The sequence below is a fragment of the Ips typographus genome, linkage group LG15 (assembly GCF_016097725.1).
Source record: "Ips typographus isolate SLU linkage group LG15, UJ_Ityp_2.0, whole genome shotgun sequence".
Lineage (NCBI taxonomy): Eukaryota > Metazoa > Arthropoda > Insecta > Coleoptera > Curculionidae > Ips > Ips typographus.
Window position 1 is genome coordinate 4,226,818 of NC_138436.1, and position 72,089 is coordinate 4,298,906.

The following is a 72,089-nucleotide window of genomic DNA, read 5'->3' on the forward strand; positions in this document are numbered from 1 at the left end:
GGTTGATTCCGTTGATTTACCCCACCCCTCAATGTGAGATCCTGCGGATACTATATAAGATATTTTCAAGATCCCCCACAGAAGGTTTGGAGGTTTTTAATACATTAAAACTAACTGAAGCACAAAAAAGCAATTATGATACTGTGTTAGCAGAACTGGAACAGTATTTAACACCAAAACGTAATGTTGTGTATGAGCGTTTGTTATTTTATAAGAGAAAACAAGAAGAGGGAGAGTCGTTTGATCCCTTCTTAACAGATTAAAAAGAAACTATCTCAAAGTTGTGAGTTTGGAGCTGCCTCAAATGATTCTATGATTCGAGATCGAATTGAGCTAAGAGAAGTTCAGGAACAATGTTCGGCCGAAGCAGTAAAGGTGGATCAACTGAATAAAGGAAGCAAAACAGGCTTTCAAAGAGCAAAGGTACCTGCAGCAGAGGGTGGATATCAAAGAGGCAATAGAGGTGGTGAGCTGTATCAATGTGGAAGGTGTGGAAGAAAACACGACCCCAGGCAATGTCAAGCATATGGGCGGAGATGTCAGAAGTGTGCACAGTATGGCCACTTTGCCAGGTTCTGTAAAAGTACTCGAGGCAATGTCAGGCTGGTGAAGGAAGTTCAGGAGCAGGAGCCGAATACTGACACTGAAGATGAGAAGGACCAGGCATTCTTGGTATGTACTATAAAGGTTAGTGAAGTTAAAAGTAATCATGAGTGGATGGAGAAATTAGTGTTAAATGGTGTTTGCCCAATTCAGTTTAAAATAGATACTGGGTCGCAGGTAAATATTATATCTACAAATGTTTTAAAAAGACTTCATGGCAAAACAATTCCTATTCTCAATAAGAAATTAATATTAGAAACTTTTGGAGGTTTTAAGATAACACCTGTAGGAGTAGTATACTTAGATTGTAAGTTTGGTAGCAAAGTTTATAACTTGAAATTTGTAGTCATCAGGGAAAATTGTACCCCTATTTTAGGTTTGCAATCATCTACTGATTTGAAAATTGTAAGAAAAGTTAATGTTGTGTTGGGTATGGATGCTAATAAGGAATCTTTTATAAACAATAATGCAGACTTGTTCTCTGGCATAGGCAAATTTAAAAAAAAATGTGTGTTAAAACTTAGACAAGATGCCGTACCCATTGCTAAGCCACCTAGGAGAGTACCTCTATCAATTAAAACTCGTCTGGCTCGAGTGGCTTAGTAATTTAGTAATAATTGAGAAAAAAAATAAATCTTTAAGGCTCTGTCTTGACCCAAAACATCTTAACCTAGCATTAGAAAGAGAATTTTGTGAAATTCCTACTTTAGATGATGTTTGTGCAAAACTGAAAAACAAGATTTTATTTATTTCACTGTCTTGGATTTTAAAGATGGATTTTATCAAGTGGAACTAGATAAAAAATCAAGTTTGCTTTGTGCATTTGGTACTCCTTTTGGCGTATATAGGTTTGTAAGATTACCATTTGGTTTAAATTGTGCCCCAGAATTTTTTCAAAAACTTAACACCGAACATTTTGCAGATATTCCTGGAGTCATTGTGTACTTTGATGATTTACTTATTGCGGCTAACACCTTAAGGGCCGGTTGTAAACATACGGTTTAAGCGGACGTTCAGTGAAACCAGGTTCCAGTGAGAACTAAGTTTAAATGGGTCATGTGTTGTATAAGACGATTTGAAACCTAGTTTATATAAACTACGTTTTATTTAAGTTGGCACCAATGATCGAGAGGAAAATAACATTTAAGAGAAGAATAAATTAGGTTAAATCCGATTTGAGTCAAGTGACGTGACATTCGTGACAACTGAACTCAACAGTTGTCTTGTCTTGTCTTGTTTTTGGCGCTGTACTCAACAGTTTATTTATTTAAATATTTGTTTTGTTTAATTGCTTATTATAATTTGCTCCGTTTGACCGTTGGAGATGGGAGAGAATAAAAGAAAAAACAGACAGTGGGGCCAATAATAAAAAGAATGGTTGCTGGGCTGATATCGAAACTTTATTTAATTCAAGCAGCACAACTTATCGATCTGCCATAATTCTAAGAAGAAAGTATGAAAACATGAAGAAAAAGACAAAAAAGAAGTTTTCAGAAGAAACAATTTATAACTATGGAACTGGGGGAGGCCCTGAAAAGAAAACCAAAATTGATGACATAGATAACAAAATTCAGGAAATTTTGGGTACAGCAAGGGTACAAGGACATTCCAAAGAGTTTGGTGGGGATGCAATCTCATCAGGTTAGCTGTATTTCTTATATTATTCCTATGGCATAGTATTCTTAAGAAGATAGGTACTTAAAGTAATTAGCGCCATCAATATTAATAGTAGATATTTTTTAAATAGAAAATGATATATCAGTGTATAAAGTGATGCCTCAAGTGATGCCAGAAATTCAAACCAGTAATATAGAAATATCTACTAGTGTGGATGGTAAGCACATGACAGATATAATATGTACATCAAGTTGTTACTTAACAAAAGGCAGGACTCAAATTATTTTATTTAGCTGCTGTTTGAAAGTAGGTATATAGTATTATAAATAAAACATAACAATTTTTTCAGGTAATATTGCAATGTCTGAGAATCTCAATGAACTTACTGTATTGGAATTTGATGACATTCCACTAACAGGTATGTAACTAACAATATTGTGCAGATTCAAGGCGGTAAAGATCTTTGTAGGAGCTATGAAACAATTTTTCAAAATTATGTGATGGGGTTTTCTTTGTTTTCATAACAGTAATGTTAGCAGCTACATAGTACTCTGCCCTCTTGAATATGGCCAATAATTTATCTCCAATTAGTCTGATATTTAATACAACACAATATGACAGTGATTGGAGATAATGTAACATCCAAGCAATCATCTGAAGTTACAATTGAAGAACCACAAAGCACAAGTTGGGCAAAATATACACCCAAGATGTTGAAAACTCCCAAATCTGCAATTTTAAAGACAGGTAATAATTAAAAGCATATTTTTAATTTACATTTTTTGAAAATAACATCATTTAAAAATTATAGGAAAAAGCAATAGTGAAAGAAAGGAAAATGAAGTAATGAGAAAAGTTAGCAAGTGGGCTGAAGCAAAAGCTATTTCAGAAAATGACAAACAAATTTGGATTGATCGAGAAGGAGAACTGAAAGCTAAATTTTTGGAAGAAAAGCATACATTGGAACTAGCAAATATGAGAAAAGAATCGGAAGTCAGAATAGAAGTTATGAAAAATGAAAGTAAATTGCTTATCGAAAATCTGTTGGAAGAACAAAAAATGAAGAAAGAATTACATCAATTACAAAAACTGGCACTTCTACAAAATTTAAAGAGTTAATTGCCTACTTGTCTTTGTATAAGTAATTTGTTTTTCTAATTTATTTTATATTTAAAAATAATAAAATGCAATAAATAGAAACTCTGGCTACTTTTAAGTGTTATTTTTTTAATAATATAGGTACATATGTACAAGCTTGACAAAATGGCATTTAAATCAGCATTTTTCAAGTAGATAAGTAATTTTCTCAGGAAATTGATAAAATAAACACCAATAGTTTTACAAGTAATTCTATTGCAGTTGGGCAAAATATTCATATATTAATTGGCGTCTAACAATGTTATTTACATTTATCCTATTATTTGCCTGTCTAAATTCCTCAATTTGAATGTTGTTTACTACTTCAATTTGCCTTATTTCATCTTCATCTAGTTCAGGTTCGGGATCTTGAAAGCGTCTAGAGACATTATGTAAGACAGCTGTTGCTATAACGATGGCCTCTACTTTAACAGTTTTTATACGAATACCGAATGATAAAATAGGAAACCTTCTTTTCCATATTCCAAAGCATCGTTCTATTGGGTTTCCGGTTCTTATTTGCGACTCATTGAAAAGATTTTCAGCTGCTGTTACAGGATTATTCAATGGAGTAATCAGATAATTTGTTACTCCATATCCACTATCTGCCACTAATAAATGATTATTAAAATCACCTCTTTCAAATCTGCGTCGTACATTAGAATTTGAAAAAATTAATGCATCGTGGGTGGATCCTGGCCAACGACATACTAGATCTTGGAAAAAGCATTCTGAGTTGCAGATTGCTTGAACGTTGAATGAAAAGAAACCTTTTCTGTTTCGATAAAGTTCTGCTTCATCACCACCCGGGGATAATATTTTTACATGGGTGCAATCTAGTGCACCAATACATTTGGGAAAACGACTTATGTGGTAAAAGCCCTGTGAGACCTTTCTCAATGCTACATCATGTTCAGGCATCTGGATAAATTGATTGTATAAACTTGCAAGAGCTCGGACCACCCTCCATATATGTCTGCTGGCAGTTGCTTTGTCGACACCAATAAAAACACCCACAGCTTGCAAAAAACTACCAGTTGCAAGAAATCTGAGTGTCATTAATAACATTTCTTCTGGAGTTACTGCATGATGGCTAAAAGAAATCAAATATGTTGTAACTTGTGTAGGTATTTTAGGATGGGAAAAATTAGGAGTAAAATATCTAGTTATATTTTGTAATTTTGTAACGAGACAATACTTTTACTTACCTAAGTGTGGGCAAGGCTATTAAGGGCTCTATTTCGCTAAGAATAAATCTGAATGTCTGTTTTGATAGACGAAATCTCATTAACAAACTGTTGCTCATTCCATTGTAAGAAATGATTTTGCCTTATTCTGAAAACGCGACGCCTTCTTGGTCCTTCTTGCAAGATATTAACTAGTTCTAGAAAATCTTCATCATCTGTAAATTCATTTTCTAGATCCATTTCAGAAAGTAAACAGGAAACGTAATTTAGTACCTCTGTACGACTTGTAAAAAGTTAGGTTAAGCGAGGTCTAATCCAAGAAAAACGACGGTTTACTGAAACCGTAGGTCAAAATCAGGTTTAAGATGTAAACCGCTGTTTTGCAACACTGTTTTTAGGATAAACTTGGTTTTCATACGGAACTCAGTTTAATCTTAGTTTTTACAACCGGGCCTAAAAGAGCATGATAAAAGTTTGAGTACAGTTTTAGAGAGGGCGAGAAAATGTAACATAAAATTTAATAAACATAAGATTCAATATAGTTAGGCAAGTAACGTATTTGGGCAATGTATTTCATAAAGAAGGTATGAGCCCTGATACCAATAAGGTTAAAGCAATTCTTATGTTAGATGAGCCAAAAAATAAGAAAGAGCTACAAAAAATGTTAGGAATGATTAATTATCTAAGGAGGTTCAACCTAATTTATCAGATATTTCTGCCCCACTGAGAGAGCTGTTTAAAAATAATGTTGAGTGGATCTGGACCAAAAGTCAGTCTGATTCATTAAATCTAAAGCCCGCTTTAGACTATCATATTTTTTATACCAGATTTGATACAAAATCTTATACCATTTAGATGTGACAGTGTAAAACAGGAAAACAGTTGAATTCTAAAGATGGTCTGAGAAATGTGTTGAAAAATAGGACGCGATCTATTTTCAACACATTTCTAGTGTGCGAGCATGCGCATTGGGCATAACAATTACAAACCTAACCTAAAAATTATCCATTTGATTATTTTTGTTGTTTGGGTTTGGTATTGTGATTGTGTATTGTGTTTATTTCCGATCTACACGTCCCACGTTAATGATTGATTAATTTGAACGTTGCATAAAACTCTGGTAAAACTAGTGTAATTAGTATTTTATTTTGTGTACACGAAATTCAATGTCTTCCTGGACTCAAAGTCAAATTGAGACTCTAATTGAAGAGTACCAATCATATCCATGTTGGTATGCCATAAAAAACAAAGATTATCATAATAAATATAAAAGAAACCTAGCTCTTGAAGACATAACAAAAAAAGTAAATGTGCTACGCCCTAATACAAGAAGTCAGCAAAAAGTTCCAGAGCCTGCGAAATACCTATTCGGCAGAAAGAAAAAAAGTGTTGGAGGCAATTCACTCTGGAATCGGTGAAGAAGAGGTTTGTAAAGCTACCAGGAATATGCATACTCCTGTGAAAATGTGACACCAGTGACAATTTTTAATATCAGGTCTTTGCTTTTTGTAGGTTTACCAGCCATCTCTATGGTATTACCAAAAGCTGGTATTTCTTAATGAACATCTTCAAAATCGACCATTAAAGAGCACATTCACAATCCCAGATACACAGCTAAGCCCTCAGCCCGGCTGCAGTAAGCAGGTGCTACACGAACCTGAAGATGAAGATGTTGTGACATTGGAGGAATTTAATGTAAATAGATACTTAAAAATTAATAATAAAATTAGGCCGAGTTGTACAAGTAGGGTTCAAACATGGGTTCAGCTGAACTCGACTGGTACTTGAACCTGCCCATAAGAATAGCATTGCTGTCAAATTAATTTGGTTTGTGACAGCAATACTCTACTTATGGGCAGGTTCAAGTACCAGTCGAGTTCAGCTAAACCCGCCTTTGAACCCTACTTGTACAACTGGACCTTAGAAGCACAGAATTAATTTTGAAGGTTTAATTTTATTATTCCTATCTAGTAGTAAAATAAATAAATATTGTTATAGTCACAGACACTTGTGGATGGAATTTATGAATGCAACCAGGACGGGATTTTGTCCCCAACATCCCATTTTGGTAACCGGCCAGCAAGCAGCCAGTCCCAGCCTATGGTTTCTGGCGAAAGTACAAAGAGGAGTAGAAAAAAGAGAAAACTCAGTGACACTGCTGGTGAATTAGAAGTTCTAAAAAGTGTGTCATGTGGACTTGAGACAATGTCGGCTGCATTCTCAAACAGGCGTAAAATGGAGAGCACCTCAGAAGACATAATGGGTCAATTTGTTGCGACCCAATTACACTTAATAAAGGATAATAGAGTGAAGCAAGACGTCTATATGGAGATTGTTCGTTTGTTGGGGGAGGCAATTAAAAAGCAGTAATTAAAATTTTGTTTTTTTTATTAATAAATTTGTCATTTTAAATGATTTTTTATTTAAAAGAATAGCCAATACATAGAAAAATCTATATTATAAAAGGCCTGCATATTGGTTTTGCCAATCTACCTGCCCTTGTGAATTAAAATAGGTGCAAAACTTATTTCTAATTGCGGTAGCATCATTGGTACATCTAAGCCCACCTAGGAAAAAAGACTGAATTAAAAAAAAAATAAAATAGGGTGAAAAATTAGATCCTCACCTTGCTGTCAAATTCCTGGTAACTCACATGTTTCCTCTTGTACTTCACTATATTTACTGTTATGTGTACACAGAAAATTATGCAGAATACAACAGCTTAATGTTATTAATTCAGCCTTTTCTGGACTTAAATTAATCACATGTTTTAAGATTCTAAATCTATTGACTAATATTCCAAATGCGTTTTCTACAGTTCCCTGGCTCTTGAAAGACGATAATTATAAATTCGTTTTTCCCTTGAAAGGCCTCTTTGAGGGTATGGTTTCATCATTCTCCGTGACAAGGGAAATGCATCATCAGCAATCATGACATATGGCACCTCAATAGTTGAGCCAGGAAAACATTTATCTTCTGGAAAACTTAGTAATTTTTTATCAATTGCTTTTTTAAGGCTGCTTTCTCTCCACACTCCTCCATCACTTATTCTTCCATTCACACCCACATCGACATATAAAAACTTGTAAGTAGCATCTACCAGTGCAAGTAATACTATACTATGAGTCCCTTTGTAATTGTAGTAAAAAGAACCTGAGCTTCTTGGGGCCTCAAAACTTATATGCTTGCCATCAAGAGCTCCTAAACAAAATGGAAATTGCCACAGCTTTTCAAAGTAATTGGCAACATTTGTCCATCCTTGGCTATCAGTTGGTAACTAAAAATTACATTAAGAGTGTTATCATATATTATATCTGATAAAACAGTGTCATATATTTTACTTTTATATATTCTTCTTGCATATTTGAAATTATTGCTTTGCACACTTCTGGGATTATAAGACTAATAGTGCTCTCATGTATTCTACTTGAATACATGAGATCCCGAAAAGAATTGCCACTTGCTAAATATCGTAATGTTATTGCTCTGAAAAAAGCCACACTTTTTAACTAAATATAAAAACAAAACAATAAAGATTTTATGTACAAGACAATCCATTAAATTTTTTCTAATATTTATCCTCAATTAACAGATACAACACTTTGGCTTCAGCTTAACCCATTAGGTATAAGTATTTACGTTTTACTTGGCATATATCAGTGCAAGACACATGAAGTTATAGTATAACATTGTAACATCAGTAAACGAAAAAATATGACTGTAGGGTTATTAAATCAATAGCATTTGTGCTATTTCCTAATTACCTATTTTCAGCAGATATGGGTTCTCTTAAGTGGGTTGATTGTTTCTGTATGTCATCTTTAATAATATCCAGAAGTTTGACAAAACAGGGGTTGTCCATTCGTAAAAAGTTCCTATAATGATGAGGATCCTCCAACAATAGTTCATCCTTCAGCAAACTCAGAATTCCTCGACCTATTTGTCTCCTTGCAAGCCATTTTTCTTGCCACACTTTTCTGACAGACCTTCTTTGCAAACGCTTTTTAGCAATTCGTCCTTCGCAATTTTTTTTTACCACAAAAGTGGACCAATATGCAAATTGGAATATAAAATACGAATCAAGGTTATCCATATCAACTTTAATATTGTTTTTAAACACGATTTGTGCACAAAATCCAAAATAAAAAACACAAATAATAAACTATTAATCAATTAGCATCAATATTGAAACCTTTGATTTTTGAATCTTTAAACTTCAGAACCGGGTTATAAACTATCATTCATGTCATTTTTCTGTCAAGCGTCAAAATAATTCGATCATATCTGAGAGCATTTATGGGACAGTGTAAACACCGAAAATTATTCAAACCAAGTCAAACCCATCCCAAAAACCTCACAACTATGTGCCAATTTCTTATACAAGATCTGGTACCAAAAATATGACAGTCTAAAACGGGCTAATAAAAAATCTGCTAAGTTCACCTCAAGTATTAGCTAATTTTGATGAATTAAAAACAATAACAATTCAGACTGACTCTAGTCAAAGTGGTATTGGTTGTGTGTTACTGCATCAGGATAAGACATCATGCATAAGGATAAGTTACATCTGCAGGATAATCGACCTGTTGCTTTTGCCTCTCGTGCCTTGACTGATTATGAAACTCGTTTTAGTCAAATTGAAAAGGAAATGAATGCAATTTTATACTCTTGTCAAAAGTTTTACAATTACATTTATGGAAGACCTGTAGAAGTTTTTACAGATCATAAGCTAATAGTGTCCATTATAAAAAAAAGTGTCTCTGAGGTGAGTTCTCCAAGACTACAAAGAATGAAAGTCAAATTGTTAAAATATGACCTCAATATTAGTTACAAGCCTGGTAAGGAAATACTGATTGCTGATCTTTTATCACGAAATTTTTTAAAAGATGAAATTGTACAAGATGATGACTTTTTAACAGAAATTGTACATTCGATAAATGTAACCGAAGACAGACTTAAACATTTTCAAAAAAAAACAAGTACGATCATTCATCACCGGTTTTGGTATGATGTGGAACTTGTAAAATTAAAGGAGTTTTGTTTTAAGGGTTGGCCACAGGACATATCTACAGTACCTCAGGTTGTTCAAAAGTAATACAAATTTAAAAATAACATTCATTTATACAATGATATTTTATTTTTTGATGACAGAATTATAGTTTCATTGTCCATGCGTAATGAAATGCTGTCTCAGTTGCATGCGAATTATTTTGGGATTATCAAAACACAACAAAGGGCGAAAACGATACTATTCTGGCCGGGAATTAATGAAGAAATTAAAAAATATGTCAGCACATGCAAAAAATGTATGAAATATCAAAGTAATAACGTCAAAGAACAATTAATTCTACGGGAACTTCCTCATTTGCCATTTCAGAAAGTGGCAAGTGACATATTAGAGTTTGGTGGTCACTCATATTTAGTAATAATAGACTATTTTTCGAAATGGCTAGAAATAATTGACCTTCCATCAAAAACTGCCAGTGCTGTTATTAAAGCCTTTAAACAAGTATTTAGCACCCATGGTATTCCAATAGAGGTTTTTGCAGACAACATGCCATTTAACTCGTTTGAGTGTCAACAGTTTGCAAAATGTTGGGGTTTTGTCTTTAAAACTTCCAGCCCAAAATATCCAAGATCAAATGGATTGGCAGAGCGAGCTGTGCAAATTGCAAAGCAGATGTTAAGAAAATGTGAAGATTTAGATATAGCTTTGCTTGAGTACAGAGCAACACCTATTTCGGGACTAGAAAAATCACCAGCGGAGTTGCTGTATTCTAGAAGGCTTAATTCATTAGTACCCATGAGGTCAGAGTTGCTAGCTCCTCCATTGATTATAGTGAGGAGAAGAAGAAGTTAGAAAACAAGAGACAACTTTATAAATATTATTATGACAAAACAACATTCATAAGACAATGTAGCAATCAAGGAAAAACCTGGGAACCAGCAAAGATTATTAAAAAGCTATCTGAGCCGCCATTATACTTAGTGGAAAAAGAAAATAGAAACCAAGTCAGAAGAAATAGTTTCCATCTGCGTGGATCAAAAATTCATCCAGACTTTTGTAAAAGCGGTCTGATTGACGAGGGCGATGATAATATTAATGTTGGTTGGTCAAGTAGGAAGAGTTGTGATACATCTGGCCCACTTATGTCGACAACACATTTAGATGATGGCACTATTGACAATTCTAACTTGGCAAGTTCAAAAAATACTTCTTATACTCAAGTTAGGAAAAGCAACAGATCAGTGAGAAGGCCTAGTCGTTTCAAGGATTATGATATGTACTAGCTGTACTAACTGTGTTGTTTAATTTGGTTACTTTGTTAATCTGCATATTATGTTTTCTTCAAATGTTTAATTACTTTATTTTAAGTTGTTTGTTAAGGGGAAAGGTGTAATATATGTGTTTAGTGGAGAATACATTCCTAGTCTGTCAAGGGAATGTATTGTAGCGTCAACCGGCGTTTTTACGTCGCTTCGTACGACATCTGTCAAGCGTCGACAGTAAAGAGTCAGATTTCGGGCGCCAAGGTTTTCGGACACAAGTTCCTAATATTTTATTCTTTTTACCACCTTCTTAATGAGAAAATGTCTCAAAGTTCCCCATAATGTTAATAAAGCATAATAAGTGAAATTGGAGCAGTTTGATTTATACGTGGAGTGTTGTGATTAGTCAACAACGAGCTTACTGACCACGACACCACCACAGTATAATAAAAATGACAGTCACGACAAGAGACAGTTCGGCTTGTCAGACTCATGAATTAATTAAAGTTTGTTTTTGTTAATAATTATCTTGTTTATTTCCTTTGCCTAATAACATTACAGATTTGGCAGTAAATTTTAGAGACCCTGTATAATTTAGATCGTCCAGATTTGGTCAGTATGATTGTTAAGCCTTGAAAATATGATTAAATCGTTGCTAAGCGTTGAATAATTGACTAATAACAGGACAAAATTTAATAAAAAATTTCATTAAATTAAAAGAATAAAATATTTTATTAAATTTCGTCCTGTTTTTAGTCCATTATTCAACGATTAGCAACGATTTAAACATATTTTTATTCACTAGATGTTTTAAAAAAATTAAATCACTCTGAATGCCATTGGCCTATTTACAGATGTAAACAAACAAACATTAATGTCACATCTACGGGGCGCAGTGCAATGAATGGCGTGTACCTACAATTTAAAATTAATAAAATATTTTATTAAAATTCGTCCTGTTTTTAGTCAATTATTCAACGCTTAGCAACGATTTAAACATATGTTTATTCACTAGATGTTTAAAAAAAATTTAAATCACTCTGAATGACATTGGCCTATCTACAGATGTAAACAAACATCAATGTCACATCTACGGGGCGCAGTGCAATGAATGACGTGTACCTAAAATTTTAAAATTTTCACTTCAAAATAGAATAATGATTTAAGAACTACACCACATGGAATTGTCATGGACCTAGCTGAAGACGTTTCAAACGCAGGCAGAACAGTTGTAACCGATAACTGGTACACTAGCATTCATTTATCTATGTGATTAATCGATTCAGATACTCCCTTAGTAGGTACGGTAGGAAAAAAACAATGTGGTCTGCCAAAAGCAGTTATATTAAAGAAACTCCAAAAGGGTCAAATATTTGCGCAGCAGAGTAAGGAGGGTCTAATTTTTATAAATTGGAAAGATAACATAAATGTTTTTATGCTGTCAAGTAAACATACGGACAAAATTATCGATCGAGGAGAGGTCACAAGAGGTGTAAAACTAAAACCTGAAGCTGTTTGGGATTATATCAGGGCTAAGGAATCTGTCGATCTATCTGATCAGATAGTCGCCTTCGAGTTACTTTTGACCACATCTATGGCGAATGCATATAGGTTGTACAAACAAAATGAACAAGAAACCATCCAGATCACAGATTTCAAAAAATCCGTAGTAAAATATGTGACGTCTTATAAACATCAAACTGAAATTTAAAAAAAAGGCGTAGTTGCAAAGAAAAAGTTTTACTCAAGAGATTAATCGTAATGAAGGTACAAAATAAAAAAATGTGTATACTTTTGAGTGTAAAAATTTGAGTTTGAAAGTCCCAACCAATATCTCGGATCATGACTCAAGTCATGTAAAAAGATTGATTTTATATTTACTTCTCAAAGAGTGTTTCAAACACGTTCTAAGTTTGTATACACATTAAAAAACGCGTTTTTTTTAAATTCTAATAATAAACATGGCTCTGGCTCGTTCTTAGAAAACACACGTAATAAAAGGTTAATTCTTCGATATAATGCGGAACTGGGCAGACACAAAAAGTTAATTTTGCTGTAGGATGTTAATCAGTTGGAAAATAAATTGTACGTTTGATAGATATTAATGACTGATTGCTGGTCTGGTTCAATTCCAATGTCAACTTCTGCACAGTTACTCAGTTCGCCATGCGTAGATTGACATTTAAAGGAATTACAATTCTTTTAATACATCCCCATTTAGTCGGACATTAAATAAAAATTATGCTGCCAAATATTGTGGGTAGGAAAATGCTGCATAAGGCATAACAGCAAATCGAAATAGCAAATAAAACTACACACAACCCGCGCCCCATTTTTTAGTTTATTCGTAAAATAAATAAGAATTCCAGCATTCCCCTGTACGACTTTTTATGCATCTCGCTTCACCGGGAGAATATCTGAAACAAAGAAAATAATATTACGACAAGAACATAAAAACGTCAACGTGTTTTAACCGATTTCAGCTAAATACCTAACAAAAAATTCAAAAACTTTTTATTACATCCGGAGATTTCCGACAAAAACCGAAAAAGTCAAATTTCTATTTGTTTTTTACCACTTTATTAATGATTATTTTGGAATTTACTCCAGATGTAATAAAAAAATTTGAATTTTTTTACCAAATTATTTAGCAATAAAATGCGCAACGTTGTCTCCATTTAACTAAAGCTCTATCAACAATAGTTTCTGAAATAGCAATGCATCGAATTTGTAACACCCTTTATACAGGGTGTCCCATAACTATATGACAATCTCTCGGGAGCATACAGAGGAGGTCAAAATAATACGATTTGTTCATATAAAAGATTTTTCCTAAAGTCACTCCTAAAGGAGATATCGAGCCCCAAAGAACTGCCTTCCAATTAACGGTTTTGGCCGTAACTTTTGAACCACCCTGTATATTGTAATGATTCTTGGGTTTAATGTTTTATCGAAGAAGACCTTCTATTTGATATCAAAACCAGGTATCTCGTCTTAGCAGAAAGACAGGAACTAACTGGTACCTAAGACAAAATTTGCTTAAACTTTGACAGCTGTCATTATTTTCAGCTGCAAACGCCATTAATGTATACTCTTGACATTTTTATCGAAAAATTGTACTCTTCTTTTATTTTGATAAAATAAACGGTTTTCGAAATAAATCGATTTTTCATTAAACTGCTTAAACCACAATGTTATTAAAAATATTCGTTCCACTAGTTTTTGTATGTAAATTAGTATTCAAAGTTTATGTGTAGAATAACGAAAGATATGGAAGAATACTCGTTAATTGAATAAGCATTTAATTATTTATTTTTTTATTAATTTAATTTAATTTTTTGATTATTATTTTATTCATTTTTCACGTCTGCCAACCCCTACTGTCCCTACCAGCTTTCATACTTTTTCGTTTCGTTCTGCATTAATTTCGTTTTCCATGTGTATTTTAAACAAAAAACCAATTCAAGAAATATTTCTAATAACGTTTTGGTTTAAGCAGTTCAATGAAAAATCGATTTATCTCGAAAACCGTTCATTTTATCGAAATAAAAGAAGAGAACGATTTTTCGATAAAAATTTCAAAAGTATCTATTAATGGTGTTTGCAGCTGAAAATAATGACAGCTGTCAAAGTTTAAGCAAATGTTTCCTTGGGTACCAGTTAGTTCCTGTGTTTCTGCTAAGACAAGATACCTGGTTTTGATGTCAAATAGAAGGTCTCTTTCGATAAAACATTAAACCCAAAAATCATTACAATATACAAAGTGGTTCAGAAGTTAAGGACAAAAACGTTAATTGGAAGGCAGTTCTTTGTGGCTCGATATCTCCCTTAGGAGTGACTTTAGGAAAAATGTTTATATGAATAAATCGTATTATTTTGACCTCCCATGTATGCTCCCGAGAGATTGTCATATAGTTATGGGACACCCTGTATAGGGTAAAAGTTTAAGATTTAAGTGTAGAATTTAAAATGTATTAAAAAATGTGGTTCTATTTAAAAATACCAATATTTTATCTACCACGAAGTTATGCAGCAGCCTGCATAGTCATAACAAAAAGAAAACATTTCTAATTTTTGTTTTAAAAAAAATTGCCCAGCCTAAATTAAAACTAATATTATCACATAGCTTATAAAAAACAAAGATCACAAAACGGTGCACGCTAGATGTAACAAGTCTTCCTGATGAATCAAAAATTCAATAATATACATTATAAAACAAAGACAATTTGGACTGTCACAGTTTTACAAGATACTTTTTGTAGCTACACAAATCGTTTACTCTGATTAAGATAATCAAATCAACCTTAAATTTAATTCCTGTCTATCTGAGATATTATTTATAGAAAGGGAATAGCTTGAATAATCAAATTATCTTTCAAAAGAATTTACTTGGTTTTAAAAACACTGCAACTACACAAAGGTGTTTGCTTGATAATCATAGTACTCATAAGATAGAAGATGTCTCATACAAGCGGTGTCTTGAGTTCATCATTTGTACTCACTGCAAACTACCTCATTATTACTATTACTTTAAACATGCTTTTAGATGACACTAAATATAATACAAATTGATTTGACGTTCAATAATGCAATTTACCAAAGTAAATAATGATGATTATCGTTGAGATTATTGTGTTAACGTAAAACAATAATGAAAACTGCAATGCTTTTCATTTTAATGTCAATTTCAGTAAAAATAGTTAACTAACATTAAAACTTGCTCTTGAATGCACTGTTCTAATGTAGTACTTCTTGGTGGGTAATTTGAGCTTTGTTTAAGTCAATTTCTTCATAAAAGTTATGCTTTCTCACCCACATGAAAAAGTAGTGAAGTATTCAGCATATACCAGATACAGATCTGTAAGATAGGTCTAATTTGTTACTTGAACTATACTTAAAAAATGCCAGACGAAAAAAATGTGTAATAATGATGCATCAGCAGGGTTAAATGCCTAGGTTAAGTTTGAAATTGGCATTGTAATTTTACTTGGACCAGCAGGCTCTATGTCCTTCAAAAAATATACATTTACTTGATTTTAGAGTATGATTTTCAACTATTATTGAAATATTGTATAAAAGTTAAAAATATAACTATTTTAGCTGCATGGGAATCTGTTTGACATAACAAAATAAAAACAAAAGCAAAGTGACAATTTCGAACTAGTTGACATAACAACAGATGGAAGATGGCTTAATCAGCTGAATTTGTTTTCTCAAAGTGATAAGCCGCGTGACGTCACAGTAGGGTGTTCGGGCTGCACAATATGCACTTAAAACTTTTTATATTATTTTTTACATTGAACAGTAGAAACTAGAAATCTATTTTCACAGAATGTACACACTACTTTCCATCTGAGACATACCATATTTATAGAAAATGGTAAGCTCAAATAATCGAAATATCAAAAAATTTAATTTCATTAAGTATTGGATTGTTAAAAAAAACATTGCAGCTGCACAAATACAGGGTGTTACAAATTAGATGCATTAGCATTGCTATCTCAGAAAGTATAGTTGATAGAGATTTAGTTAAATGGAGGCAAAGTTGCGCATTTTAATGCTAAAAAATTAAAAAAAATTTATTTTTTTACCACTTTATTATTGATTATTTTGGAAATTCATTTCATTCAATCAATTGCACCTTCTGGAGGCATTAATTTATGCTATTTAAGAAAATAATGTTTGTATTTAGATACAACGTTTCGTTTTTTAGATACCATCATCAACTTAATATTTAGCTTAACAAGGTTCCAAGTGTTTTTGGAAAAAGTACAGCCCACTTTATAGAGTGGGTGTACCAGTGGAGAAATTTAGTTCAAGTATTAGTATTCACTGTAAAAATTGAAGGTGATTATAAATGATAAGTGTATGGAGGTTATTACATAACATATAGACTGACAAGTGCCAGTACATAAATAGTAAATATTAAATAAAAAGTTGTAGCTTGTAACTGCAAACCTTTTTCTTTAAGCAGGAACCCAAAACAAAAATGAAAAAGTTAATAAAATCATGTCCTTAAAAACTGTCATTTTTGTGATAATATTCATCTGTCAATGCCAGGTTAACCATACAACAGGTGTGAAAAAGGCAAGAAGATTTAATTTTGGTATTAGCCCTAAAAAAATTTGGTTTTTAAGTGAATTCAATTATTACTGATACTAAATTTAAATTATTTTTTTTATAAACTCCTTTGGTCATAAGCATTGATTCTGTTCTTGGTGCTAATATTAATACTATTACTAAAATTAAATTTTGTTATATAAACTCATTCCATTTCATGGAATTTTTTTTTTCCATTTCATGGAATGAGTTTATATAACCTTCCATTTCATCAAATTTATGCAGTACCTACTGTACAAAGACACTGTATAATACATATTAACTCAAAGTTGAGCAATGCAGTGTATAATGATAATTGTTAAACATAAAACAATAATGAAAACTGCATTGGTTTTCATTTGAATGTTAATTTAAATAAAATCAATATACTGACCTTAAAACATGCTTTTTTATTCACTGTTCTAATGTAAATAGCCCCCTGCACACAATTTCACTCTTCAACTTGATTAAGTTGTTGCAATCTTCTTAGTGGGTAATTTGCTCTTCGCTTAGGTCAATTTCTTCATAAAAGTTGTATTTTCTCATCCACATGGAAAAGTAGTGAAGTATTCAGCATATACAGGATACAGATCTGTAAAATAGGCCCAATTTGTTAGTTGAACCACCCTTAAAAAATTGTCAGACAAATTTTTAGTAATGTATACAAAAAATGCATCAGCAGAGTTTTTTCAGGTTAGGTACGAAATTGCGATTGTAATCTTACCTGGGCTAGCAGGCGTTGTATGCATTATCACCATTGAAAAATATACATTTACTTGAATTTAGTGAATAATCTTCCCCAATTATTGGATTATTGTAATAAAAATACAATAATTATTTCAGCTGCATGTAAATTTTTTTGACACAACAAAAAAAACAAAACAACAGCAAAGTGACAAGTTGGCATTTGACATCATAACAGATCCAAGATGGTCTATCAGCAGAACTTCTTTCCTCAATGCGTTACGCCGGGTGACGTCACAGTGGATGCACGAGTGCACAATATGCACCCAAGGGATTACAGGCGTTGTCCGTGGTTTTGTATTACTATTTGATTCTCTCTCTTCATTAAAGTAGTCCATCTTCACAGAGTGGAGGCATTACATTCTTCTGAGATGGTATTTATAGGAAGGGGTAAGTTCTACGAAACGAAATATCTAAAAATTTAGATTCATTAAGTATTGGGTTTATTGTTTAAAAAAAACATAGCAGCAGCACAAAGATGTTTTCTTTACAATCATAGTACTTGATACGTAGATATTCAGCCGTATGCCGTAAATCCATTGACTTAATATCAATATTGAAATAATTTCACTGAAAATTGACCACTATTTCAATTTTTGGTCACATTTGATTAAAAAAACTGTAAGTAACAATTGATTGATAAAATTTCAAGCTTTACTATGGCAACATTGCATTTGTGTTATGGCCAGACCAATCCAGACTGAGCAGTACCGACCTAACCTCACAAATTATGTAAATTTTAAACGGATTTTGGTGTGTGGTGTGCGTTGGATATTGAGCACGTGACCATGTGGGGAACGGATGGTCGTCACTATCAATAAAACACCACCATTTTGCTTTTTGAATAAACCGAATTGCACTTATTCATTGCTTGTTGATAGTCTGCCATTAATGGAACATTTCCAGCATGCTTAAGACTAAATACACCGCCGTGATATGAGAAAAACCGAAAAACTAGGAACTAGCACGATAACCGACAACCATTTTGTTCACTTGCCCGACACTGTCTCTATTCTCAAATAACCGGGAAAAATGTGCAATGTCAAATAAAAAATAACCTAAATCGTCTGTCATTATTATCTTGCCCAACACGGACAGATACTTCGACACTAACCTACTCCGAGTAAAGAAACGAACGAGACGGTAGGCAACACCGCCACAGGTGTTTTTCAGTTTTTTTCCTGGCAACGGTAAGTACTTAATTCAAAATTAGGATAAGTACCAAACTTAATTTTTAAATCAATTTTAGATATGTCTAAGAAAGCCTCAAGACAGCAATATATTCAATTTCTAACTGAGGTAGAAAGTTCTGAGGTTTTAAAGTGGGGAAAAGGTACCTACCCCAGATTTAAAAAGACAATCTTGGGAAAAAGCTGCAAAGGCTATAAATTCTATTGGAGGTACCCAAAAAACTGGTGAACAATGGAAAAAGGTATATAATTTACAGTAGTTAAGACTTTTATTGCAATTTCACATGTACCTGTATTGTATTGTATCTGTCTGATTCATTTATATTATAGAGCCTATTAGTAAAATAGACTATGAAATTTTAGGCCTTCATTGAATGGAAATCCCACATAAAAGCAAAAATTCGGAATAATGCGGAACTATCTGATGTAGAAAAAAAAATGTGTCAATTTAACTGGACTTTATATTTTCCCTGGTGGAATCCAAGAAATACCCGAACTAGGTATTGCAGTGGCTGGTGAGTTTTATAAGTTTTTGTGATTTAATGTTAGTAGTAGAATCAAATTTTTGTTTAATGCTGGATGTCATTACTAACATAGAGAATAAGTCAAAGAGTCTATTTGATTTAAAGGGCTCAACACACTAGCCTGTCTCTTAAAGAATCAATTAGAATTAAGTTGACTTCTTTGCAACTTTGATATCAAGTTTATGATTTCGTAGAGGTTTTTGGCATATTTTTTAGGGATATTAAGAATTACCCTTTTTTTGGTCAAGAGGGTCTGTTTTGTTAGTATTGTTACGGTTTTCCCGTGGGTTCACACAAAGTCAGTTTAACTCAACAATTAATAACTTTATTAATACTTCAAAACACTCCGTACAATAATTAACACAGCTACTAAAAACACTACTACAATTCCACAATTACTCCGCTATTTAAACTTTACCGCGTTCCCAAATTCACTACTACACTACTCTCCTAACTACTACGCCGTCGTCAACGCCGCTTCTTTTATATTCGCAAACCACGTTCTAGAATGACCGCGAAACGCTTCGTGATTTGCCTCGATTCTTCCAGGTATGCCGCTTCCTAAGTGTGGCCTACTTTAATACGCGCCCGGCCAGATATTGCGGCGCATCGGTTTCATGGAGTATCGAGCATAGTAGGCCCAAACCGTAACAGTATGTTAAGCACTTTATAAATAATAGTATGACTTTGTAAAATGTGTACATGCATGATAGTGTTGCATCTAACTAAACTTGTTCTACTAAACTAAAAACAAATTATTTTTGTTTTAGAAGGGAACCATAGGAAAGACACCATTACATCAAAAGCGTTTGCAATAACTACAGAAATTATAAATAATTCAGTCAGTAATCAGATACTAGAAGATAAAGATAGAAATGAGGCTTAAGAGTGTTTTGAAAATTCCTTAAATCCAATGAAGGATGAAAATGGATCCAATGAAGGTAGAAAAAGAAAGATGTTTGGCAGCAAAAAGATATGTTTATCGTCTATGAAATATACAAAATGTAAGTAGCTAGGCTGATAAAAAACAACTTAACCATTAAAACATTATTATTCAGGCTGCAGTAACACTTAAATTATTTGCTAGTTTCTAACAGTTAGAATTTATTTTTCCAGCTCTTTTAGAACAACACATTCAATCAACAAATACTGGATTAAAAGAAATATCAAACTCCATTCTGGCAGTAGCTGAATCGATAAACAATTTAGCTGATGCCATCCGAGAGAGTAAAATATGAAAACATAAATAAAATAAAGTTTCAATTAAGTTCAAAATAAATTATATAACATATTTGTTGCAGTTTTTATTTATTTTATTTTAATCCAGTGCTTTTGCTTGGTCTAATAACCCTTGCTAAAAATAAATACAAATTTTGCTTATCCAGGTTATTTTAAATGTAAGCACGTTTTGGAATAAATAAGTATGATACAGACTGTTACATTAAACTTTGTAGCAGACAAGAAAGCAAGGACCAGTCTTCTACAATTGAAAATGTACCTGCAGTATAAAAAACAGTTTTCATAAAATGAAGGAGCATTTAAAGATTTTTGTCTCCAATTAAATCAAGAAAATTGCAGTCCAAAAAGAACTATGGAAAATTGGAAACGAGTAAATTTGTACTATGCGTTTAGCAATATTTTCAGGGTCAGGATACCTTCTTTTATAGGTTTTTGATGAATGGGAGTCCAGAGTCAAGGCAAAAGCCAGGAGAATTCACTTCGCAGAGCAAGAGTTAACTGGGGGTGGACTTGCAGTCGTGGATATACTGACAAATCTTGAAAAGAGGCTGTTGGAAGTCTTGTCAAAGATATTGATATATGGACATCCCAAAGTTATTGAATTGGGCTTTAAAAAAAAGACAAAAAGTAAACCCAGATATCAAATTAAGAAACTTCAGTGCAGAAAGTTCAGAGAATAGGGACAAGATGGCCGCCAATGATGTTTTGCTTGAGAGTGCTTCTAGTGATTTTAAGTGTAAACACTGTAAAAAGGATGTTGTAAATTCAGTGAAGTGCATAAAATGTGACGAGTTATTTCACCCTAGTTGTTTGGTCCAGTCTGCGAGGGCTAAAAATGCCGTGTGTCGTCATGAACCTCAAAACCAATCCGGTGACACCTCTAACCTCAAAACTGCATCGGACCATTCGGACCCACGCATGACTTCCCTGATGACAGAAAACTGTCTATTGCGTGAGCTAGTGGAGGAAACCAAGTCAAAAAATGCAATACTAAATGAAAATTGTGATTTATTAAAGGAAAAAGTAAAAACCTTGCTTGAAACTGTAAAAATGCATGAAAATACCATACTGGAATTACAAGCAAAAAACGACAAAGAACGTCAAGGTCAGGTAAATCCGACGCCGCCTTCCTTGTCGATATCAACAATTGTTTGAGATAGTAATAAACATAAACAACCACGGGTCCAAAGGAAAGAGTTTCAAAGAAGGCTTGGCATTCTTAATATTTTAAAGAACAAATATCCTGAATGCAATCAAATTTACTCCGAAATGAAGATCGAATATGGCAAACTTTTGAGAGAAGCAAAGAGTGGTTTTATATAAATAAGATATCTCATTCTGACAATAAAAGCAAAACAACATGGTATATTGTTAACGATCTGACGGGAAATCAAAAAAAGAAGGATTGTCCTCTGCCCCAGCGCGATTTACAAATGATTTAATAAGATTTGACAAATGACTTTAATGCAATGTTTATAAACGCTGCTCAGGAAGCCCTAAGTAACAGAGGCCGTTATCAACCAGACACAAACTCTCATTCGCACATTAATGTAAACGTGAACTCCATTTATCTAATTATGATGGATGAGAGTGAACTTATACGTATTTCCAAAAACCTAAAATCAAAGCGTTGTGCTGGTGATGATAAAGTCCCACTGTTTATTCTTAAAAGATGCACAGAGGTGATAACAGAGCCACTCGTTCACATAATAAATACTTCTTTCCTTGAGGGTATATACCCGACTGCCCTAAAAACAACTGTTATACCATTATTTAAAAAGGGCAATACAAATTGCTCGAAAATTAACGACCCATTAGCATATTGACTTCTTTTTCAAAGCTCTTTGAACGAGCTTTTTACAATAGAATTGTTAATTTTTTCGGATCTAATAAATTACTTTCTAGCTTTCAGCATGGTTTTCTGCGGAGTAGATCTGTGGAGACAGCAATTTTTGAGTTGACCTCTGAGATTTCAGAGGCTCTGGAGGAGGGAAATCTTTGTGCAGGGCTCTTCCTCGATTTGTCCAAGGCGTTCGACTGCCTTAACCATAAAAGTCTACTTTGTAAACTTAATAGATACGGTATTAGGGGATGTGCTTTCTCGTGGGTAGAGTTCTATCTCAAAGGTCGTACTCAGTATGTGACATATAAAGGACAAAAAATCGGAGAGCCTTCAATTGAAATAATTAGGTGTACCCCAGGGCAGTATACTGGGTTCTCTTCTTTTCATTATTTATTTGAACGATCTGCCACATGCTCTTCATAATGATAATTTGTGGATCATTTGTCAAGAGTTTGCAAAGTAAGCTGTACTAAATTGGAACTGAGAAATCGAGACAGGGTTGCATCTTTTCGGATAGGGGTGCCATTTGATAGGAAGGACAGTATTATGGACGGCGCCATCTGGCCCAGAGGAACATTACTAAACCGATACTTTTTTCCCAAAAACCGCGGATCTCAAAGTGAAACAAAATTAAGCGACGTTTCCGCTGATGATTTTTTAAACCAAACCATAATAGAAACAAGCTTAAAATAATGAACTTTAATGTGCAGGGACTTACGACGGATAAACTGAATAGTTTCGAAATTACCCTAAAAAATGAACATATAGATATCTGTTGCTTGTCAGAACATTGGCAACTCAACCATATTGAAAGTGTTCATATTCAAAACTACCACATTGTCGGGTCCTTCTGCCGGAAGGAGTACATCAGGGGTGGAGTATGTATATTGGCAAGAAAAGGCCTCAACGTTACTACTGTAGATGTTAGCAAATTCTGCCAGGAAAAAACATTTGAAATTGCGTGTGTTAAAATTGTGATAGATGAAACTCAGTTGTTTGTCTGTTCTCTGTACAGATCGCCGGGCGCAGGTATGGATACATTTTTTTGCAGGTTGCTTGACCTGATGCACCACATTTATGATAAAAGATTCAGTTACATAATATGCGGAGATTTTAACATAAATTTTTTGCCTAAAACTAGAGATAGTAGTAGTATTGCTCTAACTAATTTATTCTCAGGGTTCGGTATTAGGCCGACTATATTTCTTCCTACACGAGTTACAAATACATCTGAGTCATGTATTGACAATATATTTACTGATTGGGAGTGTTGCGATGTTGCTGTGGTAGATAATGATTTGTCAGATCATATGTATCAAATTGCGTACCTCGAGGTGGTAACGAATATCAGCTCACCCCCAATGAAACTGGTAAGACCAATAAACCAACGTTCATTACAAACATTTCGAGACGAGTTAATGCGGGTGGATCTGGGCCTAGCTGATGGGTCTGGCGACGTCGACGCTCAATTTTGCACTTTTTTCTCAATATTTGATTACTTATACTCATATAGTTTTCCAGAGAAATTTATTAAAAACAGAAACCAAACGGACAAACGTCTGCGATTTTCCAGAGAGACTATCGAGCTCTCAAAATTAGTGAAAGAAATGGCAGCTATTAACAAACGAATAGCTAATCAAGTATACAACAACAAATACTTAGCTTTGAAAAAAATATATCGGGCGCGACTGCGAGAAGAAAAAAGGTCGTTTAATAGTAGACGATTATTAGCTTCAAAAAATATTAACAAAACCTCTTGGGACATCATCAACGAAAGTCGTGGTAAATATAGTAGTACAGCTGCTATAAGCATTATTGATCCATTCTCTACGACAGGAAAAATATTGAATGATCATCGGGCTATCAGTGAAGCATTTAACAACTTTTTTGTAAATTTACCAATGGCTCCTAATAAGCCGGATATCACAAAATGCTCTTTAAAATCAAGTATGCGCTCCTTTTTCCTCTTTGCTACTACACCATTAGAAATATACACGACAATAAATAAAATATGTAAAAAAAAGTCTTGCGGAGTTGACGGCATCTCTGGGACGGTAATTATAGCAGTTGCTGACATTTTAGCTGAACCAATATCGAGTTTAATAAACCTCAGCTTTGATCAGGGAATTTATCCTGACGCCTTAAAAACGTCTAAGGTGATACCCATATATAAAGGCAAAGGTGACCATAGCGATGTGAGAAATTTTAGACCGGTTGCACTAGCAAGTCAGTTTAGTAAAATTTTTGAGTATTGTTTTAATGTTCGTTTATCCAAGTATTTAGAAAAGTATAATATTATTTCTAGGCATCAAAATGGTTTTCGCCCGGGCTATTCTACTCAAACGGCTTTAGACATGGCTTTGAGCAATGTGTATGAAGCACTAAATAATAAAAACGAAGTTGCTGGATTATTTTTCGACATGTCGCGTGCCTTTGACACTCTCGACAGAGACTTACTCATTCGAAAGCTTGCATGTGCGGGCGTGAGGGGTCCTGCTGGCTCATGGGTGCATTCGTATTTGTCCCGGAGAAGTCAGGTGGTGGACGTCTGCGGTTCGAGATCAGATAGTTGTGAGGTGGCTGTTGGTACACCGCAGGGGTCCTGCCTATCTCCTACTTTGTTTAACGTCTATATAAACGATTTGGCGGATTCATTAAGAGAAATTGGCTTTCCCGTAATATATGCAGATGACTGCAGTGTCATAATAACAGCTAATAGTTTTCAAAATCTTATAGAAAAATGTCAGTTAGCGACTTCTACCATGGCGACGTGGTGTCAAAAAAATGGTTTGAAGCTGAACACAGATAAAACATACGCAATTCAGTTTACCACAAAGAACAAATCGATAAACTGTAGCCCTTTAATCTGGACAGAGGGTAGGTCGATACAGAGCGTCGATGGCGTCAGATTTCTGGGCATCACTGTAGATCAGAAACTTACATGGGGATTGCATGGCGACATGATTAACTCTAAATTAAGTTCATACTGCTATATGATCAGAAATATTAAAACAACGGTGTCTCTGGAGGTGTTGAGATTGCTGTATTTTGGCTTGGTGCAGTCTCGCTTATCTTACGGTTTGATGTATTGGGGTCACTCTCGTGCTGCCGGGTCGGTGTTTATTTTACAAAAAAGAATAATCAGAGCTATGGTTGGTCTGCGTCCCATGGAATCTTGTAGGAATGCATTCAGAACCCTGAGAATAATGACGTTGTCTTGTTTGTATATATATTTGTTGATTATCTTTATAATAGAAAAGAACAATAATTTACAGCAAAAAAGTTCTATACACAGACATAACACTAGGACAAAGAGTGAGTTTATTCTTCCTAAATGTAGATTGGCAATTTCGCAAACTGATCCGAACTATATGGGCATTAAATGTTTGAATAAATTGCAGAAAATAACCTGTTTATTTGATGGTTTCTCAGTAAATAAAAACTTTAAAAATAAGTTGAAGGATTTCCTTATAAATAGGTGCTACTATACAGTAGCAGAATTTTTTGATAGCGATGAACTGTGAGTGGCCGCTTCCAGATCGAGAAACTGGTTTTATCAATACCTGTGCCCTGTGCCCGATAAAAAAACCTGGTTTTTAATATTGTGATATTTTTAAGTGTTTTTTTTTTGTGACGGACTTTTTGTTGGTGTAGTTTATTCTAATTATTATACATGTTAGATAAGTATACCTATAAATTGACGATCCCATAATGTTACATTGTTCTGTTGTAAACATTGAGTGGAATTAATAAATCAAATCAAATAACTGCTTAATAAACTATGCAGATGATACTAATTTGATCATAAAAGAAGCAAGTCTATCAAAATTGGTATTGCGGATAGAAGAACAATATGACTTAATAAAGAAGTGGTTTGATAGTAACGGCTTAATTTTAAATTCGGACAAATCACAGTGTGTTTTCTTCCGGACTCAACAAATTAAGGTTAATGTGCCTTCTGAACTTGTGTTCGATCATAACATATTGACGGTGACGAGCGAGAGTAGATTTCTTGGTGTGATCACTGATTCATCACTTGATTCTCACAAGTGGTCTGCTCATGTTGAGGGTCTGTGTAAAAAGCTTAACACTGTCTGCTATAGTCTCCGAATTATAACTAAATACCTTCATTTGGATGTGTCAAAATTGGTATACAACGGTGTTTTCCTATCGTTTTTACGTTATGGCATAATTTTCTGGGGCAGTGGAACAAATCTGGATAAAGCTTTTATTATTCAGAAATTGGCTATAAGAACAATATTCAAAATGCAATACCGAGAATCGTGCCGCGGTGTTTTTAGAAGAAGCGGACTCTTAACCGCCCCAGCATTATACATTTATGAGTGTGTTGTTTTTTTAAGGAAGCATCCTGAAAACTTTCTCCGTTTTGAAATAACACATGGTTTTGACACGAGAAATAAATTATACAGCTACAATTATCCTAAACATCATCTGACCTTGAGTGAGAAAAACTGTACCTACTCTTGTCTTATGTTATACAATAGGCTGCCTGTATCATTAAAAACAGTGACCATACTCTTTGGGTGAGTATATGAATTTTATCGGCCCCACCAGTGCATGCTCATGAAGTGTAATTCAATCTTTTGTTGTTTTAAATTTGTTGTAATGTTCGATTTTAAGGTATATTACATAATTGACAATTACATACTAAATTTCAGTGTAACGCGGTTTTATTGATTGATTTTTAATGATTTGTATTGTATCAATTTTTAAATTTTAGTGTGCATTTGCACTTTAATTCTGTATGACCTGTTTCAAACTTTGTGTACTTACGCAAATATGTTTTGAAATAAATGCTATTTTGACTTTTTTGACTTTGAAAGAGGCAAAAAAAATGTTTAGGTACCTATGTTTTCTTCAAGTGCTCCGATCACGCTAATAATAATAAGCTTTTTAGATGAAACACTTCAGGTAACTGAATTGTTAAGAAAAAACTTAGATATGTTACAGTGTAACTTTAAGAATCTCTGTTACAAAACAACATTAAACACATTTCGAAATAACCGCGTAAACCGCTGAGACATCAAGATGACAGGTCTGCTCGTTTCATGTGACGTGAAAATGCGAGTAACTCGAATGTTACTCTCACGACGCATTCTCAGAATTAATCCGAGTTTAATTGTGATCTTTACGTTAGATGGTAGATAAAATTAATAAACTAATTATCAGTACAAAACACGGACTTTCCGCTTATTAGTTTACCCGCATATAAATTTTAAACAAAAGCAAAAAAAACCGGGAGTAACACGAGATCGTTAAAATCGATCACTGACATCCAAACTATTACCATAACCTGAGTTATTGAATATACGCGGTTTGTTTACAATTGAAAATTAGGAAAACCGAAGAAAAGAGTTTAATATAAGTGACTTAATTAGTAACTGTAGGTTACAACGGAATGATGGAAAAAGAAAAAGGCAACGCCAATTGAAATGGAGCCAATACCGGATTTGCTAAATACAATAATATTATAAACATTACAAGTAAGTTCTTGACAATTAGGTGAATTAGTGCACTGTTAAATTAATTAAAAATTGCTAAAATGCATTGAAATAACAAAGTTAATAACTGATCATTAATGAGTATAAGAGTAATTCTAAGGCGAAAGTAAGTAGGTTAAGTAAAATGGTAAAGTATTATAAAATGAAATTATACAATCATCAAATTCAAAAAACATGACAAGGCTGATATGTCAGAAAAACTTTTAAATATGGTGCTATCAAAAAATCAAATCGCTTTGCTCTCAGGTAAAAAAAAAGGGTTTGTTGGACTCGTGACGAAATTGCAAAAGCATTTACTTTAAGATACTACAGTAAAAAAAGTTATGTATATCTCCGTAGTATGTTAAATTACCCATTGCCGGCCCCTTCTAGTTTAAAACGCTGGGCATCTCGTTTAGATGTTTCTGAGGGAATATTAAAGGATGTTTTATTAATGATGAAACTAGCGGGCGAAGATTTTACTTCATTTGAGAAAGTTGTTGTGTTGCAGTTCGATGAAGTTAAAGTGAGATCAGTTGAGGAGTACGATGTATCAAAGGACCAGGTGTTAGGTCCTTATAGTCAAATGCAAGTCGTACAAGCCCGAGGGCTTTTTTCAAAATGGAAGCAGCCCGTCTATCTGGCTTTTGATCAGAAGATTACCAAACATATTTTAAACGATATTATTTCTAAATTGCAAACATTTCATATAATGTAGTGGCATGTGTTAGTGATTGCGGGGGTGGAAACATTGGATTGTGGAAGGAACTAGAAGTTGATATAGAGAAACCTTTCTTTAAACATCCAATAACTGAATCGAACATATACATGTTTGCTGATGCACCACATTTATTGAAACTTGTTAGAAACTGGTTATTAGACACTGGATATTTATTAAAAGATAATATTATTATTACAAAGCCTCTTCAAGCTTTAGTAAACCTTACCAAATCAGAAGTTAATCCTTGCTGGAAAATTAATCAAAGTCACATTGATTGCGAAAAAACAAGAAGACAAGTTGTCAGAATGGCAGCTGAACTTTTATCGAACAATTATATTGACAAGCGACTGATATCGGCTTTGGCCGTTGAATATCAGGAGTTTTATTGGTTGTTTATTCAAGTTGTTGAAAAACGTTGCCGTTTCTCAGACCACATCAAATATTTGTTTTGAAACATCGGTTTAAAGTTAATAATAGTTAATAAGGACTGGTATTTTCCAATGATTAATAGGCGAACTTAAAACACTTTGACTCAAAAGAAGTAAACAATGATTATAAGAAATTAGTTTATAATATTTTTGATTCTGATAATTGGATTCCATTTTTATTTCAAAGAAAGAGACAACCGGCAACATGTTTCCTACCAAGGGGAACTCGAGGTCAGCCAAAAACATCACCCCAACATCAAAGGAATTATGTCCCTTCTCTATATGTTAGGCATTTCACATTTTTTTTGCATGTTGAATTTGTATTAGCGCCATCCAATGCAACAACAAATTACAATAAGCTACAAATAAAAAGGTTTTAAGACAAGTTAATATACAGTGTGCTGTATATAAAATAAGTGTAGGTTGAAATAGGCTTTCCCAGAAAATTGTGGTATAGAAAATATTTGCTTTAAAATTGAACACCCCGTATACTAAAGTAATCATTCTTATATGTGGCACTCTGAAGATAAAATGTAAACATTTAATAATAAATACAGTTTTAAATTATAATGTTTTTAAACAAATTGTATGCACTAATTTGCCATAGCCTTTTTTATCGACCTATGTAGCAGTTGTTTTTATAAAAGGTTCGACAACAAATTTATAACTTTTATTTATTTTGAAGTGCGTTTACCCCTTACATAAATATGCCCAGTTTGCTAAAAGATGGCATGCGTTTTAAGCAATAGACAACATGCTCTACTAAAAGATGACATGGCCATCTTGCCAATAGATGACACTCGCAAAGTTACATTGGTACTCAGTTTCTTCCAAACATAGCTAATTCTCTCTCTCTCTCTCTTCACACTGATTTCCGGCTGCCATACTCTAAATAGTTTCATTGGGAATAACTTTTTGGACAAACTATACTGATTTAAATTTTCTCAAATATTTTGACCCTTCGTCTGGGGGTTCATTTTTTCTGTATTAAATTTAAATTTAAAGCAGACATTTTATTCCAAACTTTGTTAAAACATTTTTTACCCGAAAAGGATCACAAAAGGCATTTTGATATGGTGCAAAAGGCATTTTGGACACGGTGCTCGCTAGATGTGTCATTCATTTAACAAATCGTTCTTACAAACAATAGAATTACTTAAATAAATGTAATATAAGGCATTTAAAAAAATGCAACTTTACCACATCTTAAATTTCTGCGGCACTCTGTAAAGTTGACCATGAATTCCACGGATTATAGTTATATGATGGTGTTTTTAGGCACAATGCCTGATATTAGACAGTAATTGGTAAGGTTACGTTTTTAAACTTTTTCTTCATATTGGCACACGAATATAATGTATTAGACTCAGTAAATAGTTTTTGTCTACAAGCATCAAATAATAATGCATTTTTTTACTTCGGTATTAAGAAAATTACATTTGTGCCAAGTTGATTTTTTTGTAACCAATCAGTTGACAGACTGAAAATACGAATATTTTTTTATAGACTGAACAAATTATAGGCAAAGCTTTTTTACGGTAACATTTAAGTGACTTGGTTGTCAAACAAAAATAACAGGCATTTTTAATATATAAGCGTTATAAGTTAGAACGTTCTTTAATTTGCCACCCTAAAAACTATAATTTGTTTCGGCCAAAAAACTAGAATTTAAAGTTTTAAACAAACAATAGCAAAATTTCCTTTTTAACGACCTATTGAAAAATTGAGGACACTGAAAAATGACCCATGACCCATGACCCCACCCGAATAAACATTGTTAATGTAAGGAATAAATCACGTATATAAAATAATAACAATAGTAATTTTAAATTCTCAATGACTGGTATTATAATTAAAATGAGATAGTCTAGAAATGCAAGTCAAAGTGAACATAATAAATTAATAAACGATTTATAATTATATTGCAATGTTTGACAAAACTTGTTCAGCCATTTATTTTATCAATTTGCTTAAGTTAATGAATTATTAAAAAAGAAACAAAAATATTGATGTCATTATATTCAGTTATTGTCAGACATGTGTCTAATATTAGAATGAATAACGCAGAAACTATACGAGCAGTATATAATATAGAACACCAAAAACTGTCTAATGTGGCTCCTATAGCGATCGAAACAGAAAGAAAATACGGCTGGACTGAATATTAAAATAAGTTTCCTGTTCCAAGAAATCTATTTTTAGTTGTCAAGGCCAAATCAGTCGGCAAACCCGACAGATAAAATTGGCAACTGTGTCGGTGACGCCTGCGTCGGTTCCACATGGCGCTGTATATTGCGCGGAGGCCAATAAACCGCCGCATCGTGGAGGCCGGTTACATTTAAACCCATACCGTATATACAACTTTTTTCCTTATAGTTTTTCCTTACACCTCTGCTGTGACCATGAAAGACCTTGAATTATGAAGCGTAATCATGCAAAATACACTCCTGTAACTATGGCGGTTATAGTGGAGGCTTGGGCGCCTGTGTTATGTATGGAGGCGACTAAGATAGAAATGCATGTATATATATATATGTTATATCATGGTCACCCACCAGAGACGGACACTGACCCATAAGATTGCCAAGTCAGCTAAACGGAAATCGTGTTCCAATTACAAAACCATAGCTATAGTAAAATTGTGCAATCAAGCTGTGTCAGCATAGGCTAATATTATAAATTAGAGGTGTAGTGTAAAAATCGCGTCTATTAATATTAAACTTTTGCATAAGTAGTTAATAGTACCATTATTTTATTATTCCAATATAATTAAGTGATTTCTTGAAATAAATAATTTTTTTTAAAAAGTGCTTCATAAGAAGAAGAACCCAACAAATTGGCGCAGTCGCAGTAGGATTCGTAAACGTTGCTAGAACACGAGTATTCTAACTAGTAACGGCGGATTCCAATCCCTTAACGAAGAAAAGAACCTCAGACTCAGAAGTCAGAAGCAATCCGATCATCACTCGTGAAAACTACGTCCGGAAAGTCCAGTAGCAGCAGCGAGAACACGACGGAATGTTAATTTTTATGTAAGTAAAGAATCATCTCGATTTACTTTACAATTTTACATTTTTGTGTGAAACTGTTCGATTTTCCAAATATCGCATTTCCTTACACCAAACTATTAATACCCTATCCTATCTTTGGTTTAAGCTATAAGAAAGTAAACTTAAACTAAAAACAATTTTAATACTAGTTATAAAAAAAATATCTTAACATATCAAAATGCCAGATACAACAGCAACAGTTGTAGAAGTAGAACCTTACAAACTATCTGAAATTTTTTCAATTATTCCTGAATTTGATGGTGATCAAATCTTTCTAGGAAATTTTATTGATGCTTGTGATTGTGCTTTTAATATGGCTACAACAAAACAGAAAGTTTTTCTTTTAATTCACATAAAAAATAAAATGAGAGGTAGAGCCGCTCAATTAATAAGTTCTAGAAATCCAGGAACTTATGCAGAACTTAAACATTTACTAAACTTACATTTTGAAGACTCAAGAGATCTCTCATCGCTAATTCAAGATTTACAAAGATTAAAACAATTGCCAAACGAATCACCCCTTACATTTTATAATCGACTTCAAGTATTAAATTCAAAATTACTTGCTAATATTCAAAAATCAGGCTTATCTAGACAACAAAAAGATGCTCAAACTAGTTTAATAGAAACTATGGCATTGAACGCTTTATTAACCGGTTTAGATTTTCGCTTAGGACAATTAATTCGTGCTAGTAATCCACAAACTTTATTAGAAGCTCAAAGCAGAATTCGAAGAGAACTTCAATTGTCTTATTTTGAACAACAAAAATCAAGTAGATTAACTCAAAATCCTAAACCACAAACCAAACCCAATTCGATTCCCAGATGTAACAATTGTGGCCGATCTGGTCATATTTCAAGTCAATGTAGACAAACATCAAATCAAAGACCTCCACAATTTAACCATAATTTTCAAAGACCAGTTTTTGATCAAAGAACAAACTCTTCTTCTATGCAGCGACCTATTATTAATAATAATAATAATAACGCACACTCAAATCGACCAACTAATTTTACCCCTAATGGAAGTAATTTTCAACCTAGATCAAATTCGTATCAACGTCCTTTTAATTCTAATGGAGCACAAAGAACTTTACATGTCCAATATGAAGATTTTCCTAATCAATCATTTAATGAACAAATTGAAACTGAAACGTTTCATCAACTCCCAAATAATGAATTGTACCAAATAAATGAAAATCTTGTTGACACATCATATTCCCATGAAACTGAAAGCAGTCAGGATTTTCAAATTGCTACGTCAAGCAACCATCCCCCAGAAAATTCTACAATCTCAAACCCAGTTTCACAAATCCAATCTCAACTTCAAACATTGAATTTCGACGACATGAACCCGAACATGAACTTCCCGGAACAACAGTTTCTTTAAGTCCACTACTAACAGTGAACTCAAAAAATCTTTATTATATTTACGACGCTTCGCAAACATTTAAATTACTTATTGATACCGGAGCAGGAATCTCAATATTTAAAGCAAACACAGTGAAAAATTATTCTCGTAGAAATCCCGAACATATAACAGTTCAAGGAATAACAGATCAAAAAATTTTAATTACTGAATCTGTTTGTATACCTTTTGTAGCTGGAAGTGATCATAAAGTTTATATCTACGATTTGGATATTGATTTTGATGGTATAATAGGTTTAGATTTTCTAGATCACTATAATTGTATTGTCGATTTAAAATCAAAACAACTTATTACAAATTTTAAAACTATTCCTTTACATAAAGTAACTAATGATTCAAGTAACAATTCAATTTCAAACTCTCCTTATCAAAGTCAAGAGAACAATTTTTGCAATAAAAAATGTAATAATAAAATTTCTATCGAAGGCCGAATCGAAAAAATATGCAAATTAAAATGCAATCTAGCTAATACAAGTGCAATTCTCTATGCCCAAGAAAAAGATAAGGTCCGATTACCTAACGCCTTAGTTAAAGTCAATGAACAAGGTGAATTTCTTACATCTGTTATAAATGCTAACGTAATTAATAAAACTGTCGAGTTTTCAGACATAATTATAGAACCATTTGTCCCGGAATGTAAGAACAACGAACTTGCTTATTCTTTGAATCCCGATAATTATACTGACCAACCACAAGACAGACACGCGCTAATAAAAAAGCAACTTAGAACAGATCATCTTAATGACGAAGAAAAATGTGCAATTACTGAACTTTGTCTTGAATTTTCCGATATATTCTATTTAGATGGCGACATCTTATCTTTCACTAGTGAGATAAAACACTCAATCGAAACTAATGGTGCCAGACCTGTATTTTCAAAATCTTATAGATACCCGCAAATTCATAAAGAGGAAGTAAAATCTCAAATTAATAAAATGCTTGATCAAGGTATTATTCGTCATTCTACATCTCCATGGTCTTCCCCTGTATGGGTTGTCCCAAAGAAGCTAGACGCTTCTGGAAAACAAAAGTGGCGAGTTGTAATAGACTACCGCAAACTTAACGAACTGACAGTTGACGACAAATACCCATTGCCAAATATTTCTGATTTACTAGACCAATTAGGTAAGTGTGAATATTTCACAACACTCGACCTTGCCTCTGGTTTTCACCAGATTGAAGTAGATCCTAAAGACATTTCAAAAACAGCTTTTTCAGTTGAAAATGGTCTTTACGAATTTGTTCGTATGCCATTCGGACTCAAGAATGCACCGTCCACTTTCCAACGCGTCATGGACAACATTCTTTTAGGCATTCAAAATGAACGATGTCTAGTTTACATGGATGACATTATTGTCTATTCACCAACTATTCACGAACACATTACCAGATTAACGGAAGTCTTTAAACGTCTACGTAACGCAAACTTAAAAATTCAACCAGACAAATGTGAATTTTTAAGGAAAGAAGTAGCTTATCTTGGACACCTTATTACTCAACATGGTGTAAAACCCAATCCAGACAAAATTAAATGCATTGAAAAATTCCCAGTCCCTACTTCACCTAAAGAAATAAAATCATTCTTAGGTCTTTCCGGTTACTACCGACGATTCATCCCTAATTTCGCAAAGATTTCTAAACCATTAACTAAATTACTTCAAAAAGATGTTACTTTCCATTTTGATGAAGAATGTGTAAACTCTTTTAACACATTGAGAAAAGCTTTAACTTCAAATCCCATTTTGATTTATCCCAATTTTGACGAAACATTTTTGCTTACAACAGACGCAAGCTCCTTTGCGATAGGTGCCGTTTTATCCCAAGGTCCTGTTGGAAAAGATTTACCAATTGCTTACGCCTCAAGAACTCTATGTAGTGCTGAAACAAAATATTCCACAATTGAAAGAGAACTCCTCGCAATTGTATGGGCAGTAAAACATTTTCGTCCATATCTTTTTGGTCGTAAATTCATTCTCATTACCGATCATCGTCCTTTAACATGGCTCTTTTCCATTAAAGACCCCGGAAGTCGCTTAGCACGTTGGCGTCTAAAGTTAGAGGAATATGATTATAAAATCGAATACAAACCCGGAAGAATCAATAACAACGCTGATGCATTATCAAGAATAAGAGTTAATCATTTTCAAGAATGTGTGAAATTTCACTCAAAAGTTCGAAATTTTGCTTTAAACGAAGAAGCTGGACCATCTATTAATAATGAAGATCCACCTTTTGAAGACAACAGTTTTATGAATGTCGAAGAAATAACTAACGAATACAATACATTTACGCATTTATATAAAACCACATCTATGAATCACTACTCAAAAATAGAAATATCTAATTTACAACTTTTAGATAAATCTCACAAAAACATCGTTACATTCTTTTGGCGAAATAAACTCGAAGAACTGCATGAGAAAATCATTGACGATATACTAGAAAAAGATTTCGACTTTCAATCTAAAACGATTAATATTGTTTCTAGTAAAAGTGTCAAAGATCGTAAATATTTCATAATACCACTACCTTACGATAATGACTCCGTAGTTCCAATTCTCTTTTTAACTTTATATAAAGATCGTGAAAAATTTGAACCTAATAAAACATATTGTATAGAAAATAATTTACAGTTACCTATAACTGAAATTCTATGTTTTATTTTGGCCGACAAAGATGTTCATTTGAAAATATGCCAAAATATTGTCAGAACCCCAGACGATGACCAAATTCCAATCATTTTGGAGCAATACCATAGTGGAAAAAACAACTTACATCGAGGTATAAATGAAACTATTAAGCGAATTAAAGAAAAATATAATTGGCCAGGTTTAACCAAGGATGTCGAAAAGTTAATTAAAAGTTGCGAAATTTGTCAAAAAGTGAAAATTTGTAGGAAAAATCTTAGTACACCTTTAGTCGTCACAGAGACACCAAAAACACCTTTTGAACGAATTAACATCGATCTGTTTGAATATCCTACTCGCAATTACGCACTGACCATTCGTGATGAATTAACAAAATTCACTCAAGCTTATCCTCTATCTGATAAGAAAGCTTCAAATGTTGCGAATACTTTACTAGTATTTTTCCAACACTATGGAACTCCTTTAAGAATACATTGTGATCGTGGCAGAGAATTTGATAACGTCCTCTTAAGAGACCTTTGCCGTCTTTTTGAAATAAAATTAACTTTTTCAAGCGTTAGTCATCCTCAATCTAACGGTTCGTTAGAAAGATTTCATGCTACATTAAATGAAATGATAAATATCCACAAAACAGAACATCCCGATGAACATGCTTTTAATATTCTTCCATATGCTGTAATTTCTTATAACAACACAAAAAATAAAACTCATGGTTTCAGTCCTTACGAATTATTATTCGGACATACGTCTATTAGACCTCCTGAAACACTTTACAATCAAAAAGAACTAATCTCAAAATACATTCGAGACCTAAATAATCGTATGGAACACTATTACAAAATAGCAAGATCAAGATCAATCGCGCAAAAAGAAAAAGCTAAGGTGAGATTCGATAATTTAATAACCAGAAATGTCCCTGAATATAAAGTAGGTGATAAAGTGTATGTAAAAGAATCTCAAATTAAAGACAAGTCCCATAATAAATTTAATGGTCCGTTCGAAATTATTGAAGTTTATGAAACATCAGCTAAAGTTAGAAATTTAGATACTAATTCACTTTCAAAAATAAACTTTGACAGAATGAAACCATTCTATGATTAGTTTTTCTTTCCAGATTCCTCGGAATTACATCGCAAGTCATCGCTCAATTCAACATATCACCAATTAATAATACGATAGGAATATTTTACCATGAAGCAGGTACAGTCAAAATATCAAATGACAAATGGACGCTTCTTGTATACAAAGACCTTCACGAGATTCGAAATACTATACGTGACAATAATAAGATACTCGATAAATTAATAACATTGTTTGACGATCCTTCACCTCGTATGACATCATTTAAAGTTGAAATTCAAACTCATGTTAGTCTTATCAGACAAACTGCAACATCAGTAGAACAAAAATATAAAGAAATTCTAGCTGATACAAACAATTACGCTTTTCGTAGTAAACGAGGTTTAGTCAATGGCATAGGTAGTATTTTTAAATCTATTACCGGAAACTTGGATTACGCTGATGGCGAATATTTTAATGAATGCATTAATAAAGTTACACGCGACGAACGTGAAATAGAACAATTACTTAAGAACCAAATATCGGTTACAAGTTCCGTTCTAAGAAACTTTAATTCTACTATTCAGCAATTTCAGATAGACGAGAAAAATTTCAACGAAAACATTGTAACAATTCAGAATGCACTAAACAGAATTTCCGATGATGTAGCTTTTTATGAGGCACAAGTAAAAGTATTGAATTTTTGCCAATCATTAATGGAAAGCTATGTATTTTTGGAAAACTATCTTGATGATATTTTAAATGCCATCACTTTTGCTCGTTTAAGAATCTTGCACAGCTCAATAATCACTCCTATCGATTTAATCACTTCTCTCCAGGAAATTTCAAGAACTTTAACTAGAAATAATTTTCCCTTACCAACTTATACTTCAAGTGTTGCTAAGTATCTTGATATAATTGAGTTAGAAGCCTATCAATCCGAAAATCAAGTTGTATTCGTTCTTCTTATACCCTTAGTAGAACCTGAAACCTATACACTTTATAAAACATTTCCCATCCCAATTTTGGATAATCGTACAGGTTTCTTTCACATTCTTCCAACAACGCAAAGATATATCGCGAGAGATGATGATTCTTTATTGTACGTATCACTTCAAAATTTAGAAAGCTGTAAAAACCTTCAGACAAGACTGAAAATTTGCTCAAACATACTCCAGTATCCAATTGACAGCGATGCTATATGTGAAGCACAACTGTTACGGCAACAGAAAATTCTTCCAAGGACATGCCAAACATCAATTCTAGCCGCTACAGACTACAACGTTCAAGAAATTGACTACAACTTATGGTTAGTAACAATCTCCGAACCACTACCTGTCACTGTAAGATGCGGAAACCGAAATCCAGAGTCGCAGATACTGAAGACGAATTCAATCATCAAACTCCAACCTAATTGCAATGCCTTCATTGGAAGTACCAGAATCCATTCGAAATATCTCGTTCAAAACTTCAAAAACATTACATATCAAAGCCATCCTGTTAAGATCCCCTACGAATGCTGTAACCATTTACCAGAACGATACAATGTCCCTGATTTGAAGCCTTTAAAATTAAGCAAAATCAATTACGACGATTTAAGCGTGGCTCAACACAGATTAAACCAATACTCGGAAGAATTGGACAAAATCATTCAAGAACCTTTTGTTACTAAACATTATCATTGGTTTACCACCGCTTCAATTGTAATTATTGTATTAATTCTTGTTGTACTCATCTTATGCAAATGCAGGAAAAAGAAGTACCCTAAACTTTGCGTAACCGGAAACAGTGGACCACCGCCATCTCCAAGATCTAAACGCAGCGAGTTAAAACAAACCCAATGGAAGAAGCTATTACCAAGAAGAAGGACTAGTATCCACCCAGAACCATCTTTTGATGAATCCTTGGAACTTCAAGCTAATCCATAAAAGTTGTTGAGCTGTTATATCATGGTCACCCACCAGAGACGGACACTGACCCATAAGATTGCCAAGTCAGCTAAACGGAAATCGTGTTCCAATTACAAAACCATAGCTATAGTAAAATTGTGCAATCAAGCTGTGTCAGCATAGGCTAATATTATAAATTAGAGGTGTAGTGTAAAAATCGCGTCTATTAATATTAAACTTTTGCATAAGTAGTTAATAGTACCATTATTTTATTATTCCAATATAATTAAGTGATTTCTTGAAATAAATAATTTTTTTTAAAAAGTGCTTCATAAGAAGAAGAACCCAACATGTATTTAAACCTTTTGGTATGGGCATTTATCATGGCAATTCTAAACACAAGTTATCTAATGATTTATTAAAATATTTTGTAAATGAATATTCAAAACTTAAAAAAGCTGGTGGTTTTATTTTTAAGAATAAATTGATCAATGTCAAAATAAATTGCGTTGTATGTGATGCCCCTGCTAAAGCTTTGGTGCTAAGAAGGAGATTTTATTGATAACCGTATGACTTATCCTGAAATAAATAGTTCTTTACGAACTGATCATTCATTCTCCCAAAAAACAGATGAGGATCACCATACAGGAAGATTTATTCTTGAGAATATAGATATTTGAATGGTAACTCAAGTTCCCAATGACCCCATGCGTCTTGTTTATCTTGGAGTACAAAAACGCCTAATGCAATTTTCATTCGCTGGTCCTTGATATAATTACACATGTAGTTTCCGTGAATCATGTTCTCGGCACGACGTTTAGAGTAAAAAAAAAAATGTTTACTTTTCACCTTATCGCTGGTCGTTGTCCGGATCCTGGTAATCATTCCGTTTTGTCGTGTATAGTATATACGGTCAGTTGAAACAACTGAAAAAACCAAAATAGTCGGCGTCTTTGTTGAGCATAGGCGGCGTGAAAATAAAAAATATTGAGGGACTCTGTGCATAATGCATAATGCTTATTAATTGCTTGCTCCAATGCAAACTATAAACACCGGACTGCACTGCCTTTGCCAACTGTGTGAAAGATAGGATTGTCTTAAGAAAGCATAGAAATAAACTAAAAACAGATTTTAAGCCGCCGACCAATAAGAACTGTGGGGTGACCAATTAAACGGTCTTACGGTGCTTACGCCTAAAATTATTTGTGACACCTACTCCTCAAGTCCACGTTGACTCCTCGTAAATTACTACGAGGAACAATCACATACAAATTTGCTCGTTTTCTCCTATGCTTTATGTGGAGTGTTGATCGAACCCCGTATTTTGACCTGTCCCAACTGACTTCGTATAAACTATACAAGGTACGCGTCGAAAATAAAATCGCGTAGTGGATTATTGTTATCGATCACTTGTTATTCTTCTACATACACTAAATTTTAAATGAGATGAGATCATGCGATCTCGATTAATCTCAGGCAACATGCGTTAGCCAAAACTAGTAACACTCGTTACTGCACAACATTAACAAATTGTGTGTTAGAATTAAAGTCATAAATGACAAGTACTTATTAATAGATTAAAAGGAATTTTTTCCTAAATACAGACCGTGGCTCCATCAGGGGAACAAGCAGAAATAAATTTCGACTATTTTGGCAGTAAACCTATTGAGAAGGCATAAATTGGTGCCGCAATGCACAACGAAGTAGCATTACGATGGAATGCAGTGCTGCAATCTGGGCTAACCAGTGCACAAAGAACCGAAATCATGGACAAATTCAAAATTCCCGAAAATTGTGTGCAATTAATCCCACCAAAAACAAACCAACAAATACTACCATGCCTCCCAGAGCTATTAAGCATGACAAATTTATTACAACTTTGCAAATGCAACTAGCCCACGGGCTTTCGGCCATTGCCACCGTAATTAACAAGAACTTATCAGCCGTTGAACTAGCTAATGACACAATAATCCTCGGTGAGGCCTGTCAAATAATAGCTAATGTACATAACGCTCTTTCTCTTCACAGAAAGATCAAAATTTTGCCGCATTTACATCCAGATTGTGCTAAAGTGGCCAAAAATTTTAAGATGGACGAGCATCTGTTCGGGAAAGACTTTCAGGAAGTTTTCAAAAACGATCAAATCTTAAAAAAATCAGCTGAAGAAGAAAACTGTTCTTATGAACACTGTAGCATCCGGAAGTCAACAGAAAACCCGGCAGTCTTTAAACCTCCAGCGCTCTCAATACAAGGGAAGATTCAAGGAACAGAAGAGAGAAGAGAAGTCGCCAATGGGAAGGAAGAAATGTAACGATCACAAGGAACAGAACTACTATTGCAGGAAATACTCTGTTTAAATAAGGTAACTAAATACGCGGGTCGCTTAAGTCAATTTTCACTTGCGTGGAAAAATGTTACACAGGATAGCAGAATTTTGGACTGCGTTCAGGGAATAGCCCTTCCATTTAATTCGAAACCTAAACAACTGCGGGAACCCAAAATTAGCATCGAAAGATGTCAGTATAAAGATTACTTCAATTCTATTAATAATCTAATAGAAATTGGGGCTATTTCAAAATGTATCCCAATAAAAGGTCAATTTCTATCGCCATATTTTTTTACCTATATTCTCCATTAAGAAACCTAATGGAGAATATAGGTTTACTTCAAATCTTAAAAATCTCAATACGCATATAGAAGCGCCACATTTTAAATTGGAAGACCATAGAACAGTTCTGAAACTTATGACTCCCAATACCTATTTAGCTAAAACTGACCTCAAAGATGCTTATTTTCTACTTTCAATACATAAAAATTATAGAAAATACTTAAGATTCAAGTTTAGGAACGTATTGTATGAGTTTAACTCACTGCCATTTGGCCTAAGCATAGCGCCATTTATTTTCACTAAAATAATTAAACAAGTATCCGCAGTTCTCATAAAACTGCATATTCTGTTAGTAGCTTACCTGGACGACATGTTACTTATTGCTGATACTAAAGATCAATGTAAAAATAACATAAAAACTACTATAGATCTGTTAGAAAAATTAGGATTTATAATAAATGTGAACAAAAGTATATTAGACTCTCAACAGAGCATTACCTTTCTCGGCTTTTCTTTTAATTCAATTAGCATGAAGATTTCCTTACCGCAAGAAAAGACCTAAATTCTAAGACGTCAAATTGAGGAATTTAAGAGAAAAACACATTGTACTGTTAGGGTATTTGCACAGTTAATAGGGAAGTTAGTAGCATCATGCAACAAAACATGGGCTTACTCACTTAAAAGTTTTTGAAATACTAAAAAATTCAGTTATTTCGAAGGACTATAAAAATTACAATAGGAAAATCGAAATTCCCAGCTTACTGAAAATCGAATTATCCTGGTGGGAAAAGAACAAGACATAAAGCCACACCAATTTGCATTAGAATTTTTCTAAGACGCGTCGCCGTCTGGCTGGGGTGCTTCTTGTTAAAAAAATGTATCATGGGTTTTGGGATAAAAAGGAGTCTCAAATGCACATAATTTTTTTAGAAATAAAAGCAGCACTTTACTCATTAAAGTCACTGACCACAAATATACATGATATTCGAATTTTATTAAGAATTGACAACCAAACAGCTATCTCCTGTATAAATCGAGGAGGGGGTGTGACATTTAAGCACTTGAATTATGCCACAAAGCTTATTTGGGAATGGTGCAAAAACAAAAACCTATCAGTCTTTGCTAGTTACATTACGTCATCAGACAACATAAAAGCCGACAAAGGGTCAAGATGATTGTCAATTGACACAAAGTATCAATTAAATTATTATGCTTTCACAAAAATCATAACAAATTTTGGGAAACCGGATATACCAGGTGTCCAAGAGCACCCTGGACATAGGAGATTAACATGGGAAAACAGTTTTGTTTTTTTTGCGCCTGTACGGTTGATTTGATTGAAAAATCGTATTAATGAAAGTTGTAGTACCTATCACGGACTAGTTTTCTGTATTTTTTTCAGATATCTAACTTGGGCCCTTTCGTTGTAAAACACGAACAAAAAGGCGAAAATTTTAACTTTTTACCTGCACTGTATAAGCGGTTGTCGAGCAACCGTACCAGCAACAATGACCTGTTTACCCGTTGCTCGACAACCGCCTATACAGTGCAGGTCAAAAGTTTAAATTTTCTCATTTTTGTTCGTGTTTTACGACGAAAGGGCTTAAGTTAGAGATCTGAAAAAAATACAGAAAACTAGTCCATGATAGGTACTACAACTTTCATTATTACGATTTTTCAATCAAATCAACCGTACAGGCGCAAAAAAATCAAAACCGTTTTTCCATGTTAATCTGCTATGTCCAGCTTGCTCTTGGACACCTGGTATATTTGTTTGCATCTAGAATTAATAATAAATGTAAAAAATATATTTCTTGGTTCCCGGATCCAAATTCTTTTTTAGTAGATGCATTTACAACGACTTGGAACAAATATTACTTTTACGCATTTCCTCCTTTTTCGTGCGCTGCACGGGCCTTAGAAAAAATTATTCAAGAAAAAGCAGTAGGCATACTGTTAGTTCCGAATTGGCCTGCGCAACCATGGTTCCCAATTTTTAAAAAACTATTAATTAAGGAACCGATACTTTTTGATCCTAGTCCTAATCTACTCATATCTCCCTTCAGAAACAGCCATCCTCTGGCCAAGAAGCTTTCCCTAGTGGCAGGGAAATTATCAGGATCGCTTATCAAAAAAGAGGGATTCCAGCAGCAGCGATACCAATCGTAATTAATTCCTTATCAGAAGGCACACTCAAGCAATACACCAACTGTTATAAAAAATACTGGGATTTTTGCAAACAGAAGCAATTTGGTGATATATTGACTTACAACCTAACAAATTATTTAGAATTCCTGACACACATTGTAGACACTGGTAAGTCTTATTCTGTCATTAATTCGTACAGATCGGCGTTAAATCTAATACTCTCGCCGAATGAACAAGATCAAAAATGCATCAACAGATTTTTAAAAGGTGTAGGAAATACTACCTCCACAACCTAAATATCCCTTTATATGGAATCCAGACTCTGTACTTTCACTCTTAAAAACATGGTATCCATTAAATTCTTTAAATTTGGAGCACCTAACCTATAAACTAGTTTTCCTAATGGCAATTTCGTCTGCAAGCAGGGTAAAAACATTGTCAAAAATAAAAATTAAAGACATATTAAAGCACGCATCAACTTCAGCGGCCTCTAGAAAGGACGTAAACTTCGAATAATACGCCACACGGCTGGTTGGACTCCGTCCTCAAATACCGTTTTTTAAATTTTATAATAGACCTTTGATTAAGCTCAGAGAAGAGTTTGCTAAGGTAGTGTTAAACACTGAAAAGTAAAATTTGTTTAAACTTATTTTGAGTTACCTTTAAAAAAAAGTTAAGTTACTATTACTAATTCTGTAGTTAACATTATTGTGTTGAAGGGAGAATTATCCCATACGTTATTGTTAAATAGGCAATTATTTTGTAGCGGCTACCATATTTCTTTGTGTGATTTGTCAATTAGCTGTATTATTATACTTTGTTCATTAAATTAATATTAATGTTAAATACATTTTCGCCGCTTGAAATCGCTTTTCTACTCTAAACATCTACATGTGTAATTATATCAAGGACAAGCGAAGGAAAATTATAAGATTAATCGACTTACCTGTAAAGATGATTAATATTAATTTTCCGAGCTTGTCCGTAGATATAATTACAAACCCACCCTCCACTCTAGAGGTGGTACTCATGCCCACGAAAGCGATTTCTTACTCCAACGGAATGATTACCAGGATCCGGACAACGACCAGCGATAAGGTGAAAAGTAAACATTTTTTTTACTCTAAACGTCGTGCCGAGAACATGATTCACGGAAACTACATGTGTAATTATATCTACGGACAAGCTCGGAAAATTAATATTAATCATCCTTACAGGTAAGTCGATTAATCTTATAAATTAGTTTGCTTGATGTTTTCAACTAAGTAGGTTTTATACGATTTATGTTTTTTTTTACGTCTCTAATTTTGTGTAAGTTTGTTTTTGTTAAATATCCTAGTCGTTATGGAACTATTGAAACATAATTTTAGTTTTAAATATGAGTAAACGTAAAAAAAATGACAGTAAGCGACCTTTGATTTATGAAGAGCTTATTGAAATTGCAGAAAACTTTTCAGACATCGAATATCTCAGTGACGACAATGATGATGTTGCTGAAAAAGCGAGTGTTACTTTTCAAGAACAAAAGATGAAAGTAATGTGCAATAATGAATTTTATATGAAATTTAATTTTATAGGTTTTATATCGTTTAGATTTTAGTTATACTAGAATCTTTTGAAGTAGAAGTTGAAGCTGAAAATTTCGATTTTCATAAGGAAATCGAACCACGTAAAAACCTAGAGCCTTTGCTACAACCAGTTCTAAATAAAAAACAGGTTTTAGAACAATTCATGCTGAAAAACAATTTAACGACAAACGAAAATATCTGTTGGAGAAAAAATGTACAATACCTGACACCGAACATTTTATGGCATGAAAATTCCGCTATGATCCAGTTGAACTTGAGATTCCGTTGTACTTTTTTAAGTTATATTTTCCTGATGGGCTATTTGATACAATGGCTGAATGTACTAATTTATATTCAACTCAAAAAGGTTCAAAAGGTTCATTCAACCCGATTTGCATTTAATTCAAATGAAGAGGGTAAAAAGTTTGTCGGTATCCATATAATAATGGGAATGTAAAACATTACACAAAAAATAAGCCTAATCTATGGGGAATCAAAATATTTGCTTTGTGTGGTAAAAGTGGCCTCTTATATGACTTTATATTCGGAAATTCGATCGATGGTCGGCGAGAGGTGAACACGCTGGTCGGTCCGGTGTCGATTTAGAGAGGATTAAAGCCATTTTCAGCGAGCAATTTTTGGAATCCATAACTCTTAAAGTAGCTAAAATTGTAGGAAAAAACTTGGATGACCGTCTCAAATCGCAGGAGAACATTATAAAGAGGCTGTAGGGTGAAACAGAGCAACTAAAAGACATCAATTTAGAATAGGAACACAAATGCGATAACCATGAACAAGCCCAACGTAGCCTAAACATTAGGATATTTGGAATTTCTTACACGGAAAACGAAGATTTGCGGGCCAAGGTTAGCAAATGTCATCGGATGACGTCGAAAAATCCGGGTGCACACCCTCCTGCAATTTTACTAACATTTTTCAAAGATATTGAACGTGGCGTTGTGCTAAAAAATAGCAAATATCTCTACTATAAACATTAGAGAGGATCTTACCAAGTTTCGTTTGGATCTATTGGACGCGACCGAAAAAAAGTTTTCTCACAAGAATGCGTGGTGTCTACATGGTGTGGTATATGTGAAAGTCAATGGTGCTATTACTCGTATTAACCAACTGAGTGACATAAACAAATAGCCAGGTATTTATTGACAGCTATAATATTTGATTGTTGATGATTGGATGTGTGGGTGTACACACCGGGAATATTTATTGATTTTCTTTTTTGCTGTTTATCATTTTTGTTCTTTGTTTTTTTTGCGTATTTATCATTGTTTGCAACCATATATTTTTGTCTAGTTTGTTGGTTGCTTATGCTGCATTGTACACTTAAATGTTAGGTCAATTACCAAGAATTTTGATAAACTTAAGGACTATATTGTTGCTCATGGCCACGAATTGTTCGGAGTATCGGAGACTTGGCTCAGCTCTTGTTCTGATGTTTTGGGATCCGAAGCTCTGGACATAAGAGAATATAATTTTGTTAGAGAGGACAGGCGAGGTCGTGGGGGATGTGTCGGGCTTTACATTAAGGATAGAATACCGTTCAAATTAGTCATTAGCGAATGCAATGACGTTGTTGAACATATGTGGGTTGAGATTGAATATTGTCATAAAAGCATTGCGGTAGGGGTTGTGTTAGACCTCCTGGCTCTAATTGTAGAAATTTTATAAATTACTTTGACAATTCCACTCATGTACAAAAAATGCCATATATACGTCATCAAAACACGGTTTGCTATCGGCTAATAAGGAAGGAAGAGAGTTTGCTAGCGGATAAAAAAATCGGATAAATTTTGCTGTTGATTTCATTGTTTCCACGGATTTTCACTACACTTCTATTGTTGCAATGTCTCACCTTGAGATTTTTGCTGGCACTGTCAATTTTGACTTTGTTCGTATTGTTTTGGTTATGGCTCGCTTCGGATAGAGTTCTACTGCAGAAAATCAAAATAACCAGAAAAATGTATTTCTGCCAGTACAAGGAAGTCACAGTCTTATTATATTATTAATTATATTCATGGAATTGTCTTATCAAATACCATTCGAGCTCAGATTTTGAACAGGATAATTTTTCTGCTTGTCTTCTCATACTTTCTTTATGGTACAAAACTCGACCTGTTTGGCAAAATCACTCGAGCTGCGCTCTCGTGATTTAGTTACAACAGGTCTCGTGCTGTTACACCAAAAAGAAAGTGTTCTAAGACAAGCACAAAAATTATCCGGCTAAATCTGAACTCTTGTGGTATTGCCCCCGATAACACGTTAACTGAAATGTATTCAAAATTTGATGAGGTTATATGATATGTGCATGGGTGACTTCAATATTGATATGTTGGATTCTGATAGTTCGATACCTACTTTGCTGAGTAACATTTTAGAATCCTTCTGTATTAGACAAATCATATCTCAGCCTACTAGAAGTGCTAAAAATAGTTCTACGTTAATTGATTTAATTTGTTGCAATCCTACTTTAGTTGCCGATTCGAGGACTGGGGACGGGGGGATGCCACTCTGCGGATTGCTTCTGATGATCCGAACCAAGATGTTTTCTGTTATCGACAGCTTTATTGTATAGACTCTTTTAACGCTGATCTTTTAAAAGCAGCATTTAATCAAATATACGATATAAATGGCATATATGACAAGATTTCTTATATTACAGATATTATTTTGGGGATTTTTGATGTTCATGCCCCTCTAAGTAAGAATGTGGGCTCTAGAAAACCGTATCGACCTTGGGTAACGAGTAATTTTTGAGTAAACAAATTTCAATAGACATGCCGTTTTAACATCATTCAACTAACTTGGGTTTTGATTAAGTTTTTTCCCCTTTCAAAAATAAAAAACCAAGCAACCTGCCATCTTCGAAACCAACACTGGGTTTTGATTAAGTTGTTTCCCCTCCAAGAATAAAAAACCAAGTAACCTGTCACCGTGAAAACCAGAACTGGGTTTTTTGATCAAGGTTTTTTTCCCCTGTGTAGAATAAAAAAACCAACCACCTTATGTATACCTGCCTGGGTTCAGCTGTCCCCCCTTGTAGAATGACAGCCAGCAGACTGTGACTCTAGTTAAGCCTCTGAAGATGGGTGTCTAAATACATCCGAAACATGTCAGGCAGATAACAACTTAATAAATGAAGACCCGGCGGGAAGAACCATACATGTCCATTTTTCGATTACAATAATCAAAATCAGTGTCTCGCAGGACTTATAACGGTTTTGCCAGTGGTACGTCGACGTCCCCGTACACAAAATATAGAAATGTTACACAATGCTTCTTATGCGTATCGAGTTCGTTGTCTTCAAGATGGGTATCTTAAAGATGTGCAAGTGTGTCTAAATGCCTTTGCTGCATTCCACGGTATTTCCAAAAATTGGGTTCAAAACATAAGAGAAACCTTGGTATTTCAAGGTAAATCACCAGTGGACCGTAGAGGCAAACATAGAAACAGAAAGCATGTCATATCGGAAGAAACTATCACAAAAGCATGTGAGTTTATTGCTTCCCTGAAAGGAAGAAAGTCCCATTACTCATTGAAAAAAAGTAAGAAATTATACTTGCCCGAAGAACTCAATATTACGAAATTATTCAACATGTATACAGCAAAGAATCCAGACAATCCGGTTTCATATGATAAATTTAGGGATATATTTAACACAAAGTTTAACATTGGATTCGGGTACCCAAGGAAGGACACTTGCAGTCTTTGTGACACGTTCAAAGCTGAAATCGATATTCTTGAACAAAAATCGGAAAAGCTCGCTCAAGGAGAAGAAAAAACAAAAGTCATTCACGACCTTAAAAATAAAATGACAGAGAAAGAGGTCCATTTAAGAAAGAGCGAAAAATTTTATTCTTTGAAGAAATACAGAAATGTTGCATCGAAAGAAGAAAGCGAGTGATGGACTTTGGACTTTCAAAAAAATCTCTCTACACCGAATATAACAACCAATGATGTATATTACAAACGTCAATTGACTTTTATCAGTTTTAATATTCATGTACTTTTAAATTCCCAGTCTATTTTATACACTTATGATGAGGCGGTTGCAAAAAAAGGCGCTGACGAGGTTGTCTCAATGATGTACCATTTTCTTAGCCAAATTTTGCCAGCGAGTGTTCGCAATCTTGTAATATTTTGTGATTCATGTTCCGGGCAAAATAAAAACTTTACAGTTATGCGTTTTGTCCACCATCCCGTACATAATGAGCAGCGTTTTGAGTGTGAAAATGATTTTTCCAATTCGAGGACATTCGTATTTAGAGTGCAATCGGGATATGAGCCTGGTGAATCAAAAGGCCTATACTGAAGTACCAAATGACTGGAGAGATGTCATTCGTAATTCAAGACAAAAACCTACACCATTCATGGTTCTTGATTGTGAAAAGGAAGTAGAATTTTTAAATTGGTCAGACTATTTTATTGACAAGTACCCAAAGAAAAACCCAATTCCTACAAGGCCAATAAGGGTTTTGGAAGTTAGAAAAGAAAATCCTAGTCTAATATTCCATAAAAATGCATTTCATGGGCTGTAGCACAGTGATGTTTTTATTGTGAAGAAAAAACAAGCCAGGAAGGGTATAAATTCTAAGCAAGGGTCTAAAACTATCCCTCATTGTCCAACAGCAAGATTATCAAAAGTTAAGCAAAAGAAACTGTACGAGGAAAAATTTAAATAAAAACTGAAAAGATTAAAGATTTACAACATTTGAAAAAGTAAGCAAAATTTCATCTTCTATAAAATAAAAACATAATTGATGATTGTTTTTAATTGTTTATAGGTTCCTCACAACTCCAGAATCCAAAGAATTTTATGAAAACCTGCTTGTGATCGAAGATCAAGTTACCAATTATGACAGCGATTGCGAAGAATTTGCAGAATTGGTGGAAGAAATGGGGAAATAACTATCTTCTTCTGTATAAAAAAAGCTTAGAGACTAATTTTTTATTATTTTTTTACTATTCCGTAAACATATTATTAAATAAAAACTAAACGATTTGCTTAATATTTTTTTGATTATTTTAGGGCATTATTTATACACCCAAGTTAGTAAAACTAAAAATCTATTTTTCTCAAAATTACCTCTGATGGACATATATGATTTTTCCCCCCGGGTCTTCAAATGAAAAAGAAGTAGTAGTCCATATTCTTTCAGTGGAGTTGTACAAGTACAAAAGGAAGGGAATGACACGCAGTCGTCTCCACAATACTTTATTTCGACCTTCAAAAGGTAAGGCCTGCTCTACTAGTTTCGGACATATAAATGGCCATCTTCAGGGGCTACAAGAATAACTTACTCCACTTATGTGTAACAGATGTTTAAAAAACGAGAAAACCTACCTCAACTCAACAATCAATGCGCCGGCTGTCTTTTTAAAAAGGGAGAGACAGTGAGACCCACACGCTGGTGAAGGAGGGGATGGTGGAAGAGACTGCTAGGGGTGTTTACAAGGGATTAGGAAGCATAAAAAGGTTAGAGACCTAAAAAAAGAAGTTGATGTATGATGATGGTAGCTGATCATTCAGGCAGGAGTGCCCACTATCATCAGAAGCCTTGTTGATCTCAACCACCTTGAGGTGCTTGAGAGAGAGACAAGAGAACCTCTTTGGTGTATTAATTTCTTATTAACAAATTTTTTTAAATGGTTAAAATTAATTTTATTGACTAGTGTATTGGGAAATGTATTGTTGGTTGCAACTGTTTTGATCCAAGAAAGTTCTAAGTTAAAGTTTGTTTCAGACATTGGTACGTTAAATAGGCGGTTAAAGAAACTGTTTAGGGACGCAACCTTCTGATTGAGAGGATGATTGGATTGGAAGGGGATAATGCAGTCAGTACTGGTGGGTTTGTGATAAATGGAAAACTCAATGTGGTTATAAGACCTGTAAAGCAAAATATCAAGAAAAAGTAGTTTATGGGATGACTCTAATTCCATGGTGAATGATATTACTACTACCAATACGTTAATTACTTAGTCAGCAAATAATCGGCCACTGACCGAAACAAGTCGTTGACCAGTCAAATTGAAGAGTGAGCAATTGAACCTTTTAGAACGGAAGCTAGCTAAGGTGTTGCAATCGCCAGTCAGCAATAAGTCATCAATTGTTCGGACAATGATCCAAGTGCTTAGACAAGCACTTAAGAAATTGAACTGACTAAGGGATCGCAATACCTTACAATAAATAGCCGAGAAATTTGGAAAGGAGGGAGTTAGAAATTATCCGCGAAACTAGACGGTTCGGTCGCGAAAGTTAAGGAAACTCTACCCTGACACTTACCCTCGTCCAAAATGGTTTGTGAATTACTTATCATGTAAGTACAAACTCTATAGTTTGAATTAAACCAACTTATGTCTGACAATGCTTTTTATAAATTCAGTTTTCATTTAATCTTTCTTTATTAGTTTCTCTATGAATAAACGTTGTTGTTGTTGTTATCCAATCTTTGAGTTTAACTCGACCACGACCCCAGCCTACACGTCCCCGCGTTACGACTAAAAATTAGATTGTGACAATATGAATAGTTGTTGAAGGTCATTAGGGGACCCGTCAAAAATACAAAAAAATGTCATCCACATATCTTTTGAAAAATGCTATTTTATTGAAGGAGCGGTAGGATTCTAGGGAATGTTCAATGTTGGACATAAAAATTTCTGCTAGTAGAGGGGAAAGACATGAACCCATAGCCAGGCCCCCGGACTGTGAATAGAAGGTGTGGTTGAACTGAAAAGAGTTTTGATCCAGTACCAGAGCCACTAGGGTTAGTAAGTCTTCCACCTGGAAAGGGTCCAGACCTTCGGAGGCAGACAACAGATCTCGGACAAAGTTTAAACGATCGAGTGGTGGGATGCTAGGAAAGAGGTTGAAAACATCAAATGATACCATGATTGCTGTGTCAGGAATGGTTATGAGTTGGGAACCTGTTACGCCAATACACACGATTCTCGAATATTCCCGCTATACGTTTATTGTATGGCGAACATTCCATTCGATGCGCCAATCCAAGTTTAAAGATACCGAGACATGTCCAAAAGTAGCTGTTTTGTGGATTTGCATTTTACATGGGGTTAAATGGGTAACTTCCTTATTTTAAGGCCTAGAGGGTTGAGTATTAGGGGGGTAAGTTTGGGACACCCCTAGGAAGCGGTTGCTACGTTGTGCACTTTTTCCCTAAATTTAGGGAAATTCTATATAGTGACCCCCTCGTTTTTCCCTAAATTTCAGGAAATCTTAATCTGGCTATGAGGCCTTTATAACAGTATCATTGAATGGTCGGTTATTGGCTGTTGGAGGTTTTAATAACCGTCATGACAGTTTAAATTCGGTGTAAGAGTTTGATGTTAAAACCAATAAATGGACATTAGTCACATGTATGCTTTCCCAAAAAGGTGGACTTGGAGGAGCAGTGTTGGATTTGGTCAATTTAGAGCACCTCGTGGGACAAACTAATACCTAGTTAATGAGAACAATGTGATATGTACACGGTGATCATTTATAATGTCCCCTCTCTCAACTTTTTTATTTTTCACATTAGAAAAAAATTATGAATAGAAAAGTTGTACGAGATGATGCAAGTTATTTGCAGAATATATTGTTATTTATACAGGACGTTTCAGAAATGCGTGACAAGTCAAAGTTATATTTTTTCAAATGGAACACCCTATATATTTTCAATTTTCTAGAATTATCAAACAATTCTGAACATTTTTTTTATAATATGTCCTATACCTAAATGTAATAGTTTTCGAAATATTCGCATTTCCACTAAGCTGCTAGATTCTAGAAAATATTCGATAGATTCCAGTTCTAGGTGGCGGTGAATTACGCGGTCACGAAAAAACAAAAACTTTGTTTATTACTGACAGTAGTGACAGTTACACCTTGCGGGAATATAACATTATTTTTATTAAAATGCCTTATTCCGAAAGAGAAAAACAATTTATTCTGCAAATATTTATTAAAACAAATAATAACGTTAAAATTGCTCAAAGGGCACTCCATAGAATTAACCCCCGGATGCATATTCCAGATAAGCAAACATTTTATAGTATCTATGAAAAGTTTCAACGAACATCCAGGCTATTGAGAAAAGAACAATGGAAAGAGATGAATATATAGATTTGAATATTCTGCTAAAAGTTGAAGAAAATCCAAACATTTCTCTGAGAAAAATATCGAAGAGTTTGGAAGAAGAGCATGGCGATTCAAAAAATACCTCTTATGGGAGGATACAAAACACTCTCAAGAAATCAGGATATAAAGCATTCAAAATAAGGCCCACAACAAAATTAACGCCGAGACAAAGGGAAAAAAGAGTTGAATTTTGCCAAACCATGTTGGAAAAAAATAACTTGAATAACAATTATTTGAAAAATGTATTCTGTACCGACGAGTCATCACTTGCGATCAGCGGTATGATTAACAGGAAAAACACCAGACAGTGGGCCACAGTATATCCCCACGGCTACGGGGAATTTCAATTTCAACGTCGCCAAACTGTCAATGTTTGGTGTGCTATCCTGTATAAAAAAATAATAGGTTCCCATTTCTTTACCGTTACTTTAAACTGAGATGTTTATTTGAATTTTCTCCATCAAGAACTAGAGGACTTTTTTGATGAGCTTCCGTTGAAGAAAACAACATTGTTTTCCAACAAGATGGCGCTCCACCTCACAGTGTCGTAGCTGTTAGAAACCATCTAAGTCAACGGTTCAATGAATAGATTGGGAGGGATGCACCGATAAAATGGCCTCCTAACAGCCCTGACTTGACGCAGATTGATGCATTTTTATGGGGAACGCTAAAAGATCGTGGTAAAGTACAAGAGAAGAATGTTGCATTATAAAAACAACATAAACTATGGTAGTAATCCTTTTTAGTGAAGGTCTCAAATAGCAGCAAAACTAAAAAGGAAATTTCAAGAAATGATTCCAAGAGCAGCAAGAAGAAGACATTTGGAATTTTACACCAGAACATCCAATCAATAGAAAATTCGTTAAATCAACTGAATCACTTAATCCAGGATCTAACAGACGTAAGAGTACTTTGTGTAACGGAACACTGGAAAACAAAAGATGAATTACAATTTTTCACTCCACATAACTTTAAATTGGTCTCTTCTGCATGTCGTGAACGTGGGGAACACGGAGGTAGTGCGATATTTGTTCATCAATCAATAAAATGTAAGTCTAGAATTAAGATAACCAAATTGTCTAAGAAACAAATATTCGAATGCTCCGCAGTTGATTGCGACATTAATGGGAAGGAAGTAGTTGTTATTTGCATTTATAAACCAGAATAACGAGTCGAAGTCAAAGTTGCATAGATAACATATTTGTTAATTTTCCTTACATAGAAAGTTCTGTAATAAACACGCACATATCAGATCATTCTGCCCAATGCGTCACGTTCCAGATGTCAACTAAAGGCGCGTTCTCATGAGTCAAGTTTAGTTGACCGATTATAGTTGATCAACAAAAATTGAATAAAATATGTAGTGAGAACTTTTGTTTCAATAAAATTGAACAACTAATTATTTGATCAAAAAAAGTTTGACCCAGTCAAACTTTATCGTTCAAGTAATGAGTTGTTTTCCAATTCCCTTCAAGTTGAAACCCGTCTTGACACGTAGGAACAACCTATCACTACAGTTGATTCAAGTTGAACCTTCAGTTTGTTTTCAACCGGCAGTCACACGTGCATTTTGGGCTTATTTTGTCAGTTGTGTTTTTTTTTTTTTGTTTTAACGTATTAAATATTTTTAATCTTAAAAATGAGCCTCAAGTGGTCTGAAAGCGTGATGTTAAAATTCTTAGAACTTTATCATAAGCATGATTGTCTATGGAACCATCGACTAGATAAATATAAAAATAGAGATGCAAGAGAAAGTGCTTTGGGTTCAATTATCAAAGAAATGGAAATTGATGGTCTTACTATTGCTGATCTAAAGAATAAAATTAAGACAATTAGAACAATGTATAAAAAAGAACATTCATTGGTTTGCAAATCAAAAAAAAGTGGTATGAGTACAGATGAAATATACGTGCCGAAGCTGTTTTAGTACAAAACAGCGGATCTATTTCTAAATAATGTTACAAATTCAAGAGACACCTCATCAAATTTTGTAAGTATACTTTTTATTCTAAAATAGTTATATAATAACAATAATAATTAATAATAATAATAATAGCTAATAATACTAATACTATACAATAATACTACTATACTAATAATACTACAAATACTAATAATAATAATATATACCTATATTTCGATTATTATTTTAAAAATTATAATATAATTATTATAATAATAATATATAATTAATAATATTATTAATTATAATTAATTATTATATTTATATATAAAATTCATTCATTCATGTATTATATCCAGTTGCCAAGGTACAGCCCCTTCTCCAGAAAAATAATCGGCATATTCATCAGGCACATTATACGCCGATCTCGTGTAATTACGATTTGTATGAACTTGTAAATTATGTAAACCATTCCATGAAGAATTCTGTGTTCTCCAAGTACCCTGTATAATACTCTTAGTAGTTAGATCTTCAGTATCCACGTAGCCTGTAGGTGTATATGATTCACTTGAAGTCATTTTTAACCAATTGTGTAATACTAAAGCTGCTTTAATAATTCCGTCCACTTTATTAATTCCAACCGCTATAGGTCGCTCGAAAACTCTGAATCTAGAAACCAAAATGCCAAATGTATTTTCTACTACGCGACGTGCTCGCGATAAACGGTAGTTGAAGATTTTTTGTTTTCTTGATAAGTTATTACTTCTTCCAAATGGTTTTAAAATGTAGTTTTTTAGGGGGAAAGCATCATCTGCTACTAATACTCCATTTTTGGGAAAATGTAATCTATTTTCAACATCTTCTAATGCTGCATTCAATGATGATTTTGCAAAAACAGCAGCATCATTTGCTCGTCCATTTGTACCGACATTGAAATAACGAAAGCAATAGTAAAATAACGCTGTGAATTGAAATACTCTGACCCACTATGAGGGGGATTTCGTATAACAATATGTTTTCCGTCCATTGCGCCACAACAGTTAGGAAAATTCCATCGAAAGTAATATTCTTTTTGTATAATCTCCCAATCATCTTCTGTTTGTGGTACCTGTAACGAAATTACAATTAGGTATAACATTTATTTTACTATAAAATCGTTTTGTTAACGATATTTTTGTATAACATTATTCATAGATTATAGAATATTAAAATATAATATTATTTGTCAGTGGTAGGTATTTTTAGATTCTTATTTTGATTATAGTTGTTGCGTCACATTGTTGTCGGTGATTTACATAAAAATATAAAACATTTATAATGTCATAATACCATAATAGTGTTATATTTTCGTATATTTTGATATCATTAGATTATTATTAGAACAATCTCACTGGTCGCGGCCAGTTCGTTATCCACAACATTATTATATCTATGTAACATTGTAAATGTTATTTGTTTTAATATTTGTACTCCTTCAGTCTACATATAATATACAGGGTGCCCCGCTGAGATTTACACAGAGCGATATCTCCCGTGTTAATAGAGATAATCGATTTCTGTTTTTTTTCTTAGACTCACAGAGCTAAAAATATTTATTTGATCTTCTTAAAGTAAACATGATTTTTTTATTAAAAAAATTAAAAAATTAACTTTTTATTTTATCATTTTTCTAAAAATTTAAGATTTATGTAAAATAAAAAAGTAAAAAATTGTAGTCGTTAGCCTTATTTATTTATCTAGTTTACGGGTTTCCCCTTTTTACATTAAGTAACAATACAATTTAATAATAGTAGGACAGCCTTGTGAGTAATGTAAAAAAAAACAGAATTCGATTATCTTTATTAACAGAGAAGATATTTTTTAACACAGGAAGTATAGCGAGTGTATAAATCCCAGCGTGACACTGTATAATTCATGTATAATAATAATCTTAATTCTTAACTAGTTCACCATTAATATCAAAATAAAATTATTTTTATATAATAACTGTGTATTTAAAAAATTATTCATCTGATTATTTTGTTTTTTGAAATGTCCCGTATTTTTATTTTATTTTATGGTCACCCTAACCTAGACTGACACACCGCCTCCACTCAGAATTGTTTTATATGATATTATATCATTGTATTCAAATTTAATACCATCCATCATACAGTTACCTACTTGTAATCTACTGTACAGTACAGAACGACATCCACTTGACCACCTTTTTTTATTTTAGAACTTAAAACAACATGATGAAGCTGAAAGTGAACTGATAGAAAAAGAATTAGACAACCCAGATGAATCAACATCATCATCTGCTTTTATCGGGAATGTTACTACACAGAAAGAAGTGATGCATGAGGAAAACATAGAAACTGCCAATCCCTCTACTCCAATACTTTCAAAAAGAAAAAATGTCGTTCGTACTCCTCAGAATCGGAAGCGGAAAATAGTAAATGACAATATTTCCTCAATAAGTGCAGTAATTGATAAACTCGATAATGTTGTGCAAAATAATAAAAATTAGACTGATAATGAATTTGACATATTTGGTAAACATATCGCTGTACAGCTAAAAGAGATGCCTTTGTATGATGCTATTATGTGTCAGGAACAAATTCAAACTATCATGAGACAAAAACGATTGGAACTCTTAACAAGACAGTCCTCGTGTCACACAACTCTTTCATCAGGGATTTCACCTATTCGTCAAACCACTCCATCACCTTCTTGTTCAAACGCTACAGAAGAAGAATATTGGTCATCCTCAGTTGCAAATCCACCAGGCACTGGAGAAGAACGTGGAGAGGATACGCTACAATCATCTGATATACTTGCTAAAGCTCTTAATGATATTTTAAATGATAGCTATAAATAATATCTATGTCAATAAACTAAAATGTGTTATTTTTATGAATGAAATATAATACTTACTTTAATAAATTCATTTAAAACATCGTAAATTGCTGTACAAACTTCCAACAAAAAATTTGAAATTGTGTTTTTAGGTACTCGGTATATGGAAGCGCAACATATCTCTATTTTAACCAGACTGCCAAAGTTTCGGTGCAAAATGAACTTTCAGAAGAGATAAAAATAAAACGTGGAGTAAGACAAGGATGCGTGCTCTCACCATTACTCTTCAATCTGTATTCAGAAGACATAGTACAAGAAGCATTGGAAAATCAAAAAACAACGGGAGTGAACGTTAATGGGAAGGTTATAAACAACATCAGATACGCGGATGACACAGTACTAATAGCAGAAACCCTGGAAGAACTGCAAAGGCTGATATATCTAGTAGTACAGATCAGCGAAGAAAGGGGGCTCACACTTAACACCAAAAAGACTAAATTCATGACAATCACAAAACACCAGCAACAGCGAGAAACATTATGGATCAAAGGGGAGCCAGTGGAGAAAGTCCGCAAATACGAGTACTTGGGAACAATTGTAAATGACAATAATGATTATTCACAAGAAATAAGATCAAGAATCGGAAAGGCTAGATCAGTGTTTAATAAAATGAGGAATGCATTAACCAGAACAGATCTTAGTCTACATCTTAAAATCAGAACGCTTAAGAAGTGCGACACTGACCGGCTGGAAGCATTCGAGATGTGGGCATATCGAAGAATCCTCAGAATAAGCTGGGTGAGCAGAACAACGAACAAGGAGGTGTTGAGAAGAATGGGAAAGGAGAAGGAAATAATCAACACAATCAAAATCAGAAAATTGCAATATCTGGGCCACGTGATGAGAGGGGAGAGGTACACACTGTTGCAAACTATTATACAAGGAAAAATACAGGGTAAAAGAAGTATAGGAAGAAGACGCATCTCCTGGTTGAACAACCTAAGGCAGTGGTACAACAGTAGCTCTGTTGATTTGTTCAGATCCGCAGCTTCAAAGATAAAAATCGCCATGATGATAGCCAACCTTCTTAAAGGAGACGGCACGTAAAGAAGAAGAATATGGAAGCGAGCGTTGAAAACGAATCACCTGTAGATAAGTACCTTAAAGTTACTTGTAGTTTTAATTTTGGTGATAATGCTTGTCGCATCACTGTATCTTTTTTTTTTATTCGATCCTGAACTCTGAACAACAGTTCGTTAAATTTTTCTTCAGACATTCTCAAATGATTTCTATACCCTTCTTTATCCTCTAATGCTAGTTCTTTAAGTAAAGTGTTTGATGCTCCCAATTGATTTCTTCTTAATATCCATTGTCTCACCCAAAAACGACGTTTTTTGCGATTTTTACACATATTAATTAAAATCGTTTTTAATTCTTCTTTTACTAAAATACTTATTGTATTTACAATTTCACATACAACTGCTTTCGACGCCATTTTCAACTGTATTGATATAAGGATATCGAGCTCGACAGTGATATCGAGTCGACCGCGGCTTTTCAACTGAGTTGAAAATAAAATTGAAACATGTTCTGTTGAAATGTGTGAACAAAAACTGATTCAACTTATATTAAATTTTTGTTGATCAACTATAATCGGTCAACTAAACTTGACTCATGAGGACGCGCCTTAAGGCTATTAATACAAGCTATTACACTCGTATCTTTTCTGAACAAAACAAACAACAATTTGTAAACCTCCTTAAGAGTGAAAACTGGGGAATAGTTTTCAGTTCATTTTATCAAACCATCGATGAGCAATGGAACTTATTTTTGTCGGAATTTACAATCCTGTTTAATCAATGTTTTCCTCAGAAATTAGTAACAAATAAAAGCAGAAATAAGTGCAAAACATTATACAAATCGGATGAATTAAATGGGTGCAAGAAAAAACTAGATTTGCTACTTCAGCTGTCAAGACATGATATAAGATTTAAAACTCAGTATATCACTGTAAAAAAGGAATATGACAACATTTTATTAAAATCAAGAGCGGATAGTTATAAAAAACAAATAGAATCTTCTGACAATAAAAATACATGTATGTGGTCAATTTGTAATGAGATATTGGGGAAAACTCAGTGTTGGCTTGAGACTGATATAGCGGGTGATCCTTGTGTTTAGCAAATAAATTTAATGACAAATTCTTGTCGTTGGTCCCTGACATATATGGAAAATATGCAGCACACGGAGTTTAGTTGTAATATAATCCCCAATAGTGAATCATTTCACTTCAAACCAATCACTGAAGAGGAACTGTGTGATTTTTCAGCAAAATTAAAAAACAAAATAACAAGTGGTATAGATGAGATTCCTGCAAGTATAGTTAAATTGGTACTACCACATATATCCAAGCCACTAACATACTTAATAAATAAAAGTCTCAAGCAGGGATGCTTTCCAGATCAGTTGAAAATTGCTCAAGTTAAACCGATTTATAAGAAAGGTGATAAAAATGAAATAGGAAATTACAGACCAATAAGCATCCTTCCAGCCTTTTCAAAGATTTTTGAATTGGTTTTATACACACAGCTAACAGATTTTTTTATAATGTGCGACCTCTTCAGTGGTTATCAACATGGCTACATTGCCGGAAGATCAGTACAAACAGCAATTTTTCAGTTTACAAGTCATATCCTTGAACACATAGAAAACCATAAACTAGGAATAGGTATATTTTTAGACTTATCTAAGGCTTATGATTGTGTAGATAAAGAACTATTGTTAAAAAAATTAGAACTCTATGGAGTTAGAAGTAAGGCCCTAAGATTGTTTGATTCTTACTTATCTCATAGGAAACAACAGGTGTTGAATTTACATTCAACATGGTCCTTAAAAACTTATAAAGCTGCGAAACACCACCCTGTACGCTGTCTCTAAAGCCGGGTACAGACTTGAACCTCGTCGCGTATCGAACGCCATGCCGAACCGAACCGCGAGCAGTCTAGACGTCGGAAAAAACGTCACCGCGAACCTGACAAGAGTTGCGGAACGCGGCGCGCCGCGTTCCGGAGCTTGTCGGTATTTCGACGAAACATCAAAAGAGTGGTTGCGGTACGGCGTATGCAAGTCTGGACGTGCACTGTGCAGTTTTGATATTTGGTCAGTGCTCAGTCAACATTCAGTTGTACATGCGACATGGAGTGGTCCGAGGAAAATATTCTGTTTTTAATTGAGTTGTACAGAAAACATGAATTATTATGGAATTCAAAACATCTATTATATTACAACAAAATAAAAAAACATGATGCGTGGACAAATATAGCTGAAGAATTAGATACAACTGCGGATGAATGTAAGAGAAAAATCACAAACGTGCTTTCATCTCTGCGGCGGGAGAGAGCAAAAATTAAAAAAAGTACTGGAACTGGAAAAGGTGGGTTTATTTAATTGTTTTTATAACAGTAATGAATACATTCTTTTACTTATTTCTAGGAACTGATGAAATTTATGAAAGTAACTGGTTTGCTTATAAAAGTTTGACGTTTCTTCACGATAAGAATAAACCACGAAAGTACGGTAAGTCAAAATATGTTTTTTTTTAAATTTCTTATAGCCATATGTATAAGTATAGCAGAATTTTACGTCTTTTTCGAATTTTTACGCGTATTCATCTTGCCATTCAAGGCGATTTTCAGTTTGGAAATATTGTGATAATTCTTCGCGAATTTCCTGGGCACTTTTACACGATTTTCGTGTTACATTCCTAAGAGGAAGAAATGAAGTCGTTGCTTCATCGCTGGCGGTCCTTCTCCAGCTGCCTTCAATAATGTGGCCATCTACTTCCGTATCAAATGTCCCGGGAGGTGCATACATGTTTATAGAATTACAACTTCTTAAAAAATTGTGTAAATGAACTACAGTCATTACTATTAGCTCGGCCTTTTCTGGTTCCAGTAGTAGGGGCTTCCAAAGAACTCGAAAAACGGCTGAAGAAATGCCAAATACATTTTCCACAACTCGGCGTGCTCGACACAAACGATAATTGTATACTCTTTTCAAGGATCCTTTAGAATGGGAAAGGAAAAGGTTTCATGAGGTTTTCAGACAAAGCAAAAGCTTCATCACCGATAAAAAAATAAGGAACGTCTGTTTGCCTTCCATTTAAAGGTTCAGCTTGAGGAAAACACAATGAATTTTGTTCTAATTTCTTGTAAAGTTGGCTCTGTTTAAAAACACCACCATCTGAAATTCTTCCTTGACATCCAGCATTTGCGTACAAGAAGTTATAATTGGCATCTACCACAGCAAACAGGACAATACTAAAAGTGAAAATACTAAAAGTACTTTTATAATTGAAATATTCGCTGCCGCTATGGATAGGAGATTGAAGAACAACATGTTTGCCATCCAAAGCTCCCAGGCAATGCGGAAAGTTCCACATTTTCTCGAACTGCTCAGCAATGGTTAACCATCCGTTTTGTGTTGTAGGCACCTAAAAAATAAGTTTCAAAATAAGTAAGGTTTGAAAGTAGTGGTTAAATGATTGATTACTGCGAAAACTATAACTATTTTTTTTATAAAAGGAAAAAAGTTTACTAAGCAGCTTATAACTAGAAAGAAAAAATGTATATGGAGTTTTTCCTCAAAAATGTAATGCAGAAATGATAAAAGATAGTCGATAGTGGTTCACATTTTTGCGGAAAAACCCATAAGATGAAAATCTTATTAATATCTATGCGTTTCAATTTCAAGCTTGAGGCTTTTTGTTAATCACAACTATTATTGCTAATTGCAGATTCCCGATGATGACTTGGAATCTGAAAATCCAGCAGCTCTACCTACTGACGATCCGCCTCCATCTCTTGACGATCCACCTAGCAACAATACTCAGGAACAGTCAACTCAATGCCCAAGAACAAAGATTAGAGAAGGCTTTCAACATTCTTGAAGCCTCTGCTTCAAAAAGCAAAGAAGAAACCGAGTGCGAAATTTTTGGAAAATTTATAGGAAAGAAGCTTGAGAAGTATTCATCTACGACCAGAATCAATGTACAGCAAGCAATTATGAACATTATGTTAAGTGCAGATAGAGGGCATTATGAACCACGCTATGAACAACAACGTCACCCTATTCAATCCAACAAGACTTCGTCGTATCCAACATCCTTGAACCGTTCATCCCAATACTCTGTACCATCATGTTCTTACACACCCAATTTCGAGCAATTTCAGCCAAATACAATTACTTCGCCTACATTATCATACGGGTACGATTCCACATCTAGTTCACAACCACCTGATTATTCGCAAAATGTATACTCTCCCGGCACCACAACAGCAACAAGTAATTTTACCGTCCCCATACATCAAGAAATTCTCTCACCATCAGCAAGGACTGCCTCATCAGAAGAATCCAACCTCGGATCTCACTTACAAGATCTAGTACAAGCGGCCCTATCACCCTGATCTATTTTATTGCATTAATTACACTGATATGTTCATTAATAAAATGGCAAATTATTAAAGAACCTTAAATATATTATCACAATCTGTTAAACTTACTCACCTGAACATTTTCTCTTAATACCTCCAGTAACGCTGCACACACTTCTGGAATTATCTCACTAATAGATTGCTTAGAAATTCTGAATAAATATTGCAAGCTAGTATAAGAGTCTCCTGTTGCTAGAAACCGCAGTGTTGGAGCCAATCTGTCTTGCACTGATATAGCTTTTCGAAATCTTGTATCCTGCTTTTTTATTTTGGGGCCAATCATATTGAGTAGATATTCAAAATCTGTAGGCGACATTCTAGTAAAATTTTTATAGTGCCCACTAATGTGTTCTGCATCTTTAAATCAGACAATAAAGCTCGACCTCCAGTTATAGCTCTATTTCTGTAAATATCAGTTTGCCACCATTGTCGTGGTTTGCGCTTACGGCTCTTTTTATCCAATTCGAAATGAATAAATATATATGCTGCAGCTGCAACTTCCATGATCGATCTTTTTCACAAAACTAAATCAGATGACCGGGCAGAAAATTGGAACGCTCTTCAGTTCTCGAAGTTCAGTGCGGCGTTCGCTTCGCGGTGGCGTTCATGAAGTTTGCGACGAGGTTCGCGGAGTGGTTCAGTTGCGGAATGTGGTTCAAGTCTGTACCCACCTTTAGACACAGCTTCGTGTTGTTATCGTATTAGTCGTGTTGTGTCAATCAGTTTTTGTCTTTTTGTGTCAGTCCGTTTGTTTATGTTGATTTTGAATTTGATCACAAATTTAGCTCTTCAGGAAAACTGTATTTCAGCATAAGAACATGAAAGGATTGTATTGCAGAGCCAAACCTAAAAGATCAATCGAAAAAGATCGTGCGAACAGTACAACGGTGCGAACGTATATTAAATTGCTCCGTGTTATTCAAAATATTTGAAGCGTTTATTAAGTTAATAAAGTCTAATTTAAGTTTTAAAGTAAAGTGAAGTGATCAATATCTCTAAATGAGCGATAGTAGTGGTGAGGACACTTTCTTTGCAAGAAACAAAACTTAAATTGTTCAAATCCAGGAATATAGCCGACGATAAGACAGACGGCAGCTCGACCACCGATACCAGCAATAGAAAAAAAGGAAAAATTTCCAGAACTGTAAATAAACAAACCGATGTAGGTAAACAAAGCGATGTAAATAAACAAGACATGGCGGAACAAAACAATTTGCAAGAAAAAAAAAGCAGTGAAGATGATTTTTTGAAACTTTTCAATAGTAGAGCGCCTGTTATGAGAACTCCTCCAAGAAGCGAGTGCTTCACCGAGAATGACAACAATCCAAAGAGACCAAGATCGGAATCTACCCGTCCAGAATCAACACGAACAAAAATAGCCAAACATATTCTATTGGATGGAACTGAAGACAAATTTAACTATATTATTAACAACGAACACAAGGCTAATAACCATATGTCAAATGATATAACAAAAAATGAACATGGAAACTCTAATGGTACTACACGATCATTCTTTGATGATATCCTGAAAAACCTACAAGTAATCCACAAGGTGACCGAGAAAAGAGTTATAGAACAAAGCGACGTCTCTGAAATAAGAAAAGCCTCGTTTGACCTTCACCTGATTGTAACTACTTTGGCATTCACTGTAGGTAAACTGGAAGCAGAAGTAACTCTAGGTCTTCAAAACAGAACATCGACAAATAACTTCCAAATAACAAACGCCCCCAGAGCTAGTACCCAGAATATCTCAGAATACGACGAGTTTCCAAAATTACCTGTACAAGAAACAAGGAAGAAGACATACAGCTCAGTCGTAACTACTAAAGATAATACGGTTGAAAAAGATAAAGTGTGGATTACACCACCCACAGGAAAAAAAAAATCGAAACTATGATAAAGCCTAAAAATCCTAAACACACAATTGACATTTTAAAAACGGTGAAACCTCTATTAAACAATCACGGAACAAAGGAAACATTCAAAAACGTTAGACATTTACAGAATGGAGGAGTGGTCGTTCAGTGTGAGTCTGATGAACAGCAACAGAGACTGCAGACGGTATTGTCGAAACAACAGGAAGTGGAGTACAAAGCGCTTTATAGTACCAATCCAATGTTTATGTTGACAGGTATAGAGAAAGGATATGAACCAAAAGAACTAATTCACGAACTAATTGAAGATAATCCCCAAATAAAGGATACTTTCGGCTCAGAAGTTGAGAAAAAGATTACTTTTGTAGCTAAAAAACCGTGCAGAAATCAATACAAAGACAACTGGATTTTACAAGCTGAACCTGCAATATTTAAATGGATAATCAAAAATGAAAACCTAACTTTTGATCTCACCAGGGCATACGTTCAAGAACACACCAACTTAGCAATATGCTTTAAATGTTGTAATTTTGGCCATGTTTCTAAATACTGCAAAAGCGATTTTTGTTGTCACAAATGCGGGGGAAAACATGAACCAAGTCAGTGCCCACCTGAAACAAAGTTAGATTGTCCAAATTGTAAAAAACTTAGGCTACCTGAACGAATGCATTCAGCCAGAGACAAAAAATGTCCTGCATTCATAAGAAAACTCGAAAAACAACGGGAACACACAAACTTCGGGGCAACAGCACAACAGGATTTTTTATGAAAGGAGCAACGGGGCAACCTGCTAAGAAGAACAAGCTGAGCGAACACCGAAACTATGGGAATCATAGTAGAATCAGCATCATTCATCAAAATGTTCAATCAATCGGAAACTCTGTGGACGCAGTTAATCATCTACTCGAGGAATACACTGCTTGCAAATGCCTTTGCCTTACTGAACATTGGAAGAAAATGGAACACCTTAGCAACATTAATATAAACGGTTTTAAATTAGCGTCAAGTTTCTGCAGGGACCAAGGATATGGCGGCGTAGCAATCAATATATTTGTATCCAGACATTAAATATCAAGTGCGTAATAAGATTAATAAACTTTCGGTAAGTGGAGTTTTTGAGTGTGCTTGTATAGAATGTAATTTAGAGAACACAGCATGTATTATAGCAACCATATACAGGCCTCCAAAAGGTGACCTAACAGTATTTTTTAAAAAACTGGAAACCATGCTTGAAGAAATATTTAAATATAATCATGTGACTATTTTTATTGCAGGAGATTTTAACATAGAGCTTCTGGAAAGTAACAGTACTCGAACACAGATTTTGTCCGTTATGTCATCTTTTGGAATCTACCCCACAATTTTAGAAAACACTAGAATTACGTCTTCTTGCAAAAGCTGCATTGACAATATATTCACTAATATTCCGGAATCAAAAATAAATAGCTGTGTCTTGAACACTACTATATCAGATCACACGGCTCAAAAAATAACATTTTATCTAGAAAGAGACTGTTCTAAACGTTGTTATTATAAAAGATTTTTTAGCAAGGAAAACAATGAACAGTTTTATGAATTAATCGGCCAGCAGCAATGGTTGGATGTGTTCGACGCTCCTAGGTTTGATGTAGACCAACAATGGTCACTTTTCAGCAAAACATTTCTTGCAGTTTTTCACCATTGTTTTCCAAAAAAGTTATACAATCCCGATTACAATAGAAATTTCTTGTATAAATGTAATAATCAGGTTCAAGAGGCCAAAAATCAGTTGGATGTTCTGTTAATGTTAAAACGCCAAAACGAAAGAGACTATAAAGAAAGATATTCCCTGGCTAAAAAAGAATATGAAAAATTGTTAATAAAAGTTAGGTCAGTTCACTACAGCAAGAAAATAAATAATTCAGAAAACAAAAACAAGTGCATGTGGACGATCTTTAAAGAAATATCAAATAAGCCAAACATTAACGACACCAAAATACCGGGGTTTACTGAAGAGACTGCGGACTCATACAACGAGTACTTGCTGGCCATTATTCCAGAGCTCTGCAAAGGAACTAGCCAAGCTCAATGGGATACGAAAATAAAAAGAAACGTGGAATCGATGCAGGTGAGACCAATAAGTGTTGATGAAATTCTTGAGTGCACTAAAAAAATTAAGCCAAAGAGCAGTTCAGGTGATGATGAAATTCCAAGTAGGCTTGTATGTCAAACAATGCCAGCAATGGCTGAAATTATTTGCTATATTAAAATAACTCTCTGAAGGAAGGTATTTTCCCAACGAATCTCAAGTTAGCAGTAATTAAGCCTATATATAAAAATAAAGGAGATTCTACGTATTTTCAAAACTACCGCCCTATAAGCCTGCTTTCAGCGTTTTCCAAGCTCTTTGAAATTGTTATGTGTAAACAGCTGACAGAATTCATGAATGAATGTAGTCTTTTAGCAAAAAGTCAACACGGATATATACAAAAAAGGTCAACTCAGACCGCCATATTTGCCTTCACACAGACAATACTCGAATACTTGGATGACGGGGACGTAACACTTGGACTGTTTCTTGATCTATCAAAGGCGTTTGACAGTTTGACAGACCTTTTACTAAAAAAGCTGGAGATATACGGAGTCAGAGGCAGTGCACTTGATTGGTTTGCATCATATCTGGGAGATAGAACACAAAGAACTTCTATCACTAAAAACGGTTTGATTTTTAAGTCTAAAGTATCTGATAATAAATATGGTGTACCGCAAGGTAGTATATTGGGACCAGTTCTATTTATAGTTTATGTGAACGATTTACATATGGAACTAGACAGCTATCGTGATTACAGCATAACACAATATGCAGATGACACTAACCTCCTAGTAAGAGGAAAAAATTTAGACCAGCTATGTGATCGCACTGAAACCCTTCTTTTCGTAACAGATTTATGGTTCAGTAAAAACAACCTATACCTAAATCGCGAAAAAACGAGTGCTGTTTTGTTTAGATCAAAACTAAATAAAATTGTAGTACCCCAATCTCTCAATATTAATGGAAATCAGATAGAACTTAATAGTGCTACAAAGTTTCTAGGTGTCAACATTGACGAATTCTTAGATTGGAGTGAAAATATTGAGAGATTGGGTGTCAAACTGAACAAAGCTTGTTACTGTATACGTAATGTAAAAAAGTACCTAGAACCGCACGCCCTCAGAACATTATACTTTGCAAACTTCGAAAATGTAATGAGATATGGTATAATCTTCTGGGCATCAAACAGTCCAGCACAGAGTATTTTCGTAATTCAAAAACGAATTATAAGAGTGATTTGTAACATGTCTCATTTGCAAACCTGCAGGGGAGTGTTTAGAGCAAATAAAATACTAACTACTTTTGCGTTATATATATTTGAGGTAATTTTGTTAACTTATAGGAACAAACATAATAATACAGTATGTAGTAACAAGACGCCAAATTTTCATAGGAGGTACAGTACTCGCTCAAATGACGCTCTTTATCCTCTACATAGACTAACATTATATGAGAAGGGTTCGTTTTACATGGGAATAAAATTGTTTAATAAACTGGAAAACAGAATAAGGAGCGTACAACCGGAGAAAGCATTTAGAAGAGAATTAAGAAAGATATTAATTAATATAGAGCCTTATAGCATAGAAGAATTTCTAAACCGGTAAATGTAATTGTGTTTATTGTATAAGGTCTGTGTCAGACCGTAAATGTTATTTGAACTTTGTTTCTTCCTAGACGCCACTTCATTTTATGTAGTATTAAGTACAATAATTATGTAACTTGAAGTAAAGATAAATAAAAAAAAAAAAAAAAAAAAAAAATTGGCGATTTCGTTATCATACGGTATGAACAACAATATTTTCCGGGTATAATAACAAAATTTGTTACCGACGGATTGTATGTAAGTGCAATGCAAAGCTGTGGCAAATATTGGAAGTGGCCGGAGAAAAAAGATGAACTTTTTTACGAATTCAACGACGTTATCGAACAGAAAATTAGTCCACCTACACAGATTTCACGGAGACAAATTTTTTATTTCCCTGAAATGGACAAATTTCTTATTTAGATTAAATGCTTAGGTACCATTAGAATTAATATTTATTTTTGAATATGTAGCATAGGTACATTTAAGAAACGTTTTTGTTTATATATATGTTTTCACGTTTGATTTAAAAAAAATAAAGTTTTTAATGACAAGAAATATTGTATTTGCATACATTTGGTGTCAAAAAAAAATATTTTTTTTGTGTGTAGAAACTAAATTTGATTTGTTCTGGTCCCGGCGGTTGAAAGTAAGCATCTTTTTAAACTTTTTGTCACAATCTCGCTCTCTTGGGCGCGGAGAAAGTGCTTCTATTTGGATTGTTCGGTGTCATAATCTCACCCGTCGCATGCGGGTGAAATTGTGACAACTTTTTTCAAAAAAATATATATCTCACAAATAATATAAATTAAGTTTAACTAGTGATTTCATTAGGTAAAGGATGTACATTTAACATGTATTTTTTTTAACTTGATCATAAATAGCAAAATCGATAAAAATTGTTAAAATATGTATAAAGTGTCACAAAGCCACCCGGTTTTACGGTACCAAGAATATAAAAATTAATACATAATAACACAATTTATATTATTATAATATATTTGTCATAGGAGCATCTTCAATAACTTTGTATTGCCATGGAACTTCTCCAGCATCAGACATAAAATATTCAGCAAGTCTGTCTCTTAAGTCATAGAGCACTTGTCGACTCCTATTTGCCCCTAATCTCCCGACTGAATGTAGTGGATGGTTATCTCTTCTCCATTATCCATGCCAGGACTATCAACAAATCCTGGACAGTAAATATTTTCTTCATCATGTTCCAATTCTCTTAGGCAGAAATTGTGGAGAACTGTTACTGCTTTAACTATATTATCTATATTTTCCACTTTTGCAACAATAGTTGTTTTTAGGATTCTCAACCTTGCCACTAAAATTCCAAAATTGTTTTCTATTGTTTGGCGAGCACGTGATAACCTGTAGTTAAAAACTCTTTGGGTCTTCTTTGGGAAGGCTTCGTCCGCCACTAAAAAAGGGCATTTTTGTGCATGACCTTGGCAAAATATTGTCTTGAGGTAGATTTAAATTGGTTTCTTCCAGCCTCTGCCCAAAAACACTTTGTCTGAAAATACCACCATCACTCTGGGACCCATATGCTCCAATGTCCACTAGTGTAAATCGATATTTTGAGTCACGAGCAGCTAACAAAACAACACTAAAGTTCTTATAGTTGTGTGCAACATCTGGTGACATCTGTACTCAACTCTATGAGTTAGAAAGTACAGATGGCGTTCCAAAATCTAGGAACAGCACCATTAATGCCGCATCATTCGGTAAACACCGATCTGATTGGTTGAAAATGGTGAGGTTTTGTTTTTTGTTTATCAATCCCAATCCTCTGACCGGTTTCGCCGTATTACGGCTCATCAGAGAGGCTATAGGGCTTGATAACCAAAGAACAAAACCTTCGTACCTGTACCTTTCGTATCTGTACTTTCTAACTCATAGAGTTGAGTACAGATGTCACCAGATGTTGCACACAACTATCATTTCTGGCATCCAGTTGACTATACTGGAACGAAGGTTTTGTTCTTTGGTTATCAAGCCCTATAGCCTCTCTGATGAGCCGTAATACGGCGAAACCGGTCAGAGGATTGGGATTGATAAACAAAAAACAAAACCTCACCATTTTCAACCAATCAGATCGGTGTTTACCGAATGATGCGGCATTAATGGTGCTGTTCCTAGATTTTGGAACGCCATCTGTACTTTCTAACTCATAGAGTTGAGTACAGATGTCACCAGATGTTGCACACAACTATCATTTCTGGCATCCAGTTGACTATACTGGAACGAAGGTTTTGTTCTTTGGTTATCAAGCCCTATAGCCTCTCTGATGAGCCGTAATACGGCGAAACCGGTCAGAGGATTGGGATTGATAAACAAAAAACAAAACCTCACCATTTTCAACTAAAGTTCTTCTTATAATTAAAAAATTGGGATCCGCTTTTTGCAGGTGCTTGTTAATATTTCCCATCTAGAGCCCCTACACAATGAGGAAAATTCCATCTGTCTTCAAATCCTCTAGAAATATTTAGCCACTCTGTTGAGGTAGATGGACTTTTTAATTATTCTGGGGCAAGCACTACCCATATTGCAATGCAGGTCTCGTGAATAATTTTGTGCACTGTGGTATGTCCAATTTGAAAATTCCAGGCGAGTACCTACATGTTGGTTCCTTGAGACAGGTACAGCAAGTGAAATGCAA

At 34.1% G+C, this 72,089-nt stretch overlaps 3 protein-coding genes, 2 long non-coding RNA genes and 1 pseudogene across 7 annotated transcripts in view; 5 read left to right on the top strand and 1 right to left on the bottom strand.

Annotated features, from left to right (window-relative positions):
* Positions 1-1,201: 1,201 nt before the first annotated feature.
* LOC145738152 (uncharacterized) lies at positions 1,202-3,422 on the top strand. Of its 2 annotated transcripts, none has more exons than XM_081993016.1 (4): positions 1,202-2,244; positions 2,570-2,638; positions 2,842-2,967; positions 3,032-3,422. In XM_081993016.1, the coding sequence occupies exons 1-4, from the start codon at positions 2,067-2,069 to the stop codon at positions 3,337-3,339; spliced, it is 681 nt and encodes a 226-aa protein (XP_081849142.1). In that variant the 5' UTR covers positions 1,202-2,066; the 3' UTR covers positions 3,340-3,422. The 2 variants fall into 2 exon arrangements, with proteins under 2 accessions (XP_081849142.1, XP_081849143.1); XM_081993017.1 differs by having other exon boundaries at positions 2,105-2,437; positions 3,032-3,421.
* Positions 3,423-6,977: 3,555 nt separating this feature from the next.
* LOC145738154 (uncharacterized) lies at positions 6,978-17,775 on the bottom strand. Its single transcript, XR_014180607.1, has 4 exons — positions 17,638-17,775; positions 17,308-17,505; positions 7,171-13,231; positions 6,978-7,111 (listed from the first exon to the last, which is right to left on the bottom strand). It is a non-coding gene; the product is annotated as an uncharacterized LOC145738154 (long non-coding RNA).
* Positions 17,776-18,741: 966 nt separating this feature from the next.
* LOC145738155 (uncharacterized) lies at positions 18,742-20,662 on the top strand. 2 transcript variants are annotated; one of them, XR_014180608.1, is made up of 4 exons: positions 18,742-18,847; positions 18,907-19,089; positions 19,211-19,362; positions 20,142-20,662. It is a non-coding gene; the product is annotated as an uncharacterized LOC145738155 (long non-coding RNA). The 2 variants fall into 2 exon arrangements; XR_014180609.1 differs by having other exon boundaries at positions 20,145-20,662.
* A 10,735-nt stretch (positions 20,663-31,397) lies between these two features.
* LOC145738428 (uncharacterized) lies at positions 31,398-39,217 on the top strand. Its single transcript, XM_081993246.1, has 2 exons — positions 31,398-32,135; positions 37,345-39,217. Exons 1-2 carry the CDS (start codon positions 32,122-32,124, stop codon positions 39,215-39,217), a joined length of 1,887 nt encoding a protein of 628 aa, XP_081849372.1. The 5' UTR covers positions 31,398-32,121.
* Positions 39,218-54,946: 15,729 nt separating this feature from the next.
* On the top strand, positions 54,947-58,491 carry LOC145738429 (uncharacterized; annotated as a pseudogene).
* A 13,358-nt stretch (positions 58,492-71,849) lies between these two features.
* Positions 71,850-72,089, top strand: part of LOC145738226 (uncharacterized) — a 2,578-nt gene continuing 2,338 nt past the window's right edge. Inside the window, exon 1 of the mRNA XM_081993072.1 lies at positions 71,850-72,089. This exon is cut by the window's right edge and continues 998 nt beyond it. The gene's annotated coding sequence lies outside the window, so the exon portion shown is untranslated.

Coding starts and splice junctions, on each gene's coding strand:
- LOC145738152 (XM_081993016.1), top strand. CDS start 2,067: ATGAAGAAAAAGACAAAAAAGAAGTTTTCAGAAGAAACAATTTATAAC. Junction 2,245..2,569: donor TGGGGATGCAATCTCATCAG/GTTAGCTGTATT, acceptor CAATTTTTTCAG/GTAATATTGCAATGTCTGAG. Junction 2,968..3,031: donor ATCTGCAATTTTAAAGACAG/GTAATAATTAAA, acceptor TAAAAATTATAG/GAAAAAGCAATAGTGAAAGA.